This window comes from Sesamum indicum, linkage group LG5 (assembly GCF_026168435.1).
Source record: "Sesamum indicum cultivar Baizhima isolate 11 linkage group LG5, ASM2616843v1, whole genome shotgun sequence".
In the NCBI taxonomy this organism is placed as follows: Eukaryota; Viridiplantae; Streptophyta; class Magnoliopsida; order Lamiales; family Pedaliaceae; genus Sesamum; species Sesamum indicum.
The window spans coordinates 15407084-15479172 of record NC_142661.1 but is presented as its reverse complement, the minus strand read 5'-3'; the positions used below and the strand labels follow the sequence as shown (position 1 = coordinate 15479172).

General features: G+C 31.2%; 5 protein-coding genes across 8 annotated transcripts; 2 read left to right on the top strand and 3 right to left on the bottom strand.

The window, feature by feature from the left end:
• The first annotated feature begins 15702 nt into the window (after window positions 1-15702).
• On the top strand, window positions 15703-17327 carry LOC105162054 (Tetratricopeptide repeat (TPR)-like superfamily protein). Its single transcript, XM_011079959.3, has one exon. It carries the CDS (start codon window positions 15724-15726, stop codon window positions 17152-17154), a length of 1431 nt encoding a protein of 476 aa, XP_011078261.1. The 5' UTR covers window positions 15703-15723; the 3' UTR covers window positions 17155-17327.
• A 2123-nt stretch (window positions 17328-19450) lies between these two features.
• On the top strand, window positions 19451-35466 carry STT3A (staurosporin and temperature sensitive 3-like A). The gene is made up of 23 exons (XM_011079960.3): window positions 19451-19682; window positions 19899-19961; window positions 21233-21288; window positions 21400-21471; window positions 21669-21774; window positions 21882-21932; window positions 24171-24266; window positions 24431-24490; window positions 24588-24701; window positions 26124-26210; window positions 28707-28810; window positions 29074-29169; window positions 30345-30465; window positions 30575-30655; window positions 30744-30875; window positions 30955-31173; window positions 31728-31871; window positions 33162-33348; window positions 33432-33529; window positions 34155-34234; window positions 34322-34409; window positions 34954-35043; window positions 35122-35466. Exons 1-23 carry the CDS (start codon window positions 19566-19568, stop codon window positions 35182-35184), a joined length of 2325 nt encoding a protein of 774 aa, XP_011078262.1. The 5' UTR covers window positions 19451-19565; the 3' UTR covers window positions 35185-35466.
• Window positions 35467-36706: 1240 nt separating this feature from the next.
• On the bottom strand, window positions 36707-39371 carry LOC105162056 (peroxidase 64). Of its 2 annotated transcripts, none has more exons than XM_088880410.1 (3): window positions 39100-39371; window positions 38818-39014; window positions 36707-37513 (listed from the first exon to the last, which is right to left on the bottom strand). In XM_088880410.1, exons 1-3 carry the CDS (start codon window positions 39307-39309, stop codon window positions 36940-36942), a joined length of 981 nt encoding a protein of 326 aa, XP_088736536.1. In that variant the 5' UTR covers window positions 39310-39371; the 3' UTR covers window positions 36707-36939. The 2 variants fall into 2 exon arrangements, with proteins under 2 accessions (XP_088736536.1, XP_011078263.1); XM_011079961.3 differs by having other exon boundaries at window positions 36707-37497; window positions 38826-39014; window positions 39100-39368.
• A 9034-nt stretch (window positions 39372-48405) lies between these two features.
• LOC105162057 (peroxidase 64) lies at window positions 48406-52040 on the bottom strand. Its single transcript, XM_011079962.3, has 4 exons — window positions 51729-52040; window positions 51196-51384; window positions 49652-49814; window positions 48406-49035 (listed from the first exon to the last, which is right to left on the bottom strand). Exons 1-4 carry the CDS (start codon window positions 51933-51935, stop codon window positions 48641-48643), a joined length of 954 nt encoding a protein of 317 aa, XP_011078264.1. The 5' UTR covers window positions 51936-52040; the 3' UTR covers window positions 48406-48640.
• A 3827-nt stretch (window positions 52041-55867) lies between these two features.
• Window positions 55868-63849, bottom strand: LOC105162059 (Gls protein (DUF810)). 3 transcript variants are annotated; one of them, XM_088880613.1, is made up of 6 exons: window positions 63092-63218; window positions 62418-62471; window positions 60946-61806; window positions 59167-59622; window positions 57276-57465; window positions 55868-57192 (listed from the first exon to the last, which is right to left on the bottom strand). In XM_088880613.1, the coding sequence occupies exons 3-6, from the start codon at window positions 61783-61785 to the stop codon at window positions 56237-56239; spliced, it is 2442 nt and encodes an 813-aa protein (XP_088736739.1). In that variant the 5' UTR covers window positions 61786-61806; window positions 62418-62471; window positions 63092-63218; the 3' UTR covers window positions 55868-56236. The 3 variants fall into 3 exon arrangements, with proteins under 3 accessions (XP_088736739.1, XP_020549810.1, XP_011078265.1); XM_020694151.2 differs by lacking the exon at window positions 62418-62471 and having other exon boundaries at window positions 60946-61809; window positions 63092-63849; XM_011079963.3 differs by lacking the exon at window positions 62418-62471 and having other exon boundaries at window positions 63092-63848.
• Window positions 63850-72089: the final 8240 nt, after the last annotated feature.

Sequence of the window (72089 nt, the reverse complement as noted above, 5' to 3'; positions counted from 1 at the left end):
ATTGATATACATTTCACATTAATTAACTTTAAATTAATTTGTTTTATATTTCTTATTCATATTAGTATTCGTATTGGATGTACTTCAATTGCTAGTACTATTTATTAAGGTTTAAAGTTGTGTAACTATCTTTGCAGAACAGAACGTGAACTAATTAAAATGCCTTTGCATATATTTATTCCTTACAAATCAAAAAATATCTCCTGATGAATTTTTATGTAAATAATTTTATTTTTTATACATGTACTTTTAAAGTTAATTTGTTTTTATTGATTTTAACCAATTAGTCATTTTATATTTTTATTTAATTTTAATTAATTAAATATAAAAAAATTAAATTATACATTCATCAAATGTATTTCGACTACCATTATATATATATATATATATATATATACCTTGAGTGTGAGCATCAAGAAAGCAAAGTGAAGGGGTATAAAAAAAAATGTTGTATTTCATGAGCAATTATGAGGAACAAAGTGTGGGGTATTAACAATAAATGACATCTCCCTTGTTATTCACATCTCCCGCAGCAAACTTTTTTCAAAAATATTCATAATTAATTTTTAGGGTACAGCCCAATGGTTTGAACACAAAATTTTAAATTTCTTCTTCATATCTGAGTGTGAACGTGTAGATATTGAGTGCATGAGTATAAAAATATATATATATATATATTATGTGTGTGTATATCATCGGGTATTATACGAACGCTTTAACAAAGTATTCAAGTTACTTTATATATTTGCTATATATAGATATATAATTGGTGATTCTAGTGCCGGTGCTTGTATACATTTATTAAATGGATAACTTAATACGTTTCTTTAAAATTTGATTTCAATTGCAATTAAGTTAAGTGATTGTTAAAAAATTTCAGATTCAGATTCAGGTCAAAGTCTCCGAAGTATCCTGTAAGGCAAAGTTCAGTAAGAACAATAACAAAAGACTTATTTATAATTGTCTGATGTTTAAGTCGATAATATCGTTTAGAAGATAAACTCTTAAAAGTGAAGAAAGCAAAAATTGTATTTAGTGCATAGAGGATCATGATATGACCGAGTTTTTAGTTGATCGGACGGGTACAGTGAGTTGGTACATACTCGGGTTTGGATTAAGTCGGCGTAAATTGAACATAATATGTATTGATCCAGACGTTTAAAATATTAAAAAAATTTATATTGAACATATTTTAGTAATTTCAGAGTATTCAGGTGCGATTCCACATTAGAATCAAATAGAATAATAATATTCTTTAAATATTTGATTTTGGAATTAATTACAATTTCCAATATAGAATTTTGGATTGAAGATGTCAACAAATTAATGGGAATGTAACTTGAAGTGTATGGTGTTTATAACTCTGTTATTTATGTTTGTCTACCTCAGTAGGTGGGGAATAGGTAGCCCAGTTGCCAGCTAAAAGCTGTTGGCTGGAATCCCTTGTCGTTACCTACTCTTCCCACATCGCATTTCCTTCGAGTTCACTTCGAAATTTGGACATAAATTCTATAAAAAATAAGAGTAATATGAGAATTGACATAATTATAAATTTTTTAAAAATTAGAAATACTCTCTGATTTTGATGTATGTCTAACAACCAGTCATTTCCACAATTCTTCCTCCGTTTTTCTTTAATGTTTACAGTGAACTGATTAAACTGTCGTTTAAATTATTAATTACAATCTTATGCCATATAATTATTTTTCATTTGAGGGAGGTATTAATTTTTTAAATGATTAAAAAATATCAGGAGGTAGCTGTAAGTTACCTAGGGGTGGCAGGCGAGTCGAGCCGGCTCGCGAGCTCGGCGAGCCGGCTCGACTTTGAGCTCGACTCGAGCTCGAAAAATTCGAGCTCGAAAAATTCGAGCTCGAGTCGAGCCAGCTCGAGCTCGAGCTCCTATCGAGCTCGAGCTCGAGCTGGGTTTCTGTTGTTCACAGCTCGCGAGCTGGTGAATATATATATATATATATATATATTTTTATTTTTTTTGAATTTTTTATATATTTAGTTTTATATTTTATATTTGATCAATTTTATAATATAAATTGACCATATATTATAATTATTAATTAAGATCATACATTTTATTTTGGATAATAATAAATTATGGTACTTTTATTTATACATTTAATCTTTATACAAAAATAAATTTAATCAACAACTTAGTAAATTATAATATCTTTTATAATTAAAATTATTATTTAATATGATATATAGAACTTTAGTCTTTATGTTTTATTTTAATATATATTTGTATTACGTTAATATCTTTTAAATTGACAAATAATTCACTTATAATTTTTTATTTTTTATAAATTTATGTCAAAATTTAGTAATTCCTATGAATTAATCTTATCTAAAAATTATAATAATAATAATAATAATAATAATAATAATAATAATAATGATGATGATGATGATGATGATGATGATGATGATGATGATGATGGTTGAAAAATTTTAATTATTATTTTATTATATAAATAATGAGATTAAAAAGTTTAATCAATAATTATGATATCTTAAAATCTGGGCACCTGATTCATACGAAATTTAAACATATACAAGATTGTGCACATTAGATCATATCAGAAGGTATGATTTAAAATCACATGGCCTGATTGAACGATACACCGTATTGAATGATTACTCTTATGTTTCGAGTACGATATCTCGACATCCGTATATCCAATAAGTCTAAAACTTTACCAAACGTATTTTTTTGTAAGTTTTATCATATCTAACGGTCTGATCTGAATTTTGATGGTTCGATTAACCTATTTTGTTCAATAATGTAACATGATAGTTACATCAATGTCATATTAACATTTATAAATATATAAATTTTTCAGATTGTGAACATATATTAATTTCAATTATATCTATGTAAAAATTTTATGATACGATCTTATGATTTAAAATAATAATAATAGTAGTAGTAATAATAATAATAATAATAATAATAATAATAATAATAATAATAATAATAATAATTAGAATAATAATAATAATTAGAATAATAATAATAATAATAATAATAATAATAATAATAATACAAAAAGTCGTCGAGCTGAAATCTGCTCGAGCTCGGCTCGAGCTCGAGAAACCGAACTAGAGTTCGAGCTCGAGCTCGAGCTCGAGCTCGAGCTTGAGAATTCATTGGCGAGCTCGAGCTCGAGCTCCATCTTGGCGAGCTCGTCGAGCTCGAGCTCGAGCTCGAGCTCGAACTCGAAGTTCCAGAGTCGAGCTCGAGCTCGAGCTCGACAAAAATGGTCGAGCTCGACTCGAGCTCGACTCATTGACAGCCCTAAAGTTACCCAATAAAAAATCGAACCACATAATTACATAGTAGGAAAATTTTAATCTGGAACTGTTTCAACTGAACCTGAACCAATTATATAGCAAGTACAATACACTTTGCGTATGATTGGAGTACAGTTTAGAGAAAGTAACCCATCACAGAGTAAGTATAATCACTTGCTCTATAATTAGTTTGGTTCAATTAAATCTAATTTGAATAAAAAAAAAAATTCTTACGCAGTAAACAGATGCAAAAGTTTTATAAGTAATCATTTTCAATTCTAATTGCAAGAGAATCATAAAGTGATTGTAATTTATTCATTTTTGTGACTTTTTGTTTGTCTTAATTGAATAAATCTGAAGCTTTTTAATAAATAATAATGTAAATAAAACTCAAAATATTGCAATTTGTAGTTAAGAAATATTGTTTAAACAAGACAAGGATCTATACTCCTTTTAATGATTTAGGTTGTGTTGTACCAGATTTCTACTTCTACATCTTAAATTAACAATGGCAGACGGCAATTCCATACAACTGTAAATATCTCAAAACCCTATATGTCCACAGCACGTACTCTTTTTTTAATTAATGAAAGCCGAACTTCATTTGAGCATTATAACCGGAGACTACCCACATATTTAGAGAAAAGTTTTTGTTCGAATCAGGTTTTGATCAAATTGAATTAATCACAAAGCAACTATATATCATATTTGTTAAGTAATTGATCACTTTTTCTTAATTATACATCAATAACAGGATAAATGTATTGCACTTGCCATATAATTGGTTCAGGTTTGATCGAGCGGGATCGAAACTAGAATTTTTCTAGATTTAATTATTTGTATGGATCTTTATTAATTGTAACAAAATTTTGGGACAAGGTCTATTTAAGTGAAATTATATGATTATAACCCGTAAAAACTGAAATATGTCTTGATTCTCTCAACTGTAAGTCTATAAAACAGATCACCATCAGAACCATATTGGGAAGGCCCTGATAGTTATGGTTCTTCGATGTTTAAATCAGGTAGGTCGTAGGAGAAATGATAAGGAAGGTTGTAAGAATATTAGGATAGCAAAAGTCCTACATGTTACATGGAGGACGACTATCTATAAATTCCTCCAAATTGTATGATTTTATGCCAACCATAAACACCAAAAAAATCGGATGGTCATAATGATTCCATACGTACTAGGATTAGGAATGGACAGGATCAGTCATAAAAACCTTAAATTAATAAACAGGTTCAGAGTTTATCTAAATATTCTGTGGACATCAATCATCGATCTTTTTTTTCTTTCTTTTTCCTTTTTAAATTGAAATCGAGTTATGAGATATATATATATATATATTGGCAAAATTATATTTTTGATTTTGTAACTTTAGGTCGTTAACAGTTTTAGTCCTGTAACTTACTATATTTACACATTTAGTTATTTTTTTAAAATTTTGTCCTGAACATCTCGCATTCAGTCCTTTTTTGGGCAAATTTATCCTGTATTGACAGTTAACAATTGACAATTGGTCTAGACGATCATAGTTCCAAAACAAAAAATGAGAGACTCCAGTATGAAGGGGATAAAATTGTCAACACATGGTTAAATTTGTAAAAAAAAAAAAAAAAGTAAATATGAGATGTTTATGATTAAATTCGTAAAAAAAGGACTAAATATATAAATAGAATAAGTTACAAGATGAAAAATACTAACGACTTAAGGTTAGAGGACCAAAAATATAAATTTTTTTCTATTCTTTTTTTATGTTTTAAAAAAGAAACAAAACTGATTTCTCAACTTTTTGTTTAGGACCTTCATCTCATATAAATCGTAGATGCTGAATTACCTTCCTCATTTGTGATCATACAGTTAATTTTCAAATTTATATAAAGACAATCTTGTCCTAATAAAAAAGTACTAAGCCAAAAACGAATAGGGAACAAAGTGAGCAAACATAATCATCCATGCCATACATTTATTAAGTCCACTTTGCTCTAATAAAGATTCTCTGATATTTACACGCTCAGGTTGCCCAATTTTTTCCTTTTTTTTTTGTAGGTCGGTACGGAGGGAAAGGGTGACGTATATTTAGACCCTCCAGAATTTGGAGGAAAAAATTAGAAATTAAGTTCATGAGTGTCGAAGGTTTATATACAGTTCGAGATAATTATTTAATTAAGCTTAATTTAACGTCAGTAATATGAATTATTGAGTAAGTGCACTATCATCAGTTGATAAGATGATAGTGTCAAAAAAGGGAGTTTGAAGTGAACTACAAGTGTCTGTAACTTCTCTATAAATAGAAAACTCGCAACTCAGATATGTTATAAATCGTTAGATTCACTTAAAAAAAACAAAAGTTCCTACATCTCAAGTACCAAGAATTTAGAGTGTAGACGTTGAATAAGACACTGTTTGCGTTCTATTGACTGATGAAGAAATCAGTAGATTGAAGATGTGGTTAGATCTGTTCGAAATACAAATCTTATCAGAACAGATTTATTAATAATTCAAACAGTATAAAAGAATCCATGAAACCGGCATTCCATTGTTCACATCAATCCGTTAGATATGATTTGATATTTTGAAATTTGCATACAAAGAGAAAGGAAAAAGCGAAAGAAAAGACAATTTATATAGCAGGGTCCGCGCCAGACATTTTAATGTGGCGAAATGATTAAGGATGATAGTATATGTATGATTTTTGCACAATTATTTCTCTCCTTTTGTATGCATTACTAATGTTTCTTGAGCATCCTCCCTTTAATCTATTTGTTTTTGCTAAAGTGAATTTTAAATATTTAGTCTTTGTAAAAGGTCTTTATTTTTGGAAATACGGATCATCACAATCATTCGTGTTGCATAAATTTATACAGAATTTGTTGTACATAAGTAATTGTGATTATATATACGGATATTTAGTGCCCGTTTAGCCCCTGATTGAACAGCCCAATGTTTTTTTTTTAATGCAAGTACAATTTTTTGTGTCGTCGCGACAAAATATTAGAAAAAAATCAATTGATAATTTGAATATCTTCATCAATTATATATATTCAATGATAAAAAAAAGTTTATTTTGTGATGATAATAAATTTTATAGTTCTAATAGTCATAATTGTTTTATAAAAATTATTATCAGCGAAAATTAATATCAAAATATTGTGCATAAAATTATCACTAAAAATAGTCAGTGACACGTTTACAGTGATAATTCAGAAATACTTTATCACTAATGTTACATTTTATATACCGCATTTGGCCCGTTTTGTCTGATAATCGCTTTTAGGATTCACATGAAATAAAATCACGTTTGATAAAAACTAAAATTTGGAAATTTTAATTTCATCAGAACTATTAATTTTTTACCTAATTAACCATTATGCCCGTTAACTATTTTGTAATTTCTTTATAATTTTACAATAAGGTCCATTGTGAAATTTAACAATAATTTATATTTACATAATTAATTAAAAGAATTATAAATTTAAACACCATAATCATTTTTCTAAAAATAAATGATTTCATAAGCAACTATTTTATAATTAATTACAGAATAGTCGTCGGCCTCAGAAATCTGGAAAGAGATGTTTAAGCATTACAAGCAACACAAATCCTGGGTCCTGAGGGAACGTTTCCGGCCACAATTCTCACAACCTGCACGCACCCATCATCATGGACTTGACGTCTACTTCCCTTATTTTTCTCCGAGCATTAATGGCTGGTGGGAGTTGACAACGCCATCGCCTGCGTGCAACTTGGATCGTTGATGCTACACTCTATTCTGCAATTGCTCATCACATTTGTTGTATTTTCTATAACTTGTTTACTTATAATGGATTTATATTTAAAATAAAAATAATAATAATTTAATGGGTGTTTGCAATAATTTTTGCTTTTACGACTGGAATAAGTCGTAAAGAAAGTGAAAGTTAAACAGTAATATAAGTTGGGAGTGTTTGAAAATAAAAGTTAAAAAATGAAAAAAAAAGTCGAAGTTGAAGTATTTGAAAAAATAAATTAATATTTATAATGGGTTAATTACACTTAAACTCCCTTTGAAATGCTAAATTACACTTTTCTCCAAAGAAATTTCAAAACTATACTTATACCCCTTAAAGAATTTACTAATTACAGATGATGTTGTTTATGGTTTGAAAGAAAATGCAACCAATTAGCAAAAAAAATATATCATCAATTTTAGCCCCCATTTAATATTCTCATATAATAATTTTGTACCTATAAGGAAAAAAATTATAATGATGTTAATCTCACTCCGTATATATATATTATATTTATCTATTTATAAATACAAAAATATGCATAGAACTATTAAATAAGGGGGAAATTAAAAATTTATGTAATTTATTTTACTAAACATCAACATTTTCAGTCCAAATCCTAATAAAAATGTGGTCAAATGTAAAATTTGAAAAGGGTGTAAGTATAATTTTAATTTTTTTTGTAAAAAAGGTGTAATTTGACATTTTCAAAGGATCTCAATATAATTTACCCAATTTATAATTTGACCAATACTTGCAGAAAAGCCACGTATAATTTTGTCTTAAATCAATTTAAATTAAATAATTTAAAAAAGAAATTGAAAATTTACGAAAACCACTTTCTTCAATTTATTTTTAGTAATAAATTGATAAGAGTTTATTATAAGTGTTTGCAAACACCCTCAAACCAAAATAAGCATAAGTTGAAAGATAATAAATAAACAACAATTGCAAACTACTGTACAGGTATTGAGATATTATTATTTTGTATAGAAGTACAGACTGAAGTACGTATCAATATATTAAAGGCTAATTGAGTACATTAATAAATATACGTTGAAGGATAACAAATACACAATAAATACACATGAGAGTAGGAAAATACCCATATACATTGAATCGATGCTGATTAATCTAGAAGATATTTTCGTTCTACTCTTTTTTTTTTTAATATATATAGAGGCATTTATTTTGTGATATTTCATAAAAAACTTAGCGTAAATTTATAGGGAATATTACATCTGCATTCTTGATTTATAATTTATTTATATAAATTATTTATATTTTTTAAAAAAGTACACATACACTCATCATAAACGACAACTTTATTTATGCAAACAACCTCTACTAATTGAAAAATTACACATACACTTTCGAAAATGTCAACATCGTTACACAAATTACATCTGCTTTTTGGCTGCTATGAGTGGTTTCTACAATTACACAAAAGACAGGGGTTGTTTGTGTAGAATAGATTATAAATCAGGGAACGTAAATGTAATTTTCTTGAATTACCTTCTTTTGTAAAAGTACAAGTACACCCTCTTAGGGGGTGTTAGTGTAATATACCTTAAGACTTTTGTGTAAACTTTTGTCATTGAAAGTGGGATACATTTGTAATTATAATTACAACATAAAGTGGTGTAATTATAATTCTATAAAAAAATAAAAATATACTTAAGCAATATCAATATAGTTTACTCCGAAGAATTATTAGCAATAAGTTTGAAACACAAGGGTTATCATACTTTTATTTTATGCAAGTTAAGGATTTTGTATTTTCTTGAATTGTTATGGTTTGATATTTTTACAATAATACCACAATAAAGCACTGTTCGATTGGTAAAATTGAAACCTCACAATAAAAAATTATGGGTTCGATTCTCATAAACATGGGTATATAATTTATTTTTATAGCGTATCCTCTTTCTTTGAAAAAATTCATCGGTTTTGATAAAATATTAATCTATTAAATTAATTTTTGAATTTTTTTAATACATTAAATGATGTAATGAAGCAATTTTATAAAAAAAAACAATTATATATTAGTACATATGTTCTCCAATTTCTAGGAGAAGTCTGTTTTTCTACTTTTGCTTTGCTCTTTTTTTCATTTTCTATTATTTCTCCCCTTTTACTTTACCAATTTTTGGGAGGAAAAGTGTGGGTGGATGTCCCCATGCACTCAGACTTTGTTTTCTACTTTCCTTTTACGCTTTTTTTTTCTCTAGTTTTCTACTGTTTTTTCCTTTTTTTCTTTACATCTTTGCCCCTGTTCTCTAGTCTTTTGATATCGTAGTGTAGTTAAGTACATTGTCTATTTAATGGCGAAATTTTACATAAATATCTCTAAAAAGGTATATCTGTAATTAGACCTAACCTCAGAGGTGTCGATGTAATTTACCAAATTTTATTTGTTTATTTTATTGGATTTAGAGGGCTTTTGGCTAAATTTGATAAGATGTAATTAAGAGTTTATAAAATATTTTAAAAGCTTATAAGATGTTAAATTTTATTTTAAGAATAAGCTCGTAAAAGGTTTGAATAAAATAAGATGTTATGGTACTTGTCATAATAAACTCTTCATATTGGTAAAATAAAAATATTATACAAGTACGATCGAGTAAGTAGCTACTTCTTGACATATTTTGTATCTAAATCTTTTAAGATAATTTCATAAATATTGCACATTGATTTAACTCCAGATAAAAATTAATAGATAATATATCAAAAATAAAAAAAAATTGATGAGCTATTACTGAAACTTATATATCCAAATAATATATATGTACAATTATGCTAGTCGAATATTAACAAAAATATATAATTTATATTTTTTTTGTTAATTTATAATTTTTTAAATTATTATTGTTTTAGTAAATAACATATCAATAGCAATTTATTTTTATGTAATTATAATAATTTATTATTAATTTAAGTATTTTCTCTTCTTTGAATGCAAGAAGATTAGATAGCAAATAAAATTCTTTAAAATTATGTACAAATAAAATCATCCTCCACTACTATGACTAAAATAAAACTTAAATCCATGTAAATATACAATGCTATTAAAATTTAAAGTACTAAAAAAGTTTAAAAAACATATACATGAGTCATAAATTTACTAAAAAAGATAAAAGATATGAAATATAGACAAAATAATGAGAATATTTTGCCGTTTGAAATATTAATCTTATAGAGCTTATAACACGTTTTATTGGATGAAGTTAACTTTTTTCTTAAAGAGCTTTTGAGATCCAAAATATCTTATTTAATTTTGACATATTTTTAGGCCCTTAAAAAAATTACTTCAATTTTGAAAAATGAGAAAAACACTGTTGAACTAAGGAGAAGTAAAAGAACTACTTATTTCTGATTATTGCAATCCAATTTTAGACTTTAGTAACAATACATAGTCAAATTTATCTTGTCTATTATCTTTATTAGAGCAATAAACTACGTCACTTTAATATCGAAATATTGAAAATTCTATCAAGTATATTTAATATCTGATAATAAATAAAGCAACAAAACATATATAGAAAGACAATTAACTATGCATGAGGTTCAAACAAATACGTAGAAAAATAATAAACTACAAATTATTATATAAGTAGACAGACACCCGTATTCATGGGACTCGAACATATAAAAAGACAACAAACTACAAATTGTCATATAAACTGGCGTTTGCTATGGTTATTGGGTTGAATTGGGATGGCAATACGGGTGGAAAGTCATAGGATAGTAATATGGGATGGCGTCTTTTCTTCAGTTTAAAAAAAAAAAAAGGACGAAGAAAAAGAAGAAATTAAGTGAAATATCTTGAAATCTCATGTTTTAGCATTGAGACAAGACCAATATTTAATTTGTCAAAGGACAAAATAAATAAATAAGGAAATAAATGCTTAACGAATAATTCTTTGTGTAGAACGTTTTTTCAGAATTTGGGAGCTATCCAGAGATCACATCACTGGATGATGCATCCTTTTCTTGGTTCATTATTTTCCTTGTACTTGTCACACCATGGGGTCTATGTTTGTTAAAGCTCAATTTTGCCCTGCAATATTATATTATTACCAACATTAATTATTATTTTCTACATGCCTTAATTTTGTTTGATGATTGCATAATTAATTATAAAAAAAAATTATTCAAAATAATAATGGTGTTCGAATTTCACCATTTCATATTTAATTGGTTATGCAAAATGCACATTGTGGCTTGATATGGCCCCAGTCGCCACCCTCATTGTTCCCTCCCTCCTGTGCCCTCTTTTCCTTCCCCATCGCCACCCAACCTCATCCCCTCTCATGTCCGCCCCCATTCCCTTCCTCCCCCGGTTCGCCCCCTTCCCCATCCTTCCCAGTCGGTACCCACCTCGCCTTCTATCTCTCTCTCCCTCTTCCTCTCTCTCTCAATATATTAGAAGTATATATATTTAAATTTAATTGTATATATGATATATATATAATTTTAATTGTATTTATTAAAATCTAAATCATTGATTCGAATAAAATAAAATTTACGCAGTTAATTTATTAATTAAATTTGAACTTTAAATTAAAATCAAGATCTAACAATTTTTAAATAAGAAAAATTTAAAAAAATAAAAATTTCACTCATGTTAACGTGCATGTTAAGGGTGTTGCTATATTTTTAAAAATACAGGATTGTCATTTGCTGTTCCTTTTTTTTTTTTTTTCATATAAGTTTTTTTCGTTCATTTCCCTTATCACAAGATGATAAATTGAATTTAACCCTATTTTATTTATATGTACATATAATACATAAAAATAATAATTTAAATAGTTTTAAGTTTTAATATATACATAATAAGTGACATATAATTTGAATGTTTTAATATTTTAGTGTCCAAAATATGGACATATAAATTTATAAAAAAGAAAATCTTTCAATAATAATCTTGTCTTATATTTCTGTAGTTAAGTTAAAAAATAATATCTTTTAATATTTTAAACATCTTAACTGAGTCTAATGGGTCCAATCGTTGGGTCTTCGCCTGATTTAATTTGGAATTGGTTCTAAATTAACTCCAAATCCGACCGATTATCATATCAAGCAAATTGCGAATTAAGAAAAGGATCAATCAAAATCAATGGGGCACTCAGATTGAATAATTAGCCTCCAGTGTTTACTTTTTGGCTTTGCCTTTAATGAGGTATCAATTGTACCGTCTGCAAGTTTATATTAAGGGACAATTATACTCCTCTCTTCTGAAGTTTGGTGTAATTATATGTAAATTTTTTGTAATTTGAAAAATTACATCTAGTACTCTTGATATCTACTTCTGTCTAACTATTAGGTTTTTTACTAGTCAAAATTCACTAAATTTGTTGATATTAATAAAAAATTAAATGAAAATTAATATTTACCATCGATTAACTTATTATTGACTTATAACAAATCTAATAAAATTTTTCGGACTAAACTATCCTTATAAAGGTGAATATGCATCAACATGTGAAGATGAATAGTAATTTAATCATAAAAAAATTGTTTAACCTGTAATAAATCAGTAATAAGTCAATTCTGTGTGAATAAAGATCTTTTCTTGATTGTTTTGTCAATATAAGCGAGTTTGGTGAATTTTGACTAATTGAGGGACTTATTTGTTAGACGGAAGCAAACCTCGGGGATGCTAAATGTAATTTTCTACACTCTACGAGATTTACGTGTAATTACACCAAATTTTAGGAGATGAAAGTGCAATTATCCCTTATATTTAATTCCGTCAAATTTGATTTCATTATTGCATAGGAAGATCCCAAATTACTCAATAATCAAATCAATTTCAATACTTTTCAATCCTGATATAAAACCATCATAAGTCGCTATTATAAATCTTTATGTTTCTTTCATCATCAATATGTAAATTAATTCTTGAGTCGTAAAAATTAATAATCTGTGATAAATACATACATATATGTATATATAGTGGCAGCTCAGGAATTAAAAAATTCTTTTAATTATGATAACTCAAGAATAACTTATTAAAGGATTAATTACACTTAGACGAAATTACAAATTTATATTTTCTCCAAAATAAAATTTAAAATTACACTTACACCCTCTTCGAAAACATGAGTCCCGTTTGTTAGGATTTGAAAGAAAAATATTGATGTTAGCAAAAAAAGATGCATAATTTTTTAATTTTACCCATCATTTAACGTTTTTATATAATAATTTGATAGGTATAAAGGAAATTGTGATGATATTAACCACATTATATATATATTATATTTATTCCTTTATAAGTACAAAAATATACATGAGAATGATAAAAAAGGAGTAAATTAAAAAAATTATATAATTCTTTCTTGCTTACGTCAGAGTTTTTCTTTCAAATCTTGACGAAAGTGGGTCAGGTGTAAGTTGAGAATTTTTAGAAGGGGTGTAAGTGAACTTTTAAAAAAAAATTGGAGAAAAGTGTGATTTAACACACTTGGGGGGGGGGGGGGTTGAACGTAATTAACCCCTTATTAAAATTAGAAAACTTATTATTATCATTATGTGTGTGTGAGAGAGAGAGAGAGGGAGAGAGAGAGAGCCAAGTAAGAATGTTTCCTATTTATGAATTTCCAAATCAATTAGGCTTTAAAAAAAAACAAAAAAACAAAAAAAAGTGAAAGCGATTAACAATTATTTAATTATTTATTTTTGAATAAATTTATTACAATCATTAATGTCAAATATCAATACTATCAACAATAACAACAATCATATACTATTTATCAATATCATACAACTATATCGAATCAATATCTATTATTAAAATATAACTACGCTTACTATTAAAGTAGAATTACATTCCACAAACCAATAAGATTTGAATCTACTGCCTCATCAATTGAGTTAAATCTCATCGATACAAACCACTTATTAGTTGTACTGATGAAGTTTCTACATTGATGCGATAGCTACAACTTGATGTGAATCTGCAAATTCAGAGGCATAAACCCCAAAGTGACAAAAAGTCACTATAAATAAGACAAGGTTTAATACTTTACCTTTATATATGATCTTCTGTGGACCTCAATTTCATGAAAATTTCATTATTTATATAAACACCAGAATGATCGTTAATGATATCTTTATTCACTAATATTTTAGTTGTTTTTTTTTTTTTTTCTGAAACACCCCATGATAAAATAACATATAAATTCCAAAATTTGGAAAAGATTGCCCTTGAAATTTGCTGATCGTTAATGCAAAACTTAGACGAATTGAAAACGGTCTGCGACTTGAAAATGCATTTTTGCATCTCTTGCATTTCCTTGAATTGCCCGTGCTAATATATCTATTTCTATGAGATTTTCCACCAAATTAGTGAGATATAAGCCTGGTCCCGTTGCACGAACTAATATTTGGATCTATATTTATGATGAGCATAACTGGAGAACGTTTATAACTTATAAGGTGGAAGATTTCCTGATGAAAGGGAATTGAAAAACTCATGTAGGTACAAATTATGTGTATCATTAGGCACACAATCAAATAAATAGTATGCATGTCACTTTTTCGCTCATGTAAAACAATTAAATTTTTTTCTATTGCTAAAATAAACTCTAAAAAAGTTTTTTTTGTAAAGTTGTTATAAAATTTATATCATCATTAGATATATTGTATTGTCATTTATTCTATATTTTTCAATATGTATGTTTTTGTTTTGTAAATAATAAGTATTTATTAAATATAAATATATGAAACCATAAATATATATTGTGTAACTTTGTATTTCATCTAGCATTCCAAAATAATATTTCTCGCATAATATTTTTTTGTACATTTTTTTAATTCATTACTATTTATCAAAGATATAAATGAGTGTAGTTATTCATAGACTTTTGCTTCAATTTTTTTTCTTATTTTTTATAACATATATACCTGACATGGGAATAATATAAATAAATTACTCTAGTTCTTCTTTATTCCATTCCTAAATTTAGTGGGTGTCTGACTATGCTTATTTAAAAAATAAGTTATACAGATCTTTCTAAAGCTTATAAGATTTTAAACATTATTTTAAACATAAATTCATGAAGTATTTGGAGAAAATAAGATTATGGAGCTTATAAGATATTGGTAATAATAAATTATTAATTAATTTGAAGGTATTCATTAAGAATTTAAAAATAAGATTTTTTATAGAATTTTTTTGCTCATTTCTTATATCACATGGGGTAAGTTGTATTTTCTTCTATTATTTTGATGCAAAATTTAGATAATAATTCATCAATTATTTATTTTTGTAAAAAAAGTTATCTATAAAAACTTTAATTTGAGTTAAACTAGTGTGTACTAATTATAAAAATATTTTAACATAAAATATGTTAAGAAAGTAATAATTTATTGATTATAACGGTATTATATTTTTTTAGTAATTTTATCGATAAAAAGATATTATTATGCTAAATAAAATAATATTTTATAAATTTTAATATTTTATTTTATCAAACATTTAAAAAAATTATAATTTAATATAAGATTCGATATGGTATAAGTTTCTAAAATATTTTATAAATTTTGGAATTGATGAAATGTTCTTATTTTTAAAAAAGTTGAGTCACACGCTCTCATATTATTAGGGAAGTTGAACAAACAAGGCTTTATGCACACATGAAGTCTGTTCTACAATTCTCCTTCAAACTCTACAGAATCAAGTATTGCACCTTTTGCCATTTCACTCACGATATAGCCATAAGCCTTTCTCCATTCGATGACTCTCAGAGACTTTCCTCCCCATTACCCACCACCCCATCTCACCAACCAATCACACACGATGCTAAAGCAATAGCACTTCAAGTATCAAACTGCATCGATCTAAAGCAACTGCGTCAGATTTTTGCCCATGTAATCCGGACCCGTTTTCTGGAATTGTATCCTGATTCATTCCATTACAATAACATCAGTAGAATCTATAGCAGGCTAGAGTCACCAAGAGAAGCATTGCACGTCTATATCATCATGTGTCGTGCCGGCATCCGACCGGATAATTTTACTCTCCCGATTGTTTTGAAGGCGGCAAGTCAAAATTTGGACCGTATATTTGTGGAACAAGTTCATGGGCTTTCGGTTAAGTATTGCCTCGAAGATGATATGTATTGTGAGAGTGGTTTAATCAGCGCGTACTCTAAGGCGGGCGAATTTGAGGAGGCGCGTAAGGTGTTTGTGAATAGTACTGAGAGAAAGCAGGGGTCTTGGAATGCTATCATAGGAGGGTTGTCACAAGGAGGACGTGGTAAGGAAGCTGTACAGATGTTTGTAGCAATGATGAAAAATGGGTTTTACCCTGATGATGTGACTATGGTTAGCGTGACTTCAGCGTGTGGATGTTTGGGGGACTTGAATTTGGCTCTTCAGCTGCACAAGTGTGTTCTTCAAGCGAAAAGTTTCGAAAAGCCTGATATTCTTATGATGAATTCAGTTATCGATATGTATGGCAAGTGCGGACGTATGGACTTGGCTTACAAAGTATTTAGTAGAATGGAGGTGAAGAATGTGTCTTCGTGGACGTCAATGATTGTAGGTTATGCTGCGCATGGGCATGTGGCTGAAGCACTGAAATGCTTCCACTGTATGAGAGAAGCAGGCATTACGCCTAATCATGTGACGTTTGTTGGAGTTTTAAGTGCGTGCGTCCATAGTGGAATGGTACAAGAAGGAAAATACTATTTCAACATGATGACAAATGGCTACAGAATTAAGCCCCTCTTACCCCATTATGGCTGCATGGTGGATTTGCTTGGCCGAGCGGGGCTGCTCGATGAGGCCAAGTTGATGGTGGAGGGAATGCCTATGAAAGCTAATGTCGTGATATGGGGGTCTTTGATGGGTGCATGCGAGAAGTATGGAAATGTGAAAATGGGCGAATGGGTGGGTAAGCACTTGGTAGAGTTGGAACCGTGGAATGATGGGGTATTTGTGGCTTTATCAAATATTTATGCCAATCATGGTATGTGGGAAGAAGTAGAGAGGTCAAGACAAATTATGAAGGAAAGGAAACTGGCAAAAATTCCAGCTTATAGCTTGCCTGAGAGTTCAGATTAGATAGTCCATTATGTTGGTGTTATCTGGCTCTGCAAAACGATGATTCGTTTTTTTTTTCTCGCTGCACTCATTGTTTGTTGACAGTGAATTGTGAATTTATTTCCATTTGCTGCACATTCAGATAGACAAATCCATTTTGGTCAGAAACAATGCTGGGAATTGGAGCATGGGTACTACAGCTGAAAGGAGGTTGATCACCTCTGCATACTATCTCGTAGTTCTGTCATTACTGGGCGACTGATAGGTGGTCTAATTTATATCACACTCTGACGAGGATTTCTAATATCCACTAAGGCCCATTTACTTTGATATATAAGTTTATATAAGAAAATTAGTATAGGTTAATAAAGTGTTAACTACTATTACACCTGAATAATTAATACCACCTTGGGAGGTGGTATAAAATTAGTCCGAAAATTGTATCAAATGTGAATAACCATTGTACCCTTGAAATTTGTTATTGTTATTATCATTATCATTATTATTATTCTTTTATTATTATTAATAATAATTATTATCATCGTTATTATTATTATTGTTATTTTGTCTATAAATTTTGAAATTAAGCACTCAGAGGTAGACTTCCTACCAAAAGCATGTGGGATACATCATAATAAATACTTAATAGAATATATTTTATTTCGATAATACATATAAGTAAATACATAGTTAATTATACTATCATCCATTTAGTAAACCAGGTGTAAATGGAGAAAATTAAATTATTTGGTCACTATAATCGTAAAGTAGCACACGGGATATTTTTACTGGCGATCACGATATGCTTCCCATTAGTCTCTCTGTCTCAATTGTTATCCCATTAGACCATGTTTACCAAACTAATCCAACCCAATACACCGTTGAGAAAATTTAAAGTCAGCCCGCGATTGTTTAAAACATATTGGTTATTTGTGTAATGATGTTAATATTTTTAGGGAGTGTATGTGTAATTCAACAAAAGAGTAACGGGTAATTTATATAAGTGATAATCATATTTTGATGGGTGTATAATTAACTAACAGATATGGGTGGTTTATGTAAACAAATCATAAATCAAGAGGTGTACATATAATTATTCTTAAATTAAATGGCAATTTATTTAAAGTGTATTAAAGTTAAAATAAACAAAAAAATTACAAGAATTTGTGGCGAAATAATACAAATTTAATTTTGCACAAAAAATAAAATGGATAAATGGTATCCACACATTTTTTTTCTTCGATTTTTACACAAATGTGGATTTTTTTTAAGCAAGTCATTTGAACCTGACACAACAGATTAAGTTCAATCTTAAGAAAATAAAAAATCAATATTATTAATATTGATAATTAAATAACATTATGAAGCTAATTAATTTAAAAAATATCCACAAATTTTAAAAATAATATCAATAACATTTAATATCGATAAAATTATAAAAAAAAGTTAATAATTTTACAAGGTTGCAATGAAAATACAATATTGAATGAAAATAAAACAGAGAAACAAATCGCACGATCAGACAAGTTTTCTCTAGATATATCTCATAAAAATATATGAGTCAAACAACACTCATCTTAAAACTATCACATTAATTGTCATTGTTATAAATTTATCTTACAATCAATCACATATTCAACATAATATCTCATCCTAACCAAATTAAATTTATCTTTTTTTTTTATTAGGGTAAATTACAACGACCTTTCCTGAGATTTGGCGTAATCATGAATACTCCTTCACTATTTGAAAAATTACAAATAGCTCCATGATATTTGATAAAATTATGTAATTTTTAGATGGAGATATAAAATTACCAACTTTGCTTTTATTGTATTTTTTAATTTTTTTAAAAATAAAAAAATTATAAAAAACCTGAACAGGTGGATGATTTTTTTTTTTAAATTATAAAAAGTTATCCATATAGTCCATAAAAAAATCAGATGATTTTAAAAAATAAATATAACTATAATTTTTAATTCATAAGGGCATTTCGATCAGTTTATCATAAAAATAAATGATTTTTTTTATATTATTATTAGATAATTAGTAAAATAAAAAAAATAATTTTTTAAATAATAAAAATATTCAAAATTATATCAAACCTTATAATTTACCCGTTTTATTAAGATGTTCTCAGTTAAACCCGCAAAGCCCCTGCCAACAACCATGGACAAATCATGATGCACCACTTGGCTATCGTTTTGCATCCTCCAACCAGCGTTGAGCAAAATCAATATAGCATTTTCGAAAAGGTCAGATTTGTCTTTCCACAATAATAATCGGCCTGCCTAACGTAAAGTCTTGTCCTGAAGTCTACTCCTGCTACAAAACCCCTCCCCTCCAGTCCCATTCTCACACTCACTGCGTGTGTTTATGCGCGAAATTCTCAAATTTCCTACAGAATAAGAGAGCTTGAACCACGGCGGTCGATGGCGGCGCCTGAGACCCCACAACCGGATACTCTTCGCCACGCATTCGGGAATGTGCTCTCCTTCTTCGTTCTTTTACTCATCGGTGTTCTCGCTTTCTCGATCCGTCTCTTTTCCGTAAATCCTCTTCTCTCTTCGTTTGCGTGCATTCCCTTATGTTTAATTGTCTACATTTGTACATCTATACTCGATCGAGCCGTTAAATGTAAGATATGTCAGGTTAAAGAGGCATCTCAGTAGTTGTTTGAATTTTTTGTTTGGATTTTGAATAGGAGCGTTGAGATATATATCTAATTGTTTTTATTTTCGTTTGTTGACTTTTATGCTGTACAGGTGATTAAGTACGAGAGTGTAATTCATGAATTCGATCCTTACTTCAATTATAGAGTGACGCAGGTTTGTCGGGTTTTTGTTTACTGGATTTATAAAGATGCTAGTTTCTGAGTCTTCATGATAATATCCCGCTAGAAAGTGAATGTTATTTTCAATGTTTTCAGCTTGATGATAATTTCTTTATATTTAGTTACATTATGAGAAGGAGCGATCCCAGGAGATATTGTTGCTGAAGCTAACGAGTTGGAATGGATTTATGTTTCTATAATTGTTAAGATTCTAATAAGAGTTCCAAATTGAAGAGTTTGTTATTCTCAATGGAGTTCACATGCGAATACTTGACCCTGTAATGTGTATCATTCGGAAAGACTATATTTAGCGGAGGTTCTTCTATTCTGAACTTTCAACAGATTGATCAGAATACAAATGCAGTTAAGTACATTGATTGTTGAGTTTGGTTCTTCAAATCTTTATGAACAATATGTTCGTGACCATAATAAGATGCATCTAATGGTAATCCTGGTCTAACTTGGTGGGAGAAATAGCATAGGTGCTCCTATATAGATTTGTTTTGTTTTATTATATTCTATAAGTTGGATCCATCGCCCAGGTATGTATACTGAACTCTACCCAGAATGGTGCTTGAACTTGGAGAATGGAATGTGTTTCTTAATATGTCATGAATTTCACATTTGAATACCAATTCTTGAATGATATGATTCCAATTAGTATAAATTCTGAGGGATGGATACCAGTTCTAGAATGATATGATTCCAATTAGTATAATTCTGAGGGATGGATACCAGTTCTAGAATGATATCATTCCAATTAGTATAATTCTGAGGGATGGATACCAGCTCTAGAATGATATTATTTCAATTAGTATAAATTCTGAGGGATGTCCATCTAATCAAGATAGAGAAAACAAGTTTAAAACTGTAGGCTAGTGGACTTTGAAATATTATATGCTTAAACATGTCGTTAGAGGAGTCAACTCTGAAGGAAGTCAGTTTGATATGCGAGCAATATAAAAAAGACAAAGAAGAGGTTTTTGGGTTTTGCAAAGAGTTGTGAGCAGTCTGCGTGACCCTGACTCTTCCACAGAAGGGCTTGGCAATAATATGGATATGGTCATACACAAGAACTATGGCATGCCCTGCCTGCTTAATTATTTGTTAAACTTTTCATTGCAGAAATGAGTCACCATATTCTTTATTCATTTTCTCTTGTTTCGTTTGTCTGTATGTGAAATAATACTATTCTATATGATTCTTTGCTTGTGGAAATCTGTATAAACTGAACAAGGAAGGTGACATAAGTTCTGTTGATTGCAGTATCTTACAAAAAGTGGAGTATATGACTTTTGGAATTGGTTTGATGACCGCACATGGTAAACTCTGTTATAACCAGCATTCAATTTGTGTTTTCTCAGAAAAAAAGCTTGCTACTTTATTTCCATTGTATTAGCATCAAATTGAGCTAATTCTATACTGTTCCAAAGGTACCCACTTGGACGTGTGATTGGTGGAACAGTTTACCCTGGACTTACGCTGACTGCGGGTACTTTATGGAGGTGAGGGCTATAGATTATTGTTGTTTTCAAATGACAGTATATCCATGGGAGAAGCTTTTTGATAAAAATCAGATTATAAAACTAATAATTATATGGTTCAGGATTTTGACCAAAGTGAGAATAAATAACCTCCCTTTTCTCTTGGTTTTTAGCCCTGTAGCCATAATTGATTTGTCCTTTTTGAAATTTATTGGCAGGATATTGAACTTCTTAAATATTCCTCTGTCCGTGGAAACTGTTTGTGTGTTTACGGCTCCTATTTTTTCAGCTTTTGCTTCTTGGGCAACATATCTTCTGACAAAGGTTCTGCTTGATTAATCTATGGGCTCTTTTCTACCTTATCCTCCAAGTTAATGGTTCTACATGTGGGTTCTTTGTGGAGAAGTTTATCTGTTATGTCTGCTTTGTAGGAAGTCAAAGGTGCTGGTGCTGGGTTGACTGCTGCAGCTCTTCTGGCCATGGTACTTTATTTTAATACATCATTATTCAGCTGTTAGCATTTTTAGAGTCTGAATCTGAATGACAGCTTGCATTTCCTGTTGTGCAATGAGTCTATATGTATCACTTACTAATCTTTCGTTATTTCTCATTGCTACCACATGAACAATGAAAAGACATATTTGATTCTAGACACTAGACATATGGCTGTCCATCCAATGTTCCAAAGCTTTGCTCTTGTTACATCTATCTCATATAGAGTTTTTTCCTTTGATTGTTGAATGAGTTCCTGATTTTAATTTCTTTTGTGGTTTTAGGTTTTCTAATATCCACAAGAGGCAAATTCCCTTCATAATACTGGAAATCACGATTCATGCTAACACTAACAGTACTTTTTGGCTGATATGTCTCAGAAATTAATTAACTCTATGAAAAAACTTAGGTGTTTTGTAAAATATATGAGTTGGGAAACATTCAGATGCCCTTACAATGAAATAATTTATAATTGTTGAACAGCTGAAAACTAACATGTGCTGATCTGTATGGTGCACAAGCATTGATTGGTGGAAATGTTGGGAGACCTATTGGCATTTGTAAAATTGGGGAGATAAAAATTATCAACAGTGTCGTAATTGCCAAAGAAATGACCAACATTGCAGATGCCAGAACAGCGGAAACCCTTAACAGTGTGTTAAAAAAATTATTATTACTTTATCGCTTTAGTTTGAAGCAGTTGCAGTCATGTAGTTGATGAAGTTGATGCTTAACTTAATGAGGTTAAAGTAGTTGAATTAGCATCCACAGATGGGGGAGTGGAAAATGTTCCAGAAAATTTTAAATGTGTTACGAAAAAGCTATTCCTTGTTTTCCTTTTGGATAGTTCTGTTCTTAACTATATAACTCATGTATTGCTTCTTTAAAAATTGCATCCTACAATGTATCAAGCTTGTAATTAACCGGTAAATTATGGTAAATGGACCTTCCATTATTAGGAAGTAAGTCAGGCATTGTGAAAGGTAGTTCATGTGAGAGTGTAAATATTATTTTGCTCTACGACAAGAGAGATAATTAGTGATTCAATTTCTAAGTGCCATGGATCCTGAAGTTGATTTGAGTTTTACTCAGAATAATTTTTGCTTTTCTGGCAACAAATGTATGGATATATTCTTCGAAGAGGAGCTGAGAATTGGATGAGTAGAGTCTGTCCATGTGAAAAAAGATTCAGATCAAAGGATGTCAATATTTTGACATTTAGGCAATTAATTGAGGAAAAAGTCAATTCTATTTCAATTCAAGGGTGCGTAAGATCTTGAGTTTTTACCACTCTCTGTGCTTATGGTGTCACCTTCACAGTAGGGCTGTGTTCAAGCAATAATTGAATTCATATTGTATCCTGGTTGGATATAGGCCCTTCGACTTTGCTATCCAGCTGTAGTGCAATTTTAGCTTCTCCGTGCCTGAAAAGTTTCCTTCATGAGGTGGTTTGGCTGAAAAATGGCCTTTACTTTTGGACTAGCGTTTTAGCTTTTATGGAAGATCAGACTTGAGTTCCAATGTGCAAGTCACGAGCGTCATGGCCAGAACTGTTCTTAAATAGCTAACTGTGACTTTTGCAAATTTCTGTATTTGGTGCTAGTATAAGATACTTAGATAATTACAAGTAGCACAAAGGACACCTGGATGGTTTTAATGTAATGGATTTTGTTGAGGTAGCATTCCATGAACTAATCGGTCTTTCTACAGTGGTGAACCAACATTCTGATGCCCAGACTACACCACAACTAGCAGAGATATTTTGTACCCACCTATGGAGACATATCTTGGATCCCACTTATTAGGCTATCAAGCAAGTTACTTTATCATCACGGGAAGCATAGTTGTTTTAGGTATCTCTTGGATATATCTAATTGAATGCTTCATTTTTGGAGGAAACTGTTCCTGCTTCTAAATCTAGATTGAATTTTAACTTATTTTCCTGATCAATAAATTGTTCGTTGTTCCTGGAAAAAGAAAAAAAAGAAAAAAAATGAAAAAGAAAGAAAGAAAACAGTGGTTCAATTAGAGTACAAGGTAAGGCTGATTTCCTAAAGCAGCATACAACTGAAAGTTTCATGTTTAACTGCATGGATTTACTCTACTATAAGTATGCTGCTGTTAAGAGTACAGGATGATCTATCTGTGGATTTAGATGCTGTACTTTGTGTCAGATTGTTCAATTCATATAGTAATTTGAACGTACTTCTACTTTTCTTATTGCACAGGTTCCGTCATATATTTCTCGATCTGTTGCTGGAAGTTATGACAATGAAGCAGTGGCTATTTTTGCTTTGATCTTCACTTTCTATCTCTATATAAAGGTTAGAGATTATTTTTTTGCTGCTTAATCACTTGGTATGCTGTATTACTGTTTTTATGATAACTAGTGAATTTCCTTCATAAACATAGATTCCCTGATTCATATATTTTTCATGGACTTGAAGTTTTGTTATAATTAAATCACTAATAGCTCCATTGACTGCAGACATTGAACACAGGATCCCTTTTTTATGCTACTCTAAATGCAATAGCATACTTCTACATGGTAGGTTTTCCTGCTGCTGTGTTTACTGCCCTCTTTTTATCTGAACCCATGCTCCTACTGTTTTCTAGCATGACGGAATATTCATATATCTTTTCAGGTTTGCTCTTGGGGAGGGTACACCTTTATCATAAATCTTATTCCGATGCATGTGCTGCTATGCATTGTAACTGGTCGCTATTCTTCACGCCTCTACATTGCTTATGCTCCACTTGTAAGTAACTTAGTCGACAATAACCATAATGATATTCTGTGGAATTTGTGCATTTGCTTCAGCTTGAAGGCTGATGATTTTACAGCTATGAGAATAGGGAACTTAATAATGATAATCATGAGATTAGTTATGGTGGTTGAAGAATGTAAAAAAGTTTGGGACAAGATTAACATACAAAGTAACCACTGGAGAACTCTTGAGGGGTTCTATTCTTCTTTTGCTTTCTGGACTGAACAATATTCTTCCCTTTTCCGTTGTTTATGGCTGAGGTGGTTGGTGCTTTGTTTGGTGGTTTATGGAGTTCTAAGCTTAGTATAAAGAAAGTGTTATAGCCCACCACCTTTGTAAGGACTCCTCTTTCACCAGGCTGTCACGCGTTCCTTCCATTCAGTGAATGAGATACGGGTATAGTTGAGTCGGTCTCTAAAAGAGAAGAAAATTTCACAATCTTCTGTGGTGTCTGTGGATGCCAGCTTCAGACATTGGAAGGTGTACGAGTTTTGATGATTTGCATTTGGATATCGAAACCAGCTTTTGCCACAGTTAAACAAGTGATTGTTAATGTTTTTGCTAAATGAGTTCTTGGGTCCTTTTTTAATTGCGCCGATGTAATTGGTCCTATGGCTATATAATAAGAACTATTTAATCAGTTGAGCCACAAAGTTTCACTGAGTGAAAATCTCAATTCACATGTAAAAGATATAGGTACGGAACATAAAATCAGCTTGTTCTGAATCTGAAAGAATTAAATTATTTGTCAAACGTTTTTGGTGTATCCCATTTTTCAATCAATTATGGAAGTATCCCACTGTAGGTGAAATCCTGGTATACTTCTTTTCTAATATTACCTGTATATCCTCACAAGCATAATAGGTTGAGGGTGTTAAAGCTTTTGGGATATGAAAGAAAGCACTACTTGTAACAAATCTGCACGATAAATGGCATTCACAATACTATGTTGGTTGCATAAGTAAACTTGAAGCACTCATTCTTTTTTTTTCTTTTTTGTTTTTTACCCTGAAAATGTCCCTTCTAACTTGGGAAGCATTGGGCTCTTTCCTAAAGTTGCTGGGGAAACAACTTTTGGTACATAGTGGCCGCAATGTAAGGTCTGGGATTGATGATTAGAGGTTGTGATTGGTGCTAATCATCCTTGGTAAATACACAATCTTTCCATATGTTGGTGAAATGATCAGATCGTCACCCTTTCCTAATATTGCACGAATATTTTACTTTTGATTAACCTGTTCACGCAATATCAATTATTTTTCACCTTTTGCTTTTCTTAACAAAATTTGATTTACTAGAAAGTTGGTGAATTTGTCTGACTACTCTTTTTGAGAGTTGAGATATATATATCGTATTGTCTTGCCTAGATTGATCTATGTGTCCACACTAAATAACTTGACTGTTTGAATGCAGGTTGTCTTGGGAACATTGTTAGCATCTTTGGTACCTGTTGTGGGTTTTAATGCTGTCATGACGTCCGAGCATTTTGCATCATTTCTAGTAAGTTGAATACTAATACTGTATTTTCACTTTTCTAATTTACTATTTTTCTCGTGTTGGCTATAATTCTTTCCTTGATGCACTTTTATGTTTACACGTATGAATTTGCATATTGGCTTTGCTGGAAAATGGTTCGCAGAAACAAATATTTAACCTGCTTCGATTTGCTTTTCGAGTACCTATTTGAAGGGGGCCAATTTAAGTATTAGTAAACTACTACAGTACTTGTTCCATATTTATTACCTCCTTTTGTAGTTTGATTTGCATCTGAAATATCATTTAAACTCCAAGCTCATCTTATTTTATTGTTGTTAAAGATGCTAATTCCTAAAACGGAGGAGGTAAACATAATATGTGCTGCAGTTGCATTTCAACAGTAACTACTAATTATATTTTCTGATAAACTCAATGACTTCGGATTTTTTTTTTAGTTTTTTATTATTATTGTTAGTTTTTGTGTCATTTATGGATTATGGTTCTTAAAAACTGAAAGAGACAGATTAGCGTGATTTTTGTAAGAAGTGAATAGCTTTAGTAAGGGCAACAGATGTCTAGATGTTAACTAATAACTTCAATGTATATCTTTGATTCGGAGTGTTGAGATTCAAAGGTTTGGTATTGGAAAACTATTGGTGTGGAACGTTTTGGTTTCTTATGTTATTTGAAAGAATTGGGCTTCAATCCATTCATTAGTTTGAGTAATCTAGTTTTAGCTCTATTAGCGAGGGTCAGGGTAAGCTGCACTGAAGAAGAAAGGGTATCAAGTATTGCAATCTCCCATTTAAAGCCTAACTTTAACCATTGAACCTCTCCTTTAGGTATAGGTTTCATATAACAATATTGATATAACCTATGCTGTCAATCAAAATGAGAATCTTGGTGGCAATATAAATATGGGATAATCATACCACTCTCCCTTGAGGTCTAGTGTAATTATATGTGGATGCCTGTGGTTTGAGAAATCATATTTAGTGGCATTTGTTTCCATCCACAAGATAGATACTTCCGTTGGTCCAAAATCCATGAATTTGCTGATACTAGCAAAAAGTTAAGTGAAAATTCATATTTACCCTTCAATTGACTTAGGTCAAACAAATGTTTTATGGCCAAACAATCTGTATAAGCGTGTATATATACTCCTAACATGAATGCATGTGAAGATGTATTATAGTAGTTGGTTATAAAAAAATTGTTTGACGTGTAATAAGTAAATCAATGAGTCAGTAATAAGTCAATAATAAGTCAATCTGAGCTAAATATGGATTTTAACTAATGGAGGGATGACGGAGGGATCTAAAACAAAATTCACAGGTACTAGATATAACTTTCCAAAGAATCCAAACCAGAGGGCGTCTATGTTCCCTATAAAATTTTATGCATATTTTTCCAAGGCAGGGCATGTCGCAGGATGATGCTTAAATGTAATCGTTGTGCAGAAAAATTACATATTCCTTGAAACATTATAAAGTCAAGAACAGGATATAAATAAAAAAACATTGGGAAAGATGTAACTATTAGAATTTCCCCAGTGAAATAAAGCTTAGAATCTCTTGGACTTTGAAGAAGTTTAATGGAATTTCTTGTTACAAAACTGCAAGAGTTGAACTCTTCTTTAGAATATTCTAAGCTGAGAAGTTACAATGTGCTCATATGCTTCCTTAAACCTAATTCTACTTGGAAAATAACATGAAAATGCTAAGATCAAGGAAACCTTCCTCAATGAGGTTTGTTTTATAATTAATTCATGGCCATCTCATGACATGGAGTAACTCTGAGCATTAGAATCTGAGCATGGAAAAATAATTCTTAAACCTACTGGTTACTTTGAATGACTAACCCCTGCTTGAAAAAACTGCCAAAATACCCCAAAGTCCAGTAACTTGCTATGATGATCAGTAATTGATGCTTTTAGATTTTAGATTTCCTTGTTTTCTATCTAGAATAAATTTGCGAACTCTTAGATCAATCAGGGTATTCACCAATAAGAATTGTAAATTCTTTGATATAATGATGTCTCCTGTATAAATACTAACATGGCCCCAGGTTCCGGTAACTCACCACCAGATTATGAGATCCCTTTGTATTCCTCCTCAATGGGGTACCTTTTTAATTGAACTGTAAGTTGTTTGCTGACGAGTTACCCTATTTGTGATACGAGAATGTGTGATGTCATTTTGACTTGGATGCATAAACTCTCCTTTTTGGTTCTTTTGTCGAAAAGACAATCTTGTATCTTTTGAAGTTAAACTATCCTGACTATAGCTTAATGCATATAATAACGTGGCAAGATTTTCCCTCTTTGATTTACAGGGCAACTTTTGTTGTGAATAGGGCTACAAGAATAATGTTGGGTGCTGAGGAATCAAATTCTAACTTTCTTGCACTATGTATATATGTTTCATGTGGTTCCTTGTTTTGTTACTTGTTTTATGTAAGAAATGACACTGGATATTCTCAGTTTATTAAGACACTGGCTTTTTGGATGATTGTGCTCAGGTCTTTATTATTATACATGTGGTGGCTCTTGTTTATTATATCAAAGGAATTCTCACTCCTCAAATGTTCAAAGTAGCAGTTACTCTTGTTGTGTCAGTTGGGCTGTAAGCTTCTCTCTTCTCTGATCTTCCTTAATCATTAAGGTACTACTGGACAAGGAAGAAAATAAAGAATCACGTGGTTAACCTCGATTGTAGTTGTATATTCTTGTATTTTCATTATGTTATAGTAAATTCCTCTTGTATTTAAGTAGTACTTCTTGGACTCAAAGTATAAGAGGCAGTTTCTATGTGAAAATATTGTTAAAATAATGGACAGTCGACATAAAATGTCCTCTTTTCACTTATTATTTCTTGCCATTATTCAGGATAGTTTGCGGTGCTGTTTTAGCAGTACTAATAGCATTGGTAGCTTCCAGCCCAACCAAAGGATGGAGTGGACGAAGTCTAAGCCTGCTCGATCCGTAAGTTAATCATCTATGAAATTCATAATTAAACAGGGATGGATATATTTGGTCTGTAAAGTACTTTTGGTATGCCACCTCACAACTTATAAAAGGCTAATTAGTGTCCAAAGGGTAGTTTTACTCCCTCTTTTTTCCTCCTCTTGCCTATGTTTATTCAAATGTTTCCTATTTGTCATTCTAACATATTTCCTTTATTTTTATACAATCATAGAAGTTCAATATCTCATATGATTAAATTTTATATATATGAAAAATGTGCACATGCATGGAGTGCACAATGAACTAGTTATGATTAAGATTATGTTGTATTAATTTTGTTTACTAAATTTTGTACAATAGATGGTTCTGTAAACATAAGTATGAGGATTCTGTTGCTTTTTGAACCTTTAATTTCTGACCTTAAACGTGACAGTTCCATTCCAGTTTTGTCTGCTGAACCTGTCCAACTCTTATGAGTTAAATATTATTATCTTCTGGTGTGAGTTCATCCGATACTTAATGAATGATTTGTTCATCAGTGTTATTGTGAATTTTACTTGATTATTAGTTGTTCCATTGGGTTGAATTGAGATAAGTGGGTTAAGAATCCAGTTCTTCTCTACCTAAGTTTTCAGAAAATATCTTCTTCGGCTGATGGCATGCTTGCTTGTATCAATGAGTCGATGCTAGCAACTATTATTAGCTATGATGTGGCTCCAACATTATCCGTCCATCTTTTTATCTTTAAAGGAATGTAAACGTGCTTGGATCAGTGTCCACACCTTACCACCAGTCTTCCTGTCCCAGATTTTGCTAGAACTAAAAGGAGATAAAAGCTGATTAATTTCTTTCATGATCCCTACTCAAACAGGCTATACTAAAGTTAAACAATCTTTTATCTTCAGATTCCAGTTGCCACAGATTGACTGTAAAACTTCATGTTGAGGCAAAAAACTCGAGAACTTTTTATTACAAACGTCCAGTTATTTTGTAGTTTCTCCTTGTTCTCTTCTTATGATGTATTTGACATACCTATTCAAACATTTAAATTTGCTTTCCCCAAGTTTATTTCCTTTAATATATGGGATGTTTGGTGTGCCTATGATGATTATTTGCTCATTTCTGCTATTTGTCATCTGATCTCTTTCACCTCTTTCACTGCTATTTTCTTCCATTCGTGGAATTGAGAACAGAACTTATGCGAGCAAGTATATACCAATTATTGCAAGTGTTAGTGAACATCAACCTCCGACATGGCCGTCATACTTTATGGACATTAATGTTTTGGCATTTTTGGTTCCAGCTGGCATTATTGTAAGTTCTCAATATTGTCAACTGAGAATTAGATTTTCTTTTATTATCTGAGGTATTTTGTTATTCCTCCAACTGTTCTTTTACAATATTCAATTTGTTGGATTTGCAGGCATGCTTTTTGCCACTTTCTGATGCAAGCTCCTTTGCGGTCCTTTATATTGTTACATCAGTATATTTTTCTGGTGTTATGGTATATATACTTGGCACTCATCTGCATCACACTTTTTCTTGTTTTCCTGCTACCGCACCAAGTTAACTTTCGTTTGATGATATGCTAGGTCCGCCTAATGCTTGTACTTGCTCCAGCAGCTTGTATAATGTCTGGAATTGCTCTTTCAGAAGCTTTTGATGTTTTTACTAGATCAATTAAATTTCAGTTGTTTGGTGCAACAAAAGACCCCCAGGTCAATGTAAGCATCCTATTAATTCTGCAAATAATAATATACCAGGTATTTAAACCAGGGGACTAAAACTTATGATCTTCTTAAGGCAGGGGATACCAATGTTACACAAAATGAGGTGGTGAAGCCTGAGAAAAGTGAGGACTCACTGAAGGAACGATCTTCAAGAAAAAGTAAGAAGAAGGAAAAGGAGAACGTAGAAACAGTTCCGCTTGTATCCCGGATTGAAAAGAAGCTTCTGGTCTTACCGTTGGAGGCTTCCCTGATTGCTATTTTCTTGCTTGTGTTGCTGGGTGCATTTTACGTGGTATGTGATAAATAGCTGATAGATCATGTCTTTTTTTGCATGAACTTGGAAAATATCCTCAAGAACAACTTGCCTATGGTGGTATAGAGGATTATGTTTTGCTGAATATTTATTGCCTATGTGATTGTGTTGACTAGTTGATGCAAGATGTTTTTTAGCTCATGATAAACTTCATGTCTCTTAAAAATATTATGAACATCCAAGGAATTCGTATACTTGTGCAATTTTTAAAGTTGACTTAACTCTGTTTACTGAACTTGGAACTATAGGATTTGTTCAACATATTAAGATTACTATGGAATTTTTGTTTTTTCATTCATAAGTTTTTGGCCCATTGGCTGCTGGTCTAGTATTTTGCAGCTCACTGGCAGCGCCAAAAAGCTTTGACAGTTTGATTGCATGTTTACTCCAGAACGAGTAAAATCTTCAAATTCAAGTGTAGACATTTGATGACCGGGAAATGAATGAGGTGTTAGGTCTTATGATTGCCGTGCTGGTACCTATCTCATTGTTGCTCTCTTGTGCTTTCTGCATTTTGACCTGTCCTTTTGAAGGTCCATTGTGTCTGGGCGGCAGCGGAGGCTTATTCTGCTCCATCCATCGTGCTAACCTCTCGTTCTCATGACGGCCTTCACGTCTTTGATGACTTCAGAGAGGCATATGCTTGGTTGCGCCATAACACCGACGTAGATGATAAGGTAAGTTTTTATTCTGCCCTTTGATTCTCTGCATTCTCTTTGTGCATTATTGTTCTTATTATTAGCACTTCTGCTTATTATGCCAATGTTCAATTGCACTATTATTACTATCTGCACTACATGTGGTTGGTTAATGGTGATAATGGAGTTGAACATTATTTTAAGCATGACGCACTCTTATTATTGCCATTACTATTTTTAAATATGAGGAGATGATTTCCGGTTAATTCATAAATGGGTAGAATGTTAACATGTTTTTGAAGAGTGGTAGCAGATTGGAGTTGGAAGATTTGATATCATGGTAAAACACAGTAGTGTATTCCCATCATCTTTCATTGTTTTCTTGCCTCAATTGTTATATTGTTGACTGGTTGAAGAAGAAGTGCTGATGATTCAATAGATACGACTAACCTGTATGCAACATCTTAGAAAAACCTGGTTTTGGGAAGCCCTTTTCCATATTATACCAAAAGTTGACTTTCTTTCCACTACCTTTGATGGTTAGCCTCATTCTAGAAAAAGTGCTACTTTTTCGTCTGCTTCAGTGAATGTGGTTCTTATCATAGCCTGAACGACCCATGACAGATGTTTAAATGGGTTTCAATTTGAATAGACTTCTAAGTGCATAATGCACCCATGACAGGCCAAACAAGGGTATTGAACATTTTGTAAGCTGTTTTATGTTGCCGACAGATTTTAGAGGGTATAGTATGAACACTTGTTTTTTTATAACTGCTTTTGTTTGTCCTGACACCATTTTACTATAAAGGATCATGTGAAACATAAGAAGAAATGAAAATTTTCAATACCCTCACAAGCAAGGTGAAGAGGCTTGATGAGATGACCTTTGGTTATCCGATCACCCACGACATTGTTAGTACAAGTTACATTTCTTGGAGGGTGCTTATCAAACTCATGCACTGTATAATTTTTGACATATGGCTCATGTAGTTGCAGAAACTACTCCATTATGCATGTTTCAGTTGTTCTAGCTTATAATAGTAAGGTTTATTATGTATATGAGTACTATGGGGACTCATATCCAGAAGGGGGTAACAAGAGAATTAACAAATATTGTCAAACCTTTAAGGATATTGGCTTCCCTTGCCTACGTGGGATTTTGACTTTGTTTTGTGCCGGCTCAGAGTTGTTTAGTGCAGAATATCACACTTATGTGTGTATATTCAAGTGAATTCACATGTCACACATTTGTATCTGCTGAACTTTTAAAAGCCAACACTGTGCCTTTGATTAGAATCCTCGTCTTCCTGCTGCTGCTGATGTTTCCAGGTTGCATCTTGGTGGGACTATGGCTACCAAACAACTGCTATGGCTAACCGTACTGTTATTGTTGACAACAATACCTGGAACAACACACATATTGCAACTGTTGGAACTGCCATGTCCTCTCCTGAAAAAGCAGCTTGGGAGATTTTCAACTCGTTAGATGTAAAATATGTTTTAGTTGTTTTTGGAGGTTGGTTCTTCAATACTAAGCAGGGAACAGTTTTATTAATTAAGAAAGAAAAAATTATCCTCACATCTGCCACCTCATTTCAGGTCTTGTTGGATATCCCAGTGATGACATTAACAAGTTTCTGTGGATGGTTCGGATAGGTGGAGGTGTATTTCCTCACATTAAAGAACCTGATTATTTGGTGAGTTTTATAGCAGAGTTGATATTCTTCAATGAATTCTTTGTTTTCTATATATTAGTCTTCTGTTTGTTACTACAATGGTTGATTTTATCAGTCCAATGCTGCTGTTTACTATAAGGCCAGTAAAAAAAAATGCCAATATGCAGCAATATCAGCTATTTGCTAATGAGGGTATAGTCATTTTTTTCTTTTAAATTTAAAGTGCCTGCTACTACTTTCAATACATGAATTTAGTTATTTACAGTGCATGTATTTCATACACCATCCATTTTTTCAGTTCGCATGAACCGCGTTTTGTTTCAGTCAAATAGCACCTGATTGTCCTTGTTTGAAGGGTTAACTTTAATTGAGTTCAGAACTTGACTAGTTGAGAAACATTTTTCTACAGTTTCTTTTCCTTTGATTGGTCTCTGTCTCTCTCGTTTTCTCTGTGTGTGTGTGTCATATGTTTGTTTTTCTTGTGGAGAGTAAGGGGATACATGTTTTCAATATGATATGGTGGTCATCGTGCTATTACTTTTGATCTAGTTATTACACGTTGCAAATGCATCAGCTGTTGAATTTTATATGAGTTACTTTCACCTGGATGAAGTAGTTTAATGAATTCTATCATGGTGTCTAACAGAGAGATGGTCAATACCGAATTGATTCTCAAGCAACTCCAACGATGCTTAACTGCCTCATGTACAAACTCTCGTATTACAGGTGTGGCTTTATTGGCTATACGTATGGATGTTTTTATTTCCTTCTGCTCCTTAGGCAATTCATCATTTGCCTTGCTTTGTCTTATAGATTTGTGGAGACAGATGGTAGAGGCTTTGACAGGGTGAGGCACACCGAAATCGGGAAAAAATATTTCAAACTTACCCACTTTGAGGAGGTATCTAGATATTATAAACTTTTGTGTTGCTTACAATCTGTTGTTTAATATCCTACATCTACTTCATAATTTACTGATCTGCATGCAATTGATGCTAATTAATTTTGGCTTTACCCCGAGATTCTTCAAGTTGATGGCTATCATCTATATCTGTATTTGACCATCATGAAAGTGATTCAACAGGATGAATATATCTGATTATATCCGGCTCTTAATTCCTAATGGTGCGAAGGACTTAGAAGACTAGGTGGAGAAGTGAATTATTTGTAACATGATATAAAATTGAAAACTTGAACAATCATTCTGTTAGGACCGCATTGAACATCTGTTGGAATAAGGGAGTATTGCCCCTCCTATGTCCATTCTCATGATTGCACTATTTCACATAGTCGAATCTTTACATTGTCAACAAGGCCCGATAGTGCATCTTATGTTTTTGCATGGTGATAGATCTGGAGAAGAGACTTGTCATGAGCTTCAGTGCTCTATTTCATTTGTATTTGTTTTGGTGGAACTGCTCTTATGTTCTATGCATTTTCTTAAGGTATTCACCACTCATCATTGGATGGTTCGGATATACAAATTGAAATCTCCAAGGAACAGAGTCCGTGGGAAGACCAAGAAATCCAAATCGGTATGTAGGAATCAGTACTTGATCCATTGCAATATGTAGTGAACATATTATCAAACTTCTAATATATCTGCCTCTCAGAAATCTACCTCGACATCTATCTCAAGAAGAAGCGGAGCAAGAAAGAAGAATCCTTGGCATTAGCTGGACTCGGATCTTTTATATAAGAGCGAAATAGAAAAAGAAAGCTCGCTATAGATTTTGCAATCTCCTCTATGGTTGTTAATTTAACGTCCGGATATTGATAGGCGGGTAGCAGAGAAGTGTTGAACAATTTTTGACTTGCTGTTTAGGCTGTGACAGTAGACTGTACAAGATATCTCATACAGAGTCCCCTGTTTTTAAGGGCTAGGTTTCAGTTAGAACTGTTCCCGAATCATCTTACAATCATCCACATAGTAATGCATTTTGGTCTGACCTCTTTAATTACTGCGATTTCTTTTCTTATTCTGTAGGCTATAACCTACAAATTAGTCCCTCCATTTTCATTTTTGGCCAGCTTTATATAAACTGAATTTCTACTAATTCATCTGCTAAGATATTCCCGAAAATCGAAAACTAAGTGATAAGACTATTGGTTTAGCTCAATCAATCCAGCAGTAGAAATAATATCAAGTGTGTAATTACGTCATTTAACTGAAGTTCAAGGCCGAAGCGCGCAATTTCTGGGCCTAAAAGATATCTAACATGATCAATGTCCTTTATGGTAATGTTTATGAAGATAGGGCTTCACCTCATCATTTTTTAGTGTGACAGGGGGTAAATTGCAATTTTTAGTAATGCCCCCCTCCCAGCCCCGCGCCCCTTCCTCTTCTTCCCTAGCCCGCCGCCGTCTCTCCCCTTCTCTCTCTCTCTCTCTATATATATATATATACATACATATTTTAGATATATTTGAATATATATATATATATATATTATATAAGCATATATCTATAATTTTTTCTAGATATATTTTTATATGTATATATATCCAAATTTAATTATATATATTTTTTAATTATTATTTAATTAAATCTAAGCTATTGATTCGAATGAGATAAAATCTAGTCTATTGGTCTATTAGTTAAAATTTGGACATAAATTGAAATCAAGATCCAACGATTTTTAAATAAGGGTATAAATGTTATTTTAAATTTTAAATTAAAAAAATAAAAATAAATAAAAAAAGCACGTGTAATAAAAAAAACACGTTAGGGGGGATTTTGCTTTATTTTTTATTTTATACGAGGGTAATTTGCTGCTTTATTTTTCACGGAGGGTAAATGCTCATTTCTCTCATACTGGGGGATAAATTACATTTTACCCTATATATAAATACTGATAACATCTTAAGTTTATTGGAATTTGATATTATCAATTTGGAAATGATAGAAGTATGTTTGACTCTTTGATTTAGGGCAAAATACCTTTTTACTTCCATAAAACAAGAGTAAAATTTATTTTGGTACGACAACTATGACATGTGTCGCTTTTAGTTTCATAAAACTTATAATCACATATATTTAGTCAAAAAAATCATGTGCATTATGGTTTTAAGACTAAAAATGTGTTGTGATTTTGAGACTAAAAAAACGATATAATTTTGGGACTTCAAAAATACTTTTTACCTTTGGTTCAACTGGAAGTATGTTTAAAACAGTTTCCAAAACCAAATTAGAGGAAGTCATGAAAGGAGCTAGGTGCTTAAAAAAAGCTTACTAGCATAACATTTCACAATAACTAGTATAGATTACAATTGAGAGACTTGCACACTAAGTACTTAAATTGGTCTGCACTCACAACAACACAACAAGGCATATTCTCCAACACTTGTTGTCAATGTATTATCACGACATGCCTACTGCTGGGCTAAGTACTGATGAATTGAAGCTATATATATATATATATATATTACATTCAGTTTACAAACCTACAATCCTTCCTGACCTCTTGTCCTCCATTAATGCTGCTCATCTTTATCATGGACTCCGCAAAAGCAGTGTGGAAAGCTTTTTTCGAGCTCGCAAACTTATAAACTAAACTCTTAGTGTTGGGAGTGGTAAGCAAAGCTTGATCAGAAGAAAACAGGGTTTGACCCTCAAGTATAAGTTTGTAGTAGGTGTTATCAAAGGTGGTGGAAGAAGGATCCATAGTGGTGCCAGCATTCTTGGCCTTGTTCTTGATGGGGCAAATGCTTTTCAAACTTGCTGCAAAGGCAGGGCGTAGGGTGGGGTCGACATCGTGGGTGGAGTTGAAGTTGTGGATCCGATTCTGGAAGGATGAGCAGTGGGAGAAGCCCAGAGTGTGGCCGCCTGAGAGAGCGACGAGATCTTCCATTGAGAGCCCTCTCAGAGAAAAGCTTTTCTCAAGTTGAGAAATATTGAAAGCGGGAGATGGCAATTGTGTGGTTTCACTGGCTTTTGATGTCCTTCCATCCTTTCTTCCTTTTGGAACATCCCATGTTGGTCCTCCAGACTGTCCACAAATTGCACTGCTTAATATATAAGTCCATGTGCTTACATAAATTAGTCGAAAATCCTTAAATTATCGTGTCCCATGCACATTACATGCACTTTTTGGTCCAATTTATGAGCGTACGGCTAGAAATGTTCTCAAATTATCAATTATTTTTTTTAAATTGTAGAACCAAATTGCAAAAAATAGTTTTAACAGGACCAAAATTACCATTCTTATACTTAACATGACTAAAATTGGAAAACTTAAAATTGTAATTTTTCTTTAGTAAGTTGGCTATCTTATTTATTTTTCTTAAACCTCAATTGATCTAAACTTTTGGTATTGAGAAAGGATCTCGTAAGACATGCATGAATTATATATACAAAAAGGGAAAAATGTATTTTACCCCCTATAATATGATAAATGAGTAAAATTTCATATAGAAAATAAAATAGTAATTATTCTCAGTGTTTTGAGAAAAGAAGCAAATTACCCCCTATGTTTTGAAAAAAAAAAAAAAGCAAATTACTTCCCTATCTAAACCATTGATAGGGAGGTCATTTGCTTTATTTTTTGAAACATAAAGAATAATTTGCTAATTTTTTTCACAGGGGTATTTGCTCATTTCATATATATATCACACGGGTAAATTATATTTATACATATACATAAATATATTTTCTCAAAATGCTTTAATAATATTGTTGATTTGTTATCTATATTTTATAATTGAGGGATAATACCAATTTGGTGCCCTCCCTAATCATGGTGTTTTTTTTTTACTAGGAGTTGTGGCAAGTCGTTTTTGTGTGCTTTTAATAAATTATTTTTCACGCTTTAAAATATATTATAAATAAAAGTATAATATGTTATAGAAAAAGTAGGAAGGAAAAAAAATTAATTTATCAGTTAATAAAAGAATAGAAAAAGTTGAATAGATTAGTTATGTTATTAGTTGAAGGGCACTTTTATCTTCATAAAAAATTAGTATAATGGTATCATTAATCACCATTTCTAAGTGTAAAAGAGTTTTTTTTTATACGAGTGTACATAGCATTATTTCATTATTCTTTTTAAAGAACTTTTATCCCTCTTTCATAATTGATAAGTTGGCCACTCTTCTCAAGTCCCACCAACTTTAACTTCTCATAACTTTCTTGTTTTTAATATTTAATTTCTTTAATTTTAAAATTTTTATTTAATTATGCACGCCCATTTGTGTGTGTTTCGTTGAGTTTATACCATCACAAATTCTACAATTAAACTGGCTATTTTGTAAAATATCAAAAAAAAAAACTCATAGTAGTATATATGCATGATGCAAGAGGTGATCATGACTTGCTAACCAAGACGACAGAATCTCTAGCGGCGAAGGCCAATATATCAGCACAGGAGACAATGCCAGGGCACACAGCTTCCACTGCTTTCTTTGCGCTTTCTATCACATAAAATGCATGCAGAGAAACGTTTGGAGGTCCATCCCTTTCTGCTTTGTTCCCTCCTCTCGACTCCAGCAACACAGACCCATCGCAACCCTTTTCAACGTTACATATTCACTAATTAATCATCATCATTATAATAATTAATCACAAAAAGATTGTTGAAATGCTCACTAATTACCCTTATAAAACAATCATGGAAATGCATCCTGAGAAGCGCTGCGGGCACCGTTTTGTCTCTCGACGTCGCATCCCTAACGACCTTAGCGACGATGGACTCAACTTGGGGACATGATTTGTGGTAGTAATTCGAACTCAGTGAACTCGAAAGTGAACTGAATGAGAGGATCGTCAATGAGCATAACAATGCTACCTGCAGCATCAAGCCCATGTCTCTATGTGTGGGTACGTATGTTTTTTCTGATTGAGATAGAGTTTTTTATGTGTATAAATAATTATGTATGGTCCTATATATAGAGAAAAAAGCGATTTCTTTTGTTGGAAATGAAGTCGTGTGTTCTAAGCATGGTTGGATGGGAATTATTAATAATCCATGTCATGTCAAACACACTTATTACTTTATTGCATTTGCTTGTTATGAACATGGCCAAAGCTGCATGATGACTGTTCCCATGCATGGTTAAAAACATCTATTCTGTCTACACTCATCTAAGTTACGAAATAAAACTAGATGATTGATTCTTTTGCTAGTCGGTAATTGTAGTTTAAATTGATGAATATTTCTAATATATTCTATTTATTATGTTTTAAATAAGTATTCTACTTTTTATATGGTAATTATATGACTACATAATCTCAATTAAGTCCAGTAATATATGATTTAGTTAATACATTAATATAATTAAAAATTATGATATAAATTATAATAACGGATATAAAGTGAGACTAATATTCAGACATCTGGTGGGGCTTGAATTTTTTCATGCAACTCTGAGATTGGCTCTCTAGAAGAAATAAACAACCTTGAGATAAATTATCACTAATCTCTAATTTTAACTGTCGTCTAACAATTAGCCCAATTCATTTGTTTCCATCTATTTTATGCGGTGAATTGACAAAAATGCCCTTATGAAATTATAATTTTATTCCATTTTTTTTTATATAATTTTATGAATTTTTTATGGACTATAAAAGTGGATAATTCTTTTTATAATTTTTTAAAATTTTTCGTCCACCTCGTTCAGTACTTACTGCACATCTTTAGGGAAGAAAATTTTTCCAAGGCATGAATTTGTATACCATTGGATCCCGTACTGTGCACATGCATTGCTTATGCCAATTTTCAATTAATTTATTATATGCTCTCTGCTAATATAGTTATCATTCTTCATATATATATATAAATGTAATTATTCACTAATTAATAATAGCTTTACACAGAATGATGTACTTAATTATTTCAGTGATAGAAAGCTACGTACGTATCTTCCTTTATTCTCATCATAAGCGTAATTAATTAAGCTAATATGCATAATTATATAAACTTAGCAATAGATAAATAATTATTTCCAACAAACATTAATCATAATGTTCATCAACTCCCAAACATGAAACCTGTCCCCTAATTTATCTCTATTTTTTGAGTTTGTAACTACTAAATGGTATGTCTATCATAAAAAACAATGATAAAAATGAAATTACTGAGATCCATATTTTTTTTTTTGGTAAAAATTATATTTTTGGTTTTGTAATTTTAGGTCATTAGTATTTTTGGTCCTATAATTTACTTCATTTATACATTTAGTCCTTTTTAATGAATTTATTCATTAATATATCACATATGGTCATTTTTTGACAAAATTTAGTCATATATTGATAATTTTGGTCATAACAAAAAATGAGATTTATTATAGTGTAAAGGGGACCAAAATTATCAATGCAGGACTAAATTTGTCAAAAAAAAAATCAAATATGAGATGATCAGGACTAAATGTATGGAGTAAGTTACAGGAACAAAGTGTTGATGACTTAAAGTTACAGAACAAAAAATGTACTTTTGCCTTTTCTTTTTTTATAAGATTTGATACATTCAATTCAGTAAAATTTAAAAGGGTAAATTACATTTTGTCATCCGAACATTTGCCATTGAAACTTTTTTTTTTGTGTCAACTTACTATCTCAACTTCAAGAAATTTACACTTTGCCACATATGATTGTCTTTCTATTGATTTTTCTGCTAAAAAAATATCACATGTTGTGCATATGTGAAAAAAATCACATCACATAATCTTTAAATATCAAATGTGCACTGCATGTGATGTTATTTCGATAAAAAACTTGGTTGAAAAACAGTTATAAATGACAAAGTGCAAGGATTTGTAAAGTTGAGATGGTAAGTTGACACAAAAAAAAATTTAGATGCCAAACTATAAACTCGGTCACAATTCGGATGACAAAATGTAATTAACCCAATTTAAAATTAAATACTAATTCAATATGTCGATATTCTAAGTCAATAAACATATTCAATAAAACAACAAAATAAGACACTTCTGCTAAAGTGGACCATATATCCATATTGTTGGATTCGAATCCACGACCTCTTGGTTGTGAGGTTGTAGTCTTTACCTTTTACATAACTCTATTTCATATCTTTACGACAATATGAAAGTAAAATACAAGTATGAATGATGTTTTAATTTAATGGTTAAGGTTGATATTAATTGAATAAGTTAAGATTATGGGTTCGGGTCTGTCGGTACTTATTTAATTTTATGTAAGTTTATTGTATTATGTTATATTTTTTTTGATATATTAATTTACTGATCGAACTGACCATGTATTATCTGATTATTCATTTTATTGAAATATTGATATTATCTGATTGGTCATTTTATTGAAATATTGATGTAGTTGTATAATTACTGTTTTTATAGAAATTAAAATAAATAAAAATGAAAGAGAAGTCGATATCATGATGATTTCAGCATGCAGAGTTTTTCACATTAATTATCTAAATGAGTTATTCACTGATATATATGTACGCTAATATTTTATCATTGTTCGTCATCTAAGCATGATTATTGTATTGTTATTTTTAAAGACAATAATGTAAAAGTACATAAAGTTTAATTAGGGTAAATTACAATCACTCTTTTAAGAGTTGACATAATTATGAATACGTTTTTTAAAAAATTATCAATATCCCTATAGTTTTAATGCTCGTCTAACAATTATCTCATTTCGTTAGTCTCTGTTGAGTTTCTATTTATTTTTTATGGTGAACTGATCAAAGTACCCTTGTGGACTAAGGATTATATTTTTATTTATTTTTTAATTTTGTTTAACTTTTTATTGACTTAGTAGATGATTTTTTTTTATAATTTTTAAATTTTTTCATCCACTCCCTCATATTCTTTTTACAAATTTCTATATAAAAAAAAAATGCAATGGTTGATCATTTGATACCGCCATTCAAAAATTACAATTTCATCAAACATTAGGGGTGTATTTATAATTTTTCAAACAATGAAGGGGTATTCATAATTATACCAAATTTGAGCAGAGGTGGTTATAATTTACCCTAAAATTTATTATCTCTTTTCAGCACTAATATTTGGGTTTGGCGTTTTGTTCTCGAATCTAAAGTATTTGATGCTGAATATATAAATGGAGTAATTTCTTTTTACTATTAATAATAATAAATAAATTATTATATTTATTTACATTAAATAATAATTTAATTACAATTCATGTATCAATATATATGACTAATAACGATAAATAAATTATAATAATTCAGATAAAGGTAATATAAATATTTCCACATTTTATGGAATTCAAATTCATGATCTCAAACTTATATATTCGTAAACTCTCAACCTTAATGTTAACAATTAGACTAAAACATGGTTGGTCAGCTATACGGTATGTTTCAAGGATAAGCATTTTGATTAAGTGGTTGAAATAGAAACATCAATTCCGTTACTTGAGTTGATAATTATAGCTTGTTTAGTAAGTTTCCACTTTATTAGGTATGATGGTTTGCTAGTGCTATTATTATATTTTGGGTGCTAGCTAGTTTTACTTTTACGAAATAATGGCTATTAATTGATTTTTAATGAAATGATGTGATATATTATCGCCACATAAAGCATATATTAATAATTAAGGTAAATTATAACCACATTTTTTAAAATTTACCATAAGTACGCATACCTCCTCATTGTTTGAAAAATTATAAATACTTTTTTGATTTTAACGTCCGTTTAATAACAAGCCCATTCTGTTAAGTTTTAGTCAATTTTTTTCAATAAATTATCCAAAATGCCCTTTTGAATTATGAGCTATAATTTTATATGTTTTTAAAAATTTTAGAAAATATTTTTATGAACTAATATTCGCAATGGATATTAAGTTTACCCAACCTCATTTTTTTTTTTTTGTCTTTTTTAGAGTAATCACTAAGGGTGAAGTAGAAATTTTTAACTAATCGGTTAAGAACTACATAATTATTTTCTATTTGAAAAGAGTATTGAATTTTTTTTAATAATAATGAAATATTTGTAATTATGTCAAATATCATAGTCTCTAATAATTATGCAAGTGCGAGTAATAATCATGTGTTGAAAAACTGGCTAATTCATTTAAACATAGTACTATATAATAAATTTTTTTCGAAATACTATAAAATCACTAGGGTAAAATGCAGACATTGTTAGAATAAGTGACGAGAAAGCAAATTAGAATGTCTATTTTGTAATCTATTTAAGCAATTTCTTTTCGTTTTGTAATATTGAATTAAATGAATAAGAGTAAATATTCAGTTTGCCTTACTTTGTTGTTTTTACTCATGCAATTTTCATACATCAACAAAGCCACAGATCACTAATCAACCAATGAAGTTGAGTTGGGCATTTGGTGGCAACTATGAGACCATCTTTCGGGGTTGGAGTTAAAAATATTCCAAATTGAAAGCCCTGATAATGGACATCGAGGGTTCTATTTAGACTTGTACTAAATATTGCGTCCATATAATGTGTGTCGTATTTCATAGGCGACAAACGTACAACGTTTATGCAATTTTAGTGGGTGGTGGAGAATGATTGTCAAGCCGACTGAACTGACTCGTGGGGAGTTGTTATATAGAAGCTCGTGAAGCTTGACCCATATGACTTGAACTCCGCGTCTCCAATAATATGACGTTTAGTCTTAAAAGATGATCATGTTTTAATGTGGTCATTATAAGTCTTGTTTCAATGCAGTCAGAACGTGCATAATAATTGGTGAGTTTCAAGTTAAAGTTAGTGAAAGTTGAGAAGAGAGGTTGGGGGTGTAGAAGAGTGGGAGAGTGGGAAGATAATAAATAAAAACTTAAAATATAAATATTAAAAAAAATATACAAAATTAGCAAACAAAAAAAAGTACGACACCAAAGTGGTGCTTTCACTTAATAATAAAGTATATATATATATATATATATATATATCAGAATTATTGAGACTATTGACCCGAGGGCCGTTTATACGTAGATGCAGACAGCCTCAATGAGCTTTATTCTGCCAAATGAAAATTAACAAGTTTATACATAGAAACAAAAAAAAATATTAGTACTTATCCAAAAGAAATTAATCAATATTATTTGTTTACATATATATATATATATATATATATATGCACTCAGCAGATAAAATGCCTTTGATTCAAAATTATTGGTAATAATGTATTTGTTATTTTCTTCCTTGCAAAAACATTAGATTGATGAGCTAAGGAGAAGGGCCAAAAGCTCTGTTGGGTATTCGATGAGATGCCTGGTGAGGCATTCCGATGGAGCTTGGTTGGAGCAAGGTAAAGCGAATCCACTCACTGACGTGGAGTTAGCGAGTTGCGTCTGCCCAATTGGCTCAACCTCGATCACACAACGCCAGAAAATTGATATGCTTGTAAAAATTTGATCAACTTTTTATATTAAGTTAATTAATAAATTGATGGTGGTGTGTACCAGAGTCCTGCAATATTACAAGAATTAAAAGATTTTCTTGAAAATTTTAAGATGATTATAGAGTAAATATGCAAAATTGGGTTACACACTCCAACGACTAAGTTAGTAAAATTATGACCAAATAATTAGAAAACTCAAGCGAAAAAAATAAAACATGATATTAATAAGTTAAAATATGTAGTTCAAAGATGAAGTGCTGAACCTATAGAAAAACATGTGTAGAGTGTTGGAAATGGAGAGAATTCGAGTGGACTTGTTGTAGAAGTTTAGGTGTCTGTTCGACTTATGTGGATCCCTATTTATTAGAGCAAATTCTCAGAGTTTTGGGGGCCAGTTTGGGGAAGTTAAGATATTACCAAAATTCTGTTGTTGGACAATTTATGTAGAAAAAAATCATGTTAGATCAGTCACAAATTTAAGAATTTAGATACCTATATGTTTTACCAATCAAATCTAGTTGGCATGTATGTCTTTCCCGACACCATCTCTGGTGAGTTGGCGTTTTTTGTGTAGAATAAGACTAATGTACATATTAAATGAGGTGGATGGGTCTTAGGCTTATTGATATTGGCCCTAGACTTAGTGTTGCCCTGTCAGCAAGGTGACAGAGACTGAGTTGGTAGTCTTTTAACCCTCCAATAATGGGTTGGTCAACAAGATTTGGGCCTACTAATATTCAGTAAATTAGGTCTACTTAATAGCGTGGTTTGAAGTAGACTTAATTCCTTAGGCTTGGAAAATAAATGAATTGGACTTCATTAGATGGTTAATATAAAGGGTAAATTACAACGATCTTTCCTGAAATTTGATATAATTACAAATACTTCATTCTTATTTGAAAAATTATAAATACCCCCTCATGTTTGATGAAATATTATAACCCCCCCCCCCCCCCCAAGATTTATCGAAAGATGCAAGAGAACCTAGGGGTGCAAGATGAATTGAGTCGGCTCGCGAGCGTGCCTGATTCGAACTTGCTTGAGAACTACATTACTACGTTAAGGAGTCGTGAGCTCACAATACTTTTTGTTTAAAAAGTTTTTATATATAAATATTTTTATATATTTAACTACATATTCAACATTATATCAAGTCTATATTCAATTTTCACTATATAATAGAATTATAAGTCAATATATCTCCAATTTTAAATTTAATACAATGCATTAAGTGCATTTATTTCAAAATTCACCATATATCAAAATTATTAGTCAATATCTCATATTTAAATTATAGATAACAATAAGATACAATATTTATTATTTATATTGTCCACAAACAAGCTTAATCAACAATTTAGTAAGTTTTGATAATATTTTTATAAATATATATTTATATAATGCTTATGAATTTTATTTTCATAATTTCAATATCCATTACAACAAAATGCGTTAATTTTACAATTCAACATATATTAGAATTATTAGCCAATATCTAATATTTTAATTTTAGATGATACTAAAATATTATATTTTAATTTATATTATCTAAAAATAAGTTTAATCAACAATAGTACGTTTTTTGATAATATTTTTGTAAATAAATATTTAATATAATGCATATGATTTTTTTTATTATACTTCAATATCAACTTCAACAAAACGCATTTGTTTGAAAATTCACCATATATCATAATTATTGGTCAATATTTTATATTTTTATTTTATTTTTGTTACTTCTCATTAAATGATTGGGCTGAATGATTTTTCATGACCGTATACATTTTTGGCATCGCATTGCTTCTTTTTGGACTTCTTGTGAATACTTTCTTCTTAATTCCAATTTAAATTTTGAATAATGTTTTTAACTTGTAAAATAGTTCATATTTTTAAAAAAGATTTCATATATATATATATATATATTTAAAAAAATTAAGCTCAAACTCGAGCCCAGATTTTTGGCGGATCTATTTTGAGCATCTACAGTTTGGTAGACTACATAGCTAGCGTATGGGTCTGAACGAATCCGCATATCGTGTTTTGGACAAAAGCGTTTTACTGCCAAATTGGCCAACTCCCCTCTCACTATCATCCGTCAATTAGATGACTGGGATATTAGTGCTACCCAAATTAGGTTTTTTTTTTTATTTGGTAGAATTCTCTTTTTCTCTTTTCTGCTATTGTGAAACACGTATAATATTAATTTATTTTTTAACGTGATTTTATTATAAATTAAAACTTTTAATTAGTGGACTTTATATTTAATATTTATGTTTAATTAAATTAAAAACAAAATATATTGATCCTTTTGCAATCTCCATTGCAAAACATTACCCTAATTGTCACAAATATCATTGCAAATAATGTCATCATTTATACTATATAAAAAAAAAGCCTTTCATACTTACAAATGACGGTTAATGATATTGTTGCACTAATTTTTTATAAAACAAAATATATTCTTCAACCGATGAAACAACTAACTTATTTAAGTTTTTTAATTTTACATTAATTGATAAATTAATTTTTTTCTTTTTTTTTATTTTTAATATAATGTATTACTTTGTATATTTTATTTTTATTTATGATATTATTTCTAATATATTTTATGTAAAAAATTTATTAATTATATGCATGTAGAAACAATATGCCACAACAACTAATGTAAAAAAAAAAAGAAAAAGAAAATCAAAACTATTTCCCTGCTTACTCAAATATACAAATCCGTCTCAAGTTATTACAAGCTTGCTACAGATTTGTATATATAGTTTGTGGAAAATTCTAGTCTGGATTTGGTTCAATTAAATTTGAACTAATCATATCACAAGTACAATATACTTGCTATGTGATTGATGTACAATTTAAAAATAACCAATTACAGAACAAATATAATAAACTTACTTTATAATTAATTTAATTTGATCAAACTTAATTCGAGCAACAACTTTTCTTTGTTAGGTAGTAGATCAAGTGGCAAGAACAATACTTTTCGGCTTGGATTGGCCTAAGTTCACATTGTAATGGCGCATATCTGTGCTCCAAGTTTTTCACTTTGAATTTCAAAAGCCCACACCACCGTTTTCACCAGAAAATCCCCAAATCAAAAATCAATTATGGATAAGTTATAAAATTAATTTCCACCAAAATTTATTGTAAACTTCCAATTTTTTTAAACTAGTAGTACCTTTAATTGTCAATTCCTATTTTTATAGAACCAAAATGTCAAGTCCTCAAATTATAAGATCAAAATTGCAATTAATCGGGAAAATAATAATATAATTTTTGGTCTTTTTATATTTGTCTTATATATTTAATTTTTGGTTCTATATCACTTTTTATTAAATATTTAACAGAAAATGATGTGCTTACCATCTAATTGTTAGGCCTTTGCACTTTAGTCCTATTAGTTATAGAATTCTTACTTTTAGCCCCATAACTTTAGAAAAGTAGCATTTTTTGTCCCATATACTTTATGATCTCACGTGGTCTTTTTTATTAAATATCTGATGGAAGGTGACATAGGACAAAAGATGTTACTTTTTGAAAATTACGGAATCGAAAGTAAGAATTTCATAACCAATGCAGGGACCAAAAATAAAAAAATCTAAATTATGGGACGAAAAATGATATTTCTCCCGATTAATCCCTTCAACATAATTAGCATAGATTACAATTTAGATCTATTGCTCCTCACTCATAACAACACAAAAACAATAAAAAAAACAGGCATATATATATATATATATATATCAATATATAGTTCTTTCCAACGCATTATGACGACATGCACACTGTTGACTAGCTGAACTTAAGTCTTCTCATCAGTTTACAAACCTACAATCCTTCCTGACCTCCTGTCCTCCATTGATGCTGCTCAACTTGATCATTGATTTGGCAAAGGCAGTGTGGAAAGCCTTCTTGGAGGTTGCAAACTTATAAACTAAGGTTTTGGTATGGGGAGTGGTGAGCAGAGCTTGATCCGAAGAAAATAGGGTTTTGCGCTGAAGTATGAGTTTGTAGTGGGTGTTGTCGAAGGTGGTGGAAGAAGGATCCATGCTGATGCCTGCATTCTTGGCCTTGTTCTTCACGGGGCAAATGCTTTTCAGACTTGCTGCAAAGGAGGGGCGTAGGGTCGGGTCCACATCGTGGGTCGAGTTGAAGTTGTGGATCCGATTCTGAAAAGATGAGCAGTGGGAGAACCCGAGCGTGTGGGCACCTGCAACTATTAACTTTTCTTAATTTCTTTTTTATTTAATTAATTACTTTTACTAATAGGTAATCAAAATGTGACTACAACAAAACATAATAATTTCGATTATATGACAATCTTAAAATTGTCGTTCAAAATCTATATTAAATGGCAACACTTTCGATTTTGTCAAATTATAATTATTAATCATGAAAATCAAGTATAAAATTCTCATTATAGATATCCTATTAACAACAATTATTCGCATCGCTGAGTTGTCACCATACGCGTTACTAATTTTTTAGTCATGACAACTTTGTGCACAACCTTTTTATCACCATCAATTTTTGCTGGACACACCCTTTTCAAAATAATTATAGTTAGTAATTAAAACTATAATATTTATTAATTATTACGGAAAAAGAAAAATTATTGCCATTTTATACATAAAATTAGTAATAATATTTAAATTATTATTTAATTTTTTGTCTGTATTAGTGCGTCAACTTTTGCTATATATACATAGATTATGAATTTTAATAAAATTAAGAAACATTAAAGGAAAGAATATGTTACCCGAAAATATGTAAAATTTGTCGTTTAATTTTTCACTTACATTAAGTTATAAAAATGAAAAAGTGACCTGTGAGAGCGACAAGGTCGTCGACTGAGAGGCCTCTTAGAGAAAAGCTCTTCTGAAGTTGGGAAACGTTGAAAGTGGGAGAAGGCAAAAGTGCAGTTTCAGTGGCTCTTGATGTCCTTCCATCCTTTCTTCCTTTTGGGACATCCCATCTTGGCCCTCCAGACTATCAATATTTAAATTGCATTATTTTACATAAATTGGGCTACAATAATTATCATTTATATGCATATAATATAAACATGCAAAATTAAATAAAGGTAAAGTTGGCTTGCAACAAGAATTATTACATTTTATGTTCAATATCATGATATTGTTTTTTTAAAGTAATGGTGATAAATTATTATTAATTGAAATAAATTGATTACAATTATTCCTGTCGAATTACAACAATCATATTATGATCAATAATATCAAACAAACTAAATCTAACCGACACACCTACTATTCAGTGGACACATGTTCCGTGCATAAAGTGGGGTTCGAACACATGACCTCTAAGATCATGGGACCTTAACTTCGTCAACTAATTTAAACCTCAGTCAATATCATTATATCTTGTACACCACCTTCAATTTAAAGAAATTGTCGAAAATTGCAAATCTAGAGGAATTTGGTGTGTGAGCTTTTCACACGAGCCTCAAATGCAGGTCAAATTCGTAATTTTAGCGGATGTTATCCTTCATGTGTTATTTTCTTTCGATTACAAGTTTAAATTGTCAAATTAAATTTCAATAGAAATAAAATTATCACCCCATATAATTAAAAGATGAAGATTATAATTTTGGTTGATGTGTGTCACAACAAAGAATAAAGGGCTCTGGTGGTAAAGTTTTTTAGGTGAGTAGTGGTTATAATTAACTTCTATATATAGTATATGCTAAACCCAAAAACAAAAAATTAGACAAGGTAGAAATCCTCTTTGCATGGATGAAAAACTTTTAGTTACAGTTCATAAAAAATAAGCAAATAACTAAGAGTAATTTTTTAGATTTAATTACACAAATACTCATTATTCTTTGTAAAATTATAATTATACCACCTAAGGGGTGGTTGTGAAATGTACTTTAGAGGGGGATTTGCTTAAAATTTCATCACAAAATAGGGAGCGTATCTGTAAGGTTTAAATACATTTTAAAATTGGGCCTTTTGATCCTATTGGCTCATTTCTGTTAGTACTTTGTGCTTTAACTTTTTAAGGTAGTATTTTAGTTTTTTATCTTTTTAATTTTGCAATTTCAACCCTTTTTTTTGCTTGAATTCATCCTTTTTGTTAGTGGAGGTGAACTCCGATGAACAAAAAAATTAAAAATATGAAAATTGAAAAGAAGTTGGACAAAAATGCTACATATTTCAAAAAGCTAAAAAACGAAAAAATCAAATAATCTAAGTTATGGGATCAGATATACATTTAATCCTATTTATAATTAGGACTACAATCTCAAAGGACGTATTCATAATTTTATAAAATGCAGGGAATGTTGGTGTAAGCGTCAATGTAATTTACCCAATACATATGCATGAGATGGAGATGATGATTTTCTAACCAGGACGACAGAATCTCTAGCGGCGAAGGCCAAGATATCAGCGCAGGAGACGATGCCAGGGCACACAGCTTCCACTGCTTTCTTTGCGCCTTCTATCACATAAAACGCATGCAGCGAACGGTTTGGAGGTCCATCCCTTTCTGCTTTGTTCCCTCCCCTCGACTCCAGCAACACAGACCCATCACAACCCTTTTCAACGTTACAAATTCACTAATTAATCATCATCATTATAATAATTAATCACAAAAAGATTGCGGCTTAATTACTCCCTTTTCGTCTGCTTTTTTACTTAAAGTTGAACATGCTCTTGAAATTTCTCCTGCCATCTTGGAAAACTTGTAATTTTCATCCCGTAACTTAAGGTTTTTTCCGAGAATATGGAATCAAAATTGCCAAATTTTCAGAGACCCCCTAAATAACAGGACAAAAATTGCAAATCCACCCCTAAATAACAGGACAAAAATTGCAATTTCCACCCCTAAATTCACTATATATAGCGGAACTAAAACATTGTTGAAATGCTCACTAATTACCCTTATAAAACAATCGTGGAAATGCATCCTGAGAAGCGCTGCGGGCACCGTTTTGTCTCTCGACGTTGCATCGCGAACGACCTTAGCGACGATGGACTCAACTTTGGGACATGATTTGTGGTAGTAATTCGAACTCAGTGAATTCGAAAGTGAACTGAGTGAGAGGATCGTCAATGAGCACAACAATGCTACCTGCATCAAGCCCATATCTATATCGTTATCTATGTGTTATGTGTCTGTACAATTATTTATGGGCATATATATATATACGTAGAGAGAGGGAGAGAGAGAGAGAGAGAAAAGAGAAAAAAGAGAGGGAAAAAGCCGATGATTGAGGGATTCGATTGTCTTGGCGATTCTTGTGCGTTATATATATATGTTGATGAAGTCGTGTTTTCCAAGCATCGTTGGATGAGAATTATTATTAATCCATGTCACCCCACTTACTGCTTTTGTCTGTTTTGATCGATGTTGGCCAAAGGTGCATAATGACTGCTCCCATGCATGGTTAAAAACATATATTTTGTCTGGATTCATAATTTGCGAGACGAAAGATAAACAGATGGATGATGATTGTTTGGTTTAATTACTGATTGCACGTCGGTAATTATGATTATTTAAGTTGGATATTTTGAACAACAGTTTATTCCATTATTGCGGTTTTTTTTTATTAAATGATTACAATTACATTCTGTACATTTCAATCCTCAATAATTAATATACATCAATTATTAATATTGGGAATATCAAATATGTATAATTAATCAATTAATTGGTGTGGTTGAAACTCATGACCTCTTGATTATGAAGTCTCAATTTCGTCAACTAAACTAGACCACATCGGCTTTTGTTGTTATATTTATATAAAAAGAAAAATTATTAGACAAAATTGTATTTTTCGTCCCATAAAATAGGTGGTCTACACTTTTTTCTCATATTTTTAAAAGGTCCTCATATTTAAGTTTTTCCTACGTTAATTACTCCATTTTTCATCAAAAAATAAATGGTAAAATTATAAATAATTTATTGTTATTTGAAAAATTATAAATACCCCTCTAATTTTAACATCCGTTTAACAACAAGTCCATCCTATTAGTCTTTGTTAGATTTTCATCTATTTTTTTTTGGTAAACTAACCAAATGCCCTTTTAAACTATAAATTATAATTTTATATATTTTTTAAGAGTTTTCTAAAATATTTTTGTGACTACTATGCCATATGGATTATTTATTTTACAAACCTCAAATCTTTTTATATTTTTTAATTATTTTTTAAAAAAATTAACATAGATAAAGTAGTAATTTCTATATCATTGTCTAGGACTACATAATTATTTTTCATTTGATGAGTGTATTTGTAATTTTCTAAATAATGACAAAATATTTATAACTATGTCAAACTTTACGAGAGGTAGCTGTAAATTATCCTAATTTTCAACTAATATTAATTAATCGATATAATATTAAACATGTACAATATCGAAACTTTTGAATGCAATAAGAAAAGTTAGAGATGAAAGACAACTACATTTAAATTTTTTTTAAAAAAAAAAACAAGAGAATCATATTTTACTAAGTTGTTCTAGTTATATTTGAATTATTAATTTGTAATATTGAAAGAACCATAAATTTATGTAAGGGTCTTCCAAAAAATTATTATCTTATTAATTTTTTAAAATGATCAATTTAGACATTGGACCCAAGTCGGGACCGAGAAAAATTACTATTTTAGAAAAATTACTGATATATCGAGTATTAATTTATCCTCCTAGGGTCTTGTGTCTCTTCTCGACGCATTCTTCATCGGCATTCTTGCCTTCCGAACATAACGAAATAGCTGAGCGAAAGCATTGCAAAATTTTTGAGGTTTTTCTATAATTAATTTCTTTGGCTCTTATTTTCATTAAAATTATAAATAGGAGTATATTTCTTTTATATTGTTTAAAAATGCAAAAACAATAAAAAAAAAGTATTAAAAGTTTATTTTAAATACAATTAATAGTAATTTTGGTGAATAATATAACTTAATGCCACGTGGCGCCCCACTAACGCTACGGCACATTTTATTTTTTTTAATTAAATCCATGTAATTGCAACATTATATATAATTAGCCAATAAAATTACTGTCCTCAATTTAAAATACCATGTCAGACTAAGGTGGCATTTTCTGGTATTTTTTATACAAAGAAGACTAAAATTACGATAATTAAAAAATTAAAAAATCTTTTTAAAACTCTAGAAAAATAGGAAAAACTAAAAAAAAATTAGAAAATAATTAGAGGACAAAAATACCTATAATCCTTCATAGAAACGTCGGAGAGTGTAATCCCTCCTAATAGCTGAGCTGATATACATAATTATGTAAACGCACCAATCGATGAATGATTACTTCTAACAAACAATAATGACACACACCAACTCTCCACAGAAGCCTCATCTCTAATCTATCATTTATCATCAGGATTGCAAATATTAGGGTAAATTACAATGGTCTGATTTATGTTTTGATATAATTATTAATATTTTTTTGTTGTTTGAAATATTAATTATTCATACCTTTTAATTTTATTGGTCGTTTAATAATTAGTCAAATTTATTGAATTTTTATTCATTTTTTGTGATTAACTGACTAATTGTCCTTTTTTTAATTTAGAATTATAATTTTATTTATTTTTTAAATTTTTATATGGTCTAAGTGGATGATTTTTTATAATTTTTAAAATTTTTTCATCCACTATGTTCGATTTTTTTAAAATTTTTAATTTTTTTTTAAAAAAATACAGTAAGGGTAAGGTTGACAATTTCATACCTACATCCAAAAATTATATAGGTTCATTAAATATTAAGGGGTATTTATAATTTTTTAAATAATAAAAAAATATTCATGATTATGCTTCAAATTTAGAAGAAGATGGGTGTAATTTACCATAAATGTTACTTGCTTCTCTACTAAATGGAATCCAACCCTGTGTTTCACATAATAATAATGATGAACTTCAATGCTCGATTAGATTTTCACTTTCGAATCTTTTATTTTATTTAATATATATATATATATATACTTGTTATGTGTATAAATTTTTTTTAAATAAAATATATTACATAACTTTTATATACTTATTGTGCACATGTTAAATAAAATGAAATATGTAACAAAATTTCAACTAGAAAATTCAATCTGGTTAGACGGTTCTCCAAAAATGTATAAGACTCAAATTTTATATGGACTTATTATGAATTTACTAATTTGAACATATGGAACTAAATTATTAACCAATTTGTTTAGATTTTAATTGGTAATTTGTTCTAAAATATTTTGACGAAAATTGCTTCAAATGTTATTGGAGACGGGACTTAAATTATTTTGTTACTTTTTAATGATTTTTTGGCAATGTGGGGATATTTTAGAAATCACCAAATTTTTCCATGTTCCAGAGAAATTAAATTAACATAATATGAAGTTAATGGGGGTAAAAGAGATCCTATAAAAATCCCTCTCAAAAGACTACGGTAATAATACAGTCGTCCTTTATTATACAGTCGCCCCGTGATAAAATCACTGTGAATTCTCAAATCTTTGAATGAAATCCCGTACTATCAGAGTCGATGATTCCAATTATATCGAACGTGCCACTTGGGCTTCTTTGTGACAATCTTCCGAGAGTCGATTCAGTCGGCTTAACAACTCTTTGTCAATCATCCTCTAACAATGTATAGCCATCATGCCTGTGGTCAATGAAACGTGACACCCATCATATGGATACATTTATTAGTGCAATATTAGTAAAACCCTGAGGTCTCATTCTCGGAGTCTCGATTTGATACATTTGAAACCAACCTTTGAAAGTTGATTTCATGATCACCGTCGTATATATGACCCAACTTCATTGGTTATGACGATTTGTGGGTTTTGTCTGTGACATGCAATCATGCATCCAACTTTCAGTTGCTCTATATTTTGTAGAATATTGTGAAATTTATTTATTTTTTATATATGAAGTCATTTGAGATGTTTCACCAAAATCATTTGTTCGGATTCAAAATCCTTCAGTCCAGACGTTTTAGATTATTGATCCCTTTTATTCTTTTATTTGTAGGGGGAACCCAAAGATGGTTAATACAGCTAAGCATCAGGACAGGCACCAAAACTGCAGCCAAGTCATTCAACTTTTGCTATTCATTTTTACAGCCTGCACAAGTATATACAAACCCCGCAACCCACAATCATAAATTAGCAGCCTCAAAATCCCAAGGAAAATCAAATTAGAAAGCAGCAGAAGGTATCCTTGTACTGCTTCAAGACCCTTTTATGATGACTTTATTTCAGCTCACAAAGGTTGGTAAATAGATGAACCAGCAGCGATGGCAGCCGATCGGCTGTATGCTGAAAATTCACAGTTCCGTCATCCTTGCTGCATATGCAATTCTTGGCTCCCGATTTGCCAAAAATTCTGTCATCTTAAAATGAAATGGCTAATGGCAGACGTCCAGTGCTTTCCAGAAAACTTCAACTCAGAGGAGCATCATATGACGGATTGTGCTTGCTTCTCTTCGTCAGGTCATATGTTTTCTTCAAAAATTTCGATGCCATCTTGTCATTCCGATTACATAAAACACGAAGGATTGTGCTTGGGTCAGTTGGCCTCCACTGACCAGTTACTGGCGGCAATGGTAGCCTCAATTTTGCTGAAGTTCCGTTGCTATCTGGAGTGGCACGTTTCAATTGCTCAATTAGGCTCCCGGTATCAGCTTGAAGTAGAGAAAACAGACTTGTTACACTATGCGATAACTTGTCAATCAAATCAGCTGGCAAACCATCCCCATCGGACCAGAAGAGATCAGCAAGAAACTTGAAGTCCTCCTCCATTATTGAAGCATCATGCTGAGTGAAGGCACGAGAGTGCCCACCACCAAGCAAAACCAACAAAAAACCTTCGAAAGACGCTTTCATTACATCAGTAATTACACGGGTTCGGACCCTGTCGTGAACTGTTAAAGATATTACTTCTAAGTTCTGCTCCAGCTCCTGAAGGAAAGGTTCTATTCTGGATGAAGAAATGTCCCCAATGTACAGGTAGTCCCCAAAGACATGACCCAGATCATGAAATACAATTTTGTATGCTGTTGCCTCGGAGATCTGCAAGATCCCTTCTGTGCATGAAGCTATTGAAAGCGCAAGTTTTCCATTTGCCACATTTTGATCATCAGGAAATCCACTGTTCCTCAGATTCACCATTGTCCTTTGTTCTAGAGCTTCCAACTCTTTCCGAATGTTGTATAAAGTATTAATGCGGAGACATAGTCGTGGTACACTAAAGGAATCGTCCCCATTTCTGCTGTAGACCTGGGATTTCCTACCTGGACCCATAAATAACCGATCTTTCACTTTAAATGCACCAAACTTTGAACTGGTAGTGCATCTGGTTGGCGGAGGGAGTGTTGGAGTAAAGGTTAATCGAGATCCTGCTCAATATAAGCCAAGCATCAATAACTCTGTGCAAAAATTTGGATCAAACTTAAAGAAATATGCAGAATATAACAATTACCGCAGCCAGATTTTGCCTTGACGATGTAATTCCGAAGGCATTTGTCCAGACCACCCATCAACTCAGGAAGCAAAACTGGATGCATTGGTATTGGTAACAAAAAGAATGCTTCCAAAGTCTCATCTATGATACGTAGAACTTCCACAGCAGAGGATGCAAAACGCCCTTTATTTACTTGAGGATTCCAGTCCTGTGAGAAGTAATTGGTAATGTTACAATACAATTTCATTTTCCAACCCTCACTTTCAAGTAAATCAGATCAATTTAGAAGTAAACCACTCGGCCAATAGTATTCTCTTAAATTCCTTATTTCTTTTGGGAGAAGAGAGAATAGAGTTGGTTAGATCACTACTACATACGGGAGAGAAAGTATACACCCCTCTGAAACTTTCTCATAGCACAGGCATAGAGAGCGACAGTCGAAGCATCACAATTTGACCTCTAGTCCATGTGACTGCAAAATATACTAGACCCACAAAACAGTAGGTGATATAATAATTAGGATCATCCAAAAACCTTTTCCACTCCTGGAGCTATTACCCAGGCCAGAAAGGATCGTATGTCAGGGTTAAATTAGAGTGAGAAAAATCTAAGATTACATTAGGTAAAAATACTAACAAGCTCAAATAATTTAGTGTAACCATGGAGGTGTCCCTTAAAGAAGCTGAAGCTGAGTAAAGCAGTTAACAGAACCAACAATAGAACTATGAAACAAATTTCAAATGACGTTAAAATAGCAATAGGGACTAGATTATATTTCTTTTCCCAACAGAACTGAAATGGGTCACGATGATGTTATGGCAGAAAAGAAGTGCATTACCAGAAAATTACACCATATCACTACAAGGCATCTGGAGTGAAATGGGATGTATTCACTCACATAACACGGGAACCTTACTAACCAAGTCCAAAGATAATAGCATTAACTAATAATATCAGAAAACCATCCAACTGGCCCCTTCAGACATAGAAAAAGTATATAATACTGCACATTATACAGGAATAAGTTTTATTTTCATCCTTATCCAACTCAATATTAACTGAACTGCTATATAGATCCTATTTTCTGGCTCCACTATATCAATCATAGCCTGAGTGAAGTACAAAGGTCAAATTCCTCCTCAACCACCTCAGCAGTATGATTTCACTTCAAAGTCTCCCGTTGCATTATTATCTCAAATGCCAGTGTAGCAACTCTCAGTACACACAGCTGACTCAATGGATTAGTCTGCCAGCGCTCACTCAATTTCACCCAGACATATGTCCATTTGCTCTCTTTATTGATTAAAAGCAATCTGCAGACGTGCTAATTTCTTGCAGTCTTCTACATTTTTACTTTAAAATACATCTGGAAATTGTTTTAGCCATACTTGATTTTATGCACATCTTTCTTAATAGCCCAACACACGGTCCCATGTAAAACTGGATTTTATCCTGTAGTAATAAAGTAAAATTTGAGCTAGAACCTTGAAAAAATTACTTGTAGCACTAAGTCAAAATTATCCACTTCAATATCTCCCTTCCCATGAATAATCAAGCCTATGTGAGGGGTACACATATTTATCGTTCAAAGAAGCCCCAGAAATTTTTTCCTCAACTTAAAATTGTGAAGATAATAATTAGCAAAATTTGCCTTGGCTTAGTATTTCTGTAGTGCCTTTTGCTTTTTTCCCTTTGCATGTTCCATTTCATTATACTCAACGCTGCGCATATGAGCAAAGAAAATGGTCGGCAATGAATAGCTCTGTAAACCAGATCAGGCCCAAAGCAAATACATTAATCTATCTCTTTGAGATTACAGTATTTTAGTTTCAAACTGAGCATCGATTTGAAGGTCAATAGTAAATCCTGACAATGCATCAAACATAAACAAACAGGGGAAGGAAAGTACCTCTAGTTGCAAATTTCTGTCAACCCATTCGCTGAGTCTGTCAACTCTAGTCAAAATCCAGGATTTAACCAAGTTGTTCATCACAGCCTCAGCTTCATAAGGAGCCATCTCCTGAATTATTGCCTTGCCCCCATCTTCACTCTCCACTAAATCTGCAACTGCCATTTCCACGAGCTCCTTTTCAAGTTTTTCAGCGGCTAGCAGCACTTGTATAGCTTCAGGATTTAATTCACTTATGCTGGAAACAAATTTCTGTAGCTCAATCGCATAGCAAGCATGAAGAGTAGCAACAGCTACACCCGTGGCAAGAGGGTGCCATCTTTTCAATATAGGGCTATATATTTCCTTTTCATTGAATGCCAGGTCAAGAGTATTTTGGGCAAGGATGGAAAGGGCAGGGAGAGGACTTTGCTGTTTCCTAGAAGACTTCCTGCCTGAGATGACCATCTCTCTTTCCTGTCATCGAATGGACCACAAAGCAGCTCGAGTTCACAATTAAAAGAAGAGAAAGATAAAAAGACATTTATTGAAGATTGGGGAACATAACCCTTAGTCTCTGTTTGTTTGATAGGAATGACATCCAAACGGGAGATCTATTGTCTAACACTAAATTATGTTTTGCATTATTTTTAAGCTTAGGATAGCTGATTTCTCAACTAGGAGATATTTAAAATCCACGGAACCAATCTCAAATCAGTATTTTGTCCTAATTCTTGGAAACAAAAATTCGCAAAATACTATTCCACAGCAACTATTTAACCATACTATTTGATTATTCATATAAGGTGCATAATTCATAATATGAAATCTTTAGTAGTAGTGATAAATTTCAGTGCTAATTAGGTAACAACTACTTAGTAATGAAGTAAACTATGTAGCTAAACATCATCAGAAACAGTTAAAACATTTAATGCTGGTATTTAAAATTATTTCATATCAATAATAATTTTACTGTATAGAATTATTATTGTCTATTTGATTTTGATTATATTTATCTCAAATTTTGTCCAAATATATTAATTAATAGTAATTAACTAATAATTCAAGATAGCCATAATTAATGATGATAAACATGATTCAGTATTCAAGAATGTAATTTGATTAAAACATATGATTACAAGTATCATCTTTAAGAAACAAATTACAAATTACCTCATGTGTGATATGGGTACAGAGTAGAGGCATTTTTTCATCTTGATTTTTTATAATTTTCCTGCCAAGATTTCTCATGTGTTCGAAATGACATAATAGAATCTTATTACTAGAAACCAAATTACCAAAAATCAAATTTCCAATTTACATTTCATTCGCTTACAAGAAGACAGCATTATACGTGAAACCATGTTCCTTTACCAATTGAACTCACTGGAATTCGGAATACACAAAAAAAGAGGTCTGGAAATGATTGACATGGATTAATCAGAAATGCAGTAGAATGGATTTTTCTTATTTGAATTGGGAGTTAAAACACCAAATGGTGTTGATAATAGATTAGTAGTAGAACCTATATTGTGCTATGGTGGCATGATCTACACCATTTGGAGTTTCCACAACAGTTCCATATAAGAAAAAATAGGGTTGGAATATAAGAAATCAGAACAATATACAGGAAAATGAATGGTTTAGATTCACAAAAAAAAATGTGGAATGAATCAGGAAAAGTTGAAGAAGAAGGATATATGAACAAGTGAATAACCTCCAAAAGAGAAAAAACAGGCCATCAAAATCTGAAATCACATTACAGGAATGTAACTTTAGAGAAATTTAACTCATACTTGCCTGAGAGAAAGCACTGCGCACCGATGACCTGATGTAAGCATCAACCCTGCTACATGTCACATCCAGTTCATTCCTCTTCTTACCATATTCATGAGATACGTCCAATATTTTGGCTGCTGATGCCCCAAGTGATAAAACACTTTGCATTAATTCTATATTGCCCCTATAAAAAATGTCATGGTATTGACGGAGCCTTTTTTCTGCCCAATCTAACATCAGACTTAACGTTGAATTTAAGATCTTGGAATATTCAGGATCATGAGTTGAGTTTGCGTCCTTTTCCACTTCTACCATCATACGATCAGCAGCAAGAAGAAGGTCATCTTCAATTTCACCAGTAGCAACGTATTGGTGGAATAAAACCCACAAAAAACAAAGATTATGAAATTCTTGGTTTATACCAAGAATTGACCAGGCCTTCTTTACTTGTTCTAATACCTCATCCACTTCTTCGATAAGAGATGTTTCATCATTTAGATCAAAGCACGCTTCCAAAAGTATCCGGTAAAGATGGAGATTTAGAGGAATTCCATCTGCCCAGTGGCATATACTCGAGACAGAACCATCAAATGATCTGCAGGCAAGAGAAGTTACAACATCGCTGAGAATATGCATTGATTCACTAAACTTTCCTGTTTCAATGGGTTTCTCTGAGGCCGTCTGTAGTATCTGCTGAAGGCGTTGAGCGTCCGTTTCTGATTTATCATGAGGCAAGTATGGGTGAACAAGGAGCCCTGCTTCAAAGATTTTCAAGGTTTTTCTCTGCCATGCCTCATATTCTTCCCGGCTTGTAAAGTCCGATGACCTGAAATGATGCAATAGCTCCAATGGCAGAACCATCGACTCGGTTCGTCTTCCAAGCTGCTAAGAAGTGAAAACCAGGGAGGAAACCCAGTTACTAATATGATTGAAATGAAAGGTTCATGATGCTGTATCATATCCATAATAATTGTCACAAATCACAGAAAAATTATCCAACAAACAGTCTGCAGGTACTATGTCATGTCACACAAAAAGAGGTGTACAGCGCAACGGTACAACCATTCTTCGTGCACAGGTACAGATCAAACAATGCAATGACTGATGACATACTAATATCTTTCAGCAAGGAAGAAAATAATTAACTCATAGCAGAAAATACATTGAGCTGTTTTCTTGTATCCTATTCTACTTAAAAAGCTTCTCAAATTCAATAGTTGTGTATCTTCACACACACACACACACGCGCGCGCATATATATATATACATAAGAACAGGGAGCACATGTCTTTTCAAAATTCTCAATGCTACCTTTCAGTTTTTCATATGCTAAGCTGAGGTTACTCCAGTTCCTATCATTAACTTAAGTTTCTCCAAAATTTCCATTCTGTTACCAAGATCAGATTGAATTACCTCGAAATACTCTTTGCTTGGAATGTCTATCTTTCTAGTTCTTCAGATATAAGAATTAAAAGGTTCAATCAATGTTTTACCTGCAAAATACATGAGAACTACAGAGCAAAGACAAACGAACTGGCCCCTCGGCTCTATCATTCCAAAGAATTCACCACATGAAAAAAGTAGGAAATTTTAGTTCATTTCCACAAACAGAAAACCCAACCAAGAATCAGGTGCAAAAATCTATTTTTCCTCAATTCACTTCTTCCTCATTATCCAATAACACACCACCAATTAATTGAAAATTCTCTACATTTTGGAAACGAACCTGAAAAACCAATTACACTGAAATTCTCATGCATTTTCTCTTCTACAAAACAAAAGAAATAAAAGTTTAATACCCTTTAATTTAGTAAAATATTGTATTCACCTAGAGGAAAAACAAAAGTTCCGTTTTCATTATGGTCTTACAGAACAACAATTACTTAAATACGTTATTAACCAATTGTATACCACCACTGATAAACACCAGAATAAGCAATATTCACTGGGCCAAGAGCACCCCCTCGAGTAAAAGCTTCCACGCCAGTTGACCAAACTAGTTATAGTAAGCATGAAGGGGCTAAATGAAATATGGTATTTTTCTACATATGTTTCTATCTCTGGTACCCCACCCCGAATCACGAGTTCAATGTTACTAAATATTTCCTCCTGTTTTCCGGTTGAGCACGAAAACATAAAACTACAGCCAAAGTCACAAATTTCTCACCTGACCCGCAGCCACTCTCAACAAGCCTCGCCGGACCCTCGAATCGGTCTGCTCAGAAACCCTCATCTGAACCCTCATCAGCTCTCCGACAGTAAACCCGCCCCTCTTTCTCTCGGCGTTTCCATGAACCCCAGCCCCCGGTTCGCCCGAATTGTTCTCCTCGCTTTTCTTCGTTTCCGGATTGAGACCCAGGGCCTTCTTCACCTTGCTCGCAGCCGACGTCCTAATAGACCTATGCGGCAACGGCGAAGAAGGTGGCTGCTGAGACTTCTCCTTTGAGCTGGAATTGGAAACATAAGTGAGACGCCTTCCAGAGCCGGTGCTCCGGCAGGCTCCGACAAGGATCTCGTAGGCTGTCTCCCGGAGCTCCAACGGCGAAAGGTCCACGCCCAGCTTCCCAAACGGTTCCATGCTGAAATTTTCAATCATCACGTATCATAGGGTATATAGATGAATTCATGCGGGTTTGCATGGAATTCAGCGTCAAAACGGCCAAAGCAAACAATTCTTGAGGGAATCTGAGCAAACGCAAGAATGGGTCCGAGAGGAAGGTGGTGGGTTCTACTCTTGCTTGACTTTTAAGGAATGATTTTTCACGCGGGGGTGGAGACCGGGCTCCTTACTCGGGAAAAGGAGAACGGTTGATAATTGAAAACTGACCTGGAATCGAAATGGAGGGCGAGAAAAAGTTAACAAGAGGTGGTGAGTTGGATTGGTTCGATGGGGACAAGTGATGCTACATCCATACTCACATTTTCTTCCTTATAAAAAGGTAAAGTTGGATTAGAATCGCTGTCAGAGCACTCTAATTATTCTGGCACTAACGTTTTAAAGCTTACTTGTCTTGTGGGGATGCTATGCTACGCCTGCCTACTTTTCAAACAGGGTTTATTTTTTCTTTTTTTATAAATTAATTATTCAAGTATTTGGGTGGACATAATTAAATTTTTATTATAGTTTATATTCTTAAATTTGTTATTTATAGAATAAATTCACTAGACTCTCATCAATATTTATTTATAAGAAATACCTAATAAAACGAATCAATGTAAATGTTTATGAAATAAAATACTAATAAAAATTAATTAATGCGTTGCAAATAAGGATCAGCGTCAGATCAGGTAGCTTGAATTCGAATAATTTGTGTTAGATACCCAAAATTTTAAGTAATTATTTTTAGGTATCCGATTTCGTTATGATAATTGTAGGGACGTGACATTTCAAGTACCTGATTTAGTCGGGTACCCAACATTCCGGTTTTCCAATTCTTTTTAATTTAATTTATTAAAAGAAAAAAAAAAGTAGTACTAGTCAAAGCCTTCAATTTTATTTAATACTATATAGTATTTTCTATTTATATACGTAAATGACAAAACACAGCAAAAGTCAAGAAAGCAAATCAGCAATAGATCAAAGCGAACAACAAAATACAAAAATGGACTAAAGAAAATTAAACAATAAAAATTATAAATCAAATGACTATAAATCAATGAGATAGGAAAATGTATTAAATTAAATTAAAAATACTAGTGCAAAGAACAGGAGAAATAATCCTAGATATGTTCAGGTCTCTGATGTTAGAATACATTATATGTGCATATTATAAATTATAATTTGTACCCAAAAAAGCCTTAGCCCAAATTTCTAATATTTCATTGATTCAATATATACGTCAGGAATGAAATTTTGATCCAATGGTTTCAAACTCTGTGAAATTTTGATCCAATGGGTTAAATTGAAAGGCCCAATTTGTATTCTAATTGGGCTTATCTGGGCCTTCACTCCTCAGTACATCTTCATATGATCAAACTTATCTGGTTCTGGAGCAGTAACAGGCCCGACCCATATTGATAGGGGTATACCATATCCACTTCGAAAAACACACATAACCCTCCAACAATATTAAAATACCACTGGAACCTTAGGATCTATGCCTTTTTATCTCGGGTGGCTCGAGGTCTAGAGTATAGATCCTCTGACAACTCATGATTTGATATGACGCCACTTGGACCAGGTTGATCGGCACGTTAACTCTATAAGTACCCTCATCCCACTGCATTTACGGCAAGATATATTTATTAATTATTATAATTTATCGATATTAAATATCTTCATTTGCATTATTCTATCTAGATCTCGAATTTGATTTAAGTATCGAAAAGTGTTAGTTGGGAACTACTCCTAACTAGCCAAATGTAATTTTTTTTTTCAAGAACAACATTTTACATCTGAGTAAACTCGAAGACATTGAAACACGTAAACAATTAAGGAAAACAATTGAGAAATTAGGATTTTAATTATCCATCTATGTCCGTAATCTTATAAGTTTGTGAAAAGATGACCATTTGATGACGCATGTGATATAATTTGATAAATATAGTAAAATCTTTATAAATTAATAATATCGAGAATATGTAAATTTATTAATTAAAGAGATTAATTAATTGATATATCAATAATTTATTAATTTAAAGAGGTTTTTTTATTTAACGAATCTATATTATTTTTTATTAATAAAATACTTTTGCAACCAATCATGCGAAAGGAATCACTCATAACGGCAACAATTCTTTGCAACTTTTTTATTGCAGTATGAAACGCAACATCGGAACTTTTGGATGCAGTAAGAAAAATTAAAAATGAAATACAGTTAGATATAAATTTTAAGAAGAAGCCAAACGATAATAAAATCCTAATTTACTAAGTTGTCCTAGTTATATTTGTAATTTTATAGAATTATTAATTTACAATATTGAAGAGGTAATAAATTTATATAAGGGTCTTCTAAAAAATTATCTTATTAATTTATCGAAACTATTAATTCAGGCATTGGGCCCAAGTGGCGACTGAGAAAAATAATTATTTTAGAGAAGTTATTAATTTATAAAGGTTCTACTGTAATGAATTTTAGAAATCATACGACTGAGACATGAACGTGCGTTGCATTATGTGATTATTGCTTTCATTAACCGTGGAATAATTGAGACATAATTTCATACATTTAAAATTTCTCGGAAAAAGAGTTAGAATGTCTTCGATTCGACTAAATCATAAATTTTTTTGTGAAATCATATTTATTTACCAAAATTCTATCTGATTGATCCTTATATGCCTAACATATATAGTACAGGCATGTTTTTAGAAAAAATTAAAAGAGTGTACCTACGTATCTAGACAATGTGCGGGAGAAATATAATTGACGTACGAAATTCCGGGCTGGAGATGTGGAAACCTCGTACATAAATTTGTTGTAATAATGTTGATATACTTGTTTTTTTTATCTAGTGAGAGAGAATTTTGTTGATTGACCCAGAACGGCAATTTGGACTCGTGTTTTGGTTGCAAACACCGCTTAAGGCTTGTCTATATATGTAAATCAATCACACACACACACACACTATTCCAAACACAAAAGTTCAACTCCAAATGCTCATCCGAATATACTCAAATTATTTAATTAATCTTTAATTTTTTAAAATATTAATCTTTGGACTGTGCTTTCAAATCCTAGTATTTGTTATATTATTCAATAGTTTTTAATAAATTATTGAAAATAAATTTGTATTTACATCATTAAGAAACAATTAAATTAACCAAAGGTAGTATTTTACGAAATTTTCCACTTTATCACTACAAACAAATTGAATATTTCCTACTTTGTAAATGAGTTCGGACCTGAAAACCATAATAAATTAATATTAATCAGCGACGATCAGACAAATTTTAAATTTTTTACTAGGTAATTACCTTCAAAAGTATTTACAATAATTTTTAGTTATAACCAGACAAAAGTATTTGTTATGATTTTAGCTAATAGAATGACAACAAATAATTGTGGGTAAACTAAGCTGCGAGTAAAATTCACCATATTTTTTTACTTTTTGAACATAAATAATTAGTCATAAATACAAAAGCTCATATATTTCTTATAGCATATATTCTACTATTTTTACATCAAATGATAAACAAAATTCTGAATTGAAATACGGATGACACCGTATAAACCTGCTAGAAAGGTCCCGTTTTGTGTCTGTTAGGTGACTAAAATTCTTCTAATTGACCTAGAATCCTCGATAACCAAACTGCATAACTACACATCAGAGCGCGCGCGCGCACACACACACACACATATATATATATATATATTCAATTCCAGCAAATACTTTGTTAAAAATTCAAACCCACAACATACGTATAAATATTTTATTCAATCCTAAATTATTATAGTGCCAATAATTAATATCTCACCAAGTAATTAAGGTTATGGTTGAGGTCCCTTGAATAAGTTTAAAGATATGGGTTCGTGTCCTATCAGATGTGTGGGTATTAATTTATCTTACTTTATGTGAGTGCTTATCTCAATTTATATGAATTATTTATAATTTATTGATTGTTGAGTGATATTAATGTAATGATTGAATAAAAATATTACTCAATTTTATTAAGATAAATTATTGTAATTTATTTAACAAAATTCACATTTGTCATGATTGAGGGTGATGAATATGAACGTCCCGAACCCCCAATAATTATATGAATTAGAAGTGAAAATTCGGGGAAAGCGAATGCTCAACCAAAATGGGCGCACGTGGAAGATGAGTCCATGCAACGTTGAACAGCAAGAAGTACAGGTCCCTTGGCAGAATCAAATAAGGTCCCCCTCTGCTCCTTATCACCACTGCACCAATATCACCGCCCCAACATCACTGCCCTACCCCCTTTACCATCACATATATATGTACATACACTGAATCTTATGAATATCACAAAGGATAGGAGAGGAGATGTGACTCCATGGTCTAGCGTGGACTCTGTTCCAATAATATATTTAGACCCTATTATTATAATATTTTTGGGGTAAGAGTGTGTATTTATGGATATGTTGCCTTTTAAGGGACGAGGAATGCTTCAAATCTCTCAGGTACAAGGCCTACAAAATAAATTACGAAGAGCTGTAGCGGGAAGCTCAGCAATAGCTTTTCGATGCTAAAGTCCGATAGTTAGGTACGGCAACAAAAATTATACTTAGGGCAAATAAAACGACTATTTGTAAGTTTTTTACAATTGTATGATTTCGAGTGAATCACAGTGCAAAAATATTCGAAGGGTCAAGGTAGATCCATACACATAAGGTTTAGAATGTATTGGGTCTAGATCGTAAAGACTCTAAAAATATTAAGCAGATCCAGAGATCTCTGCTGAATTGAGATAGAACGACCTTTGGGAGATAATCCACACATCATGCCCTTTGTCGAAGGCGGAAGTTTGAGGGTTGACTTTGAAACATTTTTTGTTTCCAGAGGTAAAATCGTAATCTCACAACACATTACAAGTTCCTAATATAAATAATTAATGAACGACACTTTTCCATAAAATTATAATTCATCCGAAAAATTCTAATAAAAATTAATCGATTTCAAAAATTGTTGTTGTAGAATAAATTTTTCGAACTACATAAAATTTTATATCGTACAGTTTTCATCTTTTCATATGTTTCAGCAAACATTAATTCACTACCTGACTATAACAAGTCCCTAACAATAAATCCAAATACAGCCTTTTTTTTTCCATGAGTGAATGTGCCTTTTGTCTACAGTTGCTGTGGTCATCATTGGCGTCGTCGTCGGCACAAGGGTACTTGTAAGGGACATGGGTCCTATGGCCATAATTTTCTCCAAGGAAGAAAGAAAAAGCACAATTTTTCTTCTTACATATATATATATATATATATATATATATTAATATGTATATTTATATTTATAAGAAGAGTAGGTTGAATTGAGTCGGTGAGTTAAAAAATAATACTTTTTAAGAAAAATTAATTAAGTCTAATAAATTATTTATAATTAATTAATTATTTAATATTAATACATACTAGGGTAACATCCATGCTTCTGACGAGACTTGGATCTAAAAATTTTATTTTTATTTATTTTTAATTTTTAGAAGAACAATCTTTTATCGTCTTCTTTTATTATATCATACAATATTTCAAAATATACACTTAACACCATAGTATATCAATAATTTTTTAAAAAATTAAATAACAAAAAACAATAAAATGTAAACTATTACGTAAGTGTTACAGTGCTTATTACTTACTTTAATGGGAAATTGCAATTTTATGGAATAATTTAAATTTTGTATACTTTTAGTACAATTGTTTGCCGAATTATCAGAAATACTCTTGTAAATTATTCTGAAATAATAATAGTCATATGACCTACACGTAATTTTTTTCATCAATTTCCTAACAATCATTGACAAAAGGACCAAAAATAAAACTTTTTGCAAGTTGTAACACTATTTTTAAGAATTCGTACACAATTATCTCCTTAGTTTCTAAATGAAAAATCCCCAATTATTATTCGGGTTTTTTAATTTTTTTAACTGCAGTTGACAGGAGGACCGATTTCCTAATGTCAATTGATAAGAGGACTAAAAATAAGATGTTTTGTATATTAATAGGACTATTTTAAAAAATTCCATAAACAATTTGCTCCTTACTTTTACCAATGAAAAAACCCTAATTATTGTTTGAGTTTTCTGATCATAAACTACTAAAAATAATCACTTTTAACACATTGGTAAATGTTTGTGCAATATCTATACACTATACAAAGTGAGAGTACTTTTTTGATCAGTCACTTAATTTTGGTACGTCAATTTTTATTTTTTTAATATTTAATTAATTTTTTTTTATTCTCTTCTTAACTTCCCATTTTCTCTTTTCTCGACTCCCACATTTCTTTTTCTTCTCTTATTATTTTTATTTTCTCATATTTTGTACTTTTTAATATTTTATTAATCTATTTAATTTATTTTAAAATAATAATATTTTTTTAAATTTTAAATTATTGTGCATATACATATCCTCGCCAACCAACTTGAGTGCAATGAGTTGGCCACTTTCTTCCCTTTTTATCTTTGCTTTTTTGGTTGAGTATTTGTACTTTAATTCTTTGGTCAAAAACAAGTTGACCTCTCTTTTTACGTGGAGTAAATGCTTTCAATTTCATTTATTGATTCATAAAAGTGTAACTCACCAAATATTTTGTCGTGGGAGTTTACGTACATGAGTTTTAATTACATGATATACCTAAGTTTCAAACACTAGTTAGAAATAAAAAATAATTATTTCGTACAATATAAGTACTACGATTTAAAATTTATATAAATTAATATTATTTATCATCATCAGAACAACACTAATATAAAAATTTAAATTTTTAACACGATTAATTAATATTTATTATAGTATTAGTTAGGGTGATGTGTTGGTCTTGCCTGCGTAAGCAACGACTAATAGTAGTCGTTGCGTAGACGTGGATCATTAGTATTTGTTATGATATTTTACTTAATTAATTATAACAAAAAGTCATATTTCTTTTAATAAAAAGTAAATCATTCTTTTATTCTGTAGAATGTTAAAAATATTATATATTTCTACGTTCAGATTAATCCCATTTCCGCCCATTTATCAAAACAAAAAAATAAAAAAAAATAAAGAAAACATTTCACGTACGTGCAAGATTTGATAAAAAAAAAAGTCTGATAGATTAAACTTTTAGACGAGTTAGTCATTTAATATAAAACTACTAAACAATAACTAGTGATATTGCATCGACTAACTTAGGAATCGACACGTGATTTATGTCGGAGAGGATTCTGTTAAATCTTAATCGACAAGATTAAAAGCATATAATCATATGAGATAAGAATGATAATTGTAATAATAATGATTAGATAAAGATGTTTTTATATATGTGACAAAATAAAAAAAAAAGTATCTGATGAATCGTCATCCATTTTGTCACCCTGTTCGGCACTTTTCTTTCAGGATGGTGATGCCTCCACGCACATTATATGCCTTCAATTATTTCATTATCATGAAAACCACACGTTCTGCAACTTCTTTTTCTTTCTTTCTGCTTTTTTTTTTTTTTAACGTAAGTCCTTTTTCTTTGTTTCGAATAAATTAGGTCAGTATTTCTTGATGTTTACGTACCCTAAGTACAAATATATTATTATGAAATAAATTACCATTATTCGACCTGAATTTTGAAAAAATTTACGATCCCTGTTGGTGAAGTACATAAGTACAAAAACACCCTTAAATTTTTAGAAAAAGAAAATTGAAAAAAATTATGGACATATTTTTAAAAAGAAAAAATATATATATAAAGAAGTGACGCCCAAATATAGTTCATCATATTATTTTTCCCCCAAACAAACCCTCGCAGGTTGTTTCTCCATTCTCTCTCGTCAGTTCACTCTCGTTCAAGCTTACATCATCATCGGCATTGATTGTTGGGCCATTTTTTATTTAGGCCTAGCTTGTTTTTATCAGTTCAATCTCATTTTTTCCCGTCTGCTCTTGTCTCTTTTTCTCTATATCAATTTAGCTTCATCTCTGTTTTGTTACACGATCATCGTTTAATATCACGTCAGCTCCATAATTAATGAACATCCAGAACTCTATCAAATAAAAGTACATATAAACGGAGCAAACATCAAATAGGATGTTATAATTTTCAATCTAATAAAAATATATCTTTAGGACAAAACTTCAACACGTGCGATGAAATTCACCCTTTTGTTATTGAGAGACAAGGAAAAAGGGAGTGAGGACTTTTTATTCATGATGATGTTGAAGTTTTTCTATGTCTGCATCATCTGAAAGTTGATCATATGTCTTTTGTGCTTTAGCATCTTACATATATATATATATATATATATATATATATATTAACATTTATTACACGCAAACCTTTTAAGGACATGTCGATATAACATATTTGAGAGTGTATTTATAAAATTTTGTCTTTAAAAGAAAAATATACTGATAATTACAAATCACAATTTCCGGGGTGTATTCATAATTCATACTAAATATATATTAAAACAAACACCTTCCCACTTATAAACACTAGATTTTTGACGCAGTATATTAATTTTTTGGTTGTGTCGATATTAATATTCTTAATTAAGTTGATCT

What these genes read in the sequence shown, in the direction of transcription:
- LOC105162056 (XM_088880410.1), bottom strand. Translation starts at nt 39,309, where the DNA reads ATGGGCTTGATGCTGCAGGTAGCATTGTTATGCTCATTGACGATCCTC. An exon ending in TCCATGATTGTTTTATAAGG is followed by an intron (nt 39,015 to 39,099) that starts GTAATTAGTGAG and finishes AACGTTGAAAAG; the next exon opens with GGTTGCGATGGGTCTGTGTT. An exon ending in TCTGTCGTCTTGGTTAGCAA is followed by an intron (nt 37,514 to 38,817) that starts GTCATGATCACC and finishes TATATTAAGCAG; the next exon opens with TGCAATTTGTGGACAGTCTG.
- LOC105162057 (XM_011079962.3), bottom strand. Translation starts at nt 51,935, where the DNA reads ATGGGCTTGATGCAGGTAGCATTGTTGTGCTCATTGACGATCCTCTCA. An exon ending in TCCACGATTGTTTTATAAGG is followed by an intron (nt 51,385 to 51,728) that starts GTAATTAGTGAG and finishes AACGTTGAAAAG; the next exon opens with GGTTGTGATGGGTCTGTGTT. An exon ending in CGACCTTGTCGCTCTCACAG is followed by an intron (nt 49,036 to 49,651) that starts GTCACTTTTTCA and finishes TAATAGTTGCAG; the next exon opens with GTGCCCACACGCTCGGGTTC.
- LOC105162059 (XM_020694151.2), bottom strand. Translation starts at nt 63,520, where the DNA reads ATGATTGAAAATTTCAGCATGGAACCGTTTGGGAAGCTGGGCGTGGAC. An exon ending in TGAGAGTGGCTGCGGGTCAG is followed by an intron (nt 61,810 to 63,091) that starts GTGAGAAATTTG and finishes TTCACTTCTTAG; the next exon opens with CAGCTTGGAAGACGAACCGA. An exon ending in TGCGCAGTGCTTTCTCTCAG is followed by an intron (nt 59,623 to 60,945) that starts GCAAGTATGAGT and finishes ATTCGATGACAG; the next exon opens with GAAAGAGAGATGGTCATCTC.
- STT3A (XM_011079960.3), top strand. Translation starts at nt 19,566, where the DNA reads ATGGCGGCGCCTGAGACCCCACAACCGGATACTCTTCGCCACGCATTC. An exon ending in CAATAGCATACTTCTACATG is followed by an intron (nt 24,491 to 24,587) that starts GTAGGTTTTCCT and finishes ATATCTTTTCAG; the next exon opens with GTTTGCTCTTGGGGAGGGTA. An exon ending in AGTCTAAGCCTGCTCGATCC is followed by an intron (nt 29,170 to 30,344) that starts GTAAGTTAATCA and finishes AATTGAGAACAG; the next exon opens with AACTTATGCGAGCAAGTATA.
- LOC105162054 (XM_011079959.3), top strand. Translation starts at nt 15,724, where the DNA reads ATGAAGTCTGTTCTACAATTCTCCTTCAAACTCTACAGAATCAAGTAT.